At 43.3% G+C, this 53292-nt stretch overlaps 4 protein-coding genes across 6 annotated transcripts; 2 read left to right on the top strand and 2 right to left on the bottom strand.

Moving 5' to 3' along the window:
* Positions 1-2042: 2042 nt before the first annotated feature.
* LOC129838409 (T-complex protein 1 subunit delta-like) lies at positions 2043-8887 on the bottom strand. Its single transcript, XM_055905346.1, has 13 exons — positions 8573-8887; positions 8041-8093; positions 7847-7936; positions 7479-7587; positions 6967-7231; positions 6078-6210; positions 5744-5883; positions 5382-5478; positions 5153-5263; positions 4134-4264; positions 2929-3163; positions 2396-2509; positions 2043-2227 (listed from the first exon to the last, which is right to left on the bottom strand). The coding sequence occupies exons 1-13, from the start codon at positions 8694-8696 to the stop codon at positions 2213-2215; spliced, it is 1617 nt and encodes a 538-aa protein (XP_055761321.1). The 5' UTR covers positions 8697-8887; the 3' UTR covers positions 2043-2212.
* A 59-nt stretch (positions 8888-8946) lies between these two features.
* Positions 8947-22960, top strand: pus10 (pseudouridine synthase 10). 2 transcript variants are annotated; one of them, XM_055905326.1, is made up of 18 exons: positions 8947-9299; positions 11378-11510; positions 11820-12086; positions 12418-12504; positions 12961-12995; positions 16627-16741; positions 17020-17096; positions 17310-17355; positions 17544-17626; positions 17752-17837; positions 18143-18268; positions 18944-19000; positions 19092-19168; positions 21020-21075; positions 21236-21353; positions 21548-21690; positions 21867-21966; positions 22265-22960. In XM_055905326.1, exons 2-18 carry the CDS (start codon positions 11385-11387, stop codon positions 22301-22303), a joined length of 1638 nt encoding a protein of 545 aa, XP_055761301.1. In that variant the 5' UTR covers positions 8947-9299; positions 11378-11384; the 3' UTR covers positions 22304-22960. The 2 variants fall into 2 exon arrangements, with proteins under 2 accessions (XP_055761301.1, XP_055761306.1); XM_055905331.1 differs by having other exon boundaries at positions 8949-9299; positions 17562-17626.
* A 769-nt stretch (positions 22961-23729) lies between these two features.
* On the bottom strand, positions 23730-38850 carry LOC129838414 (RAC-gamma serine/threonine-protein kinase-like). 2 transcript variants are annotated; one of them, XM_055905359.1, is made up of 15 exons: positions 38518-38850; positions 36699-36792; positions 35764-36130; positions 33787-33912; positions 31811-31922; positions 31269-31416; positions 30994-31125; positions 30363-30428; positions 29983-30051; positions 29433-29555; positions 29086-29214; positions 28271-28485; positions 26440-26527; positions 25976-26078; positions 23730-25647 (listed from the first exon to the last, which is right to left on the bottom strand). In XM_055905359.1, the coding sequence occupies exons 3-15, from the start codon at positions 35807-35809 to the stop codon at positions 25562-25564; spliced, it is 1443 nt and encodes a 480-aa protein (XP_055761334.1). In that variant the 5' UTR covers positions 35810-36130; positions 36699-36792; positions 38518-38850; the 3' UTR covers positions 23730-25561. The 2 variants fall into 2 exon arrangements, with proteins under 2 accessions (XP_055761334.1, XP_055761332.1); XM_055905357.1 differs by lacking the exon at positions 36699-36792.
* Positions 38851-40425: 1575 nt separating this feature from the next.
* On the top strand, positions 40426-46426 carry LOC129838428 (uncharacterized protein C1orf100 homolog). Its single transcript, XM_055905373.1, has 5 exons — positions 40426-40527; positions 40949-41063; positions 41618-41701; positions 44300-44484; positions 46320-46426. The coding sequence occupies exons 2-5, from the start codon at positions 40963-40965 to the stop codon at positions 46424-46426; spliced, it is 477 nt and encodes a 158-aa protein (XP_055761348.1). The 5' UTR covers positions 40426-40527; positions 40949-40962.
* Positions 46427-53292: the final 6866 nt, after the last annotated feature.

The raw sequence follows: 53292 nt of genomic DNA, 5'->3' as shown, positions 1-53292 counted from the left end.
CAAACACTGAAACCGAAAATAACCACCCACAACACACAATGGAAACCAGGTTACCTAAATATGGCTCCCAATCAGAGACAACGATAAACAGCTGCCTCTGATTGGGAACCACACCAGGCCAAACACATAGAAAACAAACAACCTAGAAAAAAGAACATAGACTACCCACCCCAACCAACCTAACACAAAGACATAAAAAAGAAACTAAGGTCAGAACGTGACAATTGCATACAGACACTTTGGTTTGACGTTGGCGAAATATGGCAAGAATGCCTATTTCTCTGTCCATTCTTCCCTGGCATTTCTATTTTCATTATCCTCCTTTAGAGAATTTTTCAACATTTTATTTTAATTCTCCAATCAACACACACAAAAATAAAAATAAACACATTTAATAGACATTGATTTTATCAATGTAATCATATTGAACATATTAGGCTATGTTATTGACATTTAACTGATTATATAGGCTACTAACCAGATGTGCTAAAATGTTTAAATTGTAGTGTAGGCCAAACCTATTGCTGACCCCTGCTGTACATAGTTTAGCAGGGATAGGAGGGGAGGGGGGCGGCAGATTTGTCTCGCCTAGGGCAGCAGAACGTCCAGGGCCGGCCCTGTCCAGCACTGACAGTTCTTTGGCTCATTTTGGGTTCCATTCACCATATTTTAAGATTTTTCTACTTCAAAAACGTTATCAAAGTTGATTGCCTTTTCTTATTCATTTTCGATTTTGTGTTCCCATTAGTTTCAAATTCAGTAGGGAGACGACTATCCTTGGCTACGTGACGTGATTACGCAGGTACCTCTTCACTAGCTGACCACCACCGCCAAGACCTGTTTCAAGATCAGTTACCTCGCCGGCCGGCCCGCCCCCATAACCTATGTACAAATAAGAGAGCAGGTCTGAAATCAGTGTGGAAGGATTAGAAGGATTGCACAGAAGGATCACGGCGCTTATACATTATGGGTTTTCTCAGAGGCGGGATAAATAACCAGGAGGCAACTTGCTTTAACTCTGATCGCTTTAATTTTTACAGTGCAAACTGAACAAATTATATAAATAATGCCGGAGCCGGGCAAATAGGTGCCAGAACAAACAAGGTAAAATCTGAGAGATGCCAGGATCCGGCTCAAATTAAGCTCTGGACTATGGGCAGGCATAAACTACAAACATAATTGCATTTTATTGACGGCAATTTGAATGCTCAGATTCCGTGAGGAGATCCTGAGGCATATTGTCGTACCATTCATCCACCACGGAAAGTCTTTCAAGTCTTCCATGGCCTGCATACGCAGACATGTCACCCATAGAGCATGTTTGGGATGCTCTGGATCAACAGCGTTTTCCAGTTCCCGCCAATATCCAGCAACTTCACATTCCAGAGCCTGATCAACTCCATGCATTGCACTACATGAGGGAATTGGTAATACCAGATACTAACTGGTTTTCCTGACCTACTTTTTATTTGAGTTGTGCCCAACAGCTGCATATCTGTATGCCCAGTCGTGTAAAATCCACAGATTAGGGCCTAATACATTTTTAGTGACCAATTTCCTTAAATGAACTGTAACTCAGTGAAATCTTAAATACAATTTATATTTGTTCATTGTACATGCAAAGTACATGGGGAAAGTTGCAATGACAACATTTAGACCTTGAAATATGACACCTTTCAAATTCAAAGTTTTAGCAGCGGCTTTAAAATGCTCCGTCATTTCTAGCCCAGATTATTCATGCCAAAAACATAGCATTTAAATAAAATATATTCAACACTTTATTCCATTTCTAAATTGATAACTTTCAGTGTAAAGTTTTTATAGGCATAAAATACATCATGACCCACAGATTGATTTATGTATTAAAATGGTGATAACTACCAAAACCAGGGTTGACAGTTGACTGCCAATGCCACCTGTCGTTAACACCATGCCGTTGGTGACACTAGCCTGAGATTTAAAGATGAACTGCTCATCAGTGGGGTCAGTCACCGAGGGAGCACAAGGAAGAAGTACACATAAAAACACAAAGACAAGACATGGCGTGTCAAAAAAAAACTGTTTAATTAAATTACAGAATGCATCAACTACAGAGGACTTCTGGACATACAGGTCTTTGCAAACAGCCAGTCCTATGATTCCTTGTGACACAAGCATGTGCAGTAACACACTGGTAACACACTGCTACATTGACAAATCTTCTCGTAACTTCTTATCGGGTGTTCACCTGCAAGACAAGGGGAAAATATTATTACCTTATAAAAGGACAATTTAAGTGAAAGTGGGGGGGGGTCTGCTGTTCTGTTCCATACTAAAAAAAGGCATACAAGATTTAATGCAGGTTGAATGAGATCACCCTCTGGTGACACTAGTGGAGGGCTGTCTGGCCTCTTACCACGTCATCAATTTTAAGGATGCTGCGGACCGTCTCGGTGGCGAGGGTCAGAGCGCTGACAGACACCAGCAGAGGTTGCACCACCAGCTCCTCCAGAATGTTGGAGATACCGCCCTGAGAGAGGAATGAGGAGATCGTTACCCCAGGGGTGTTTAAACAGATGTGAAACATCTCGAACGATGCAGAGATGTAATTAGAGGAGACGAGTCAATTCCCTATTCTACATGATAAACAATCACATATCTGGTATGCAACTGCAGTAATGTAAATCTGAACGACACTCAAAAATGAAGGTTCTGTATCGAGCTGGTGAATGGCTGGGCCACAAGAGACCACAGTCAATGAATAGGCAAATCAGTTTACTGCGAGCACACCAGGACAATGAGGTGTTGTCAAGGCGTGACTAGCCTCAGGAGACAGTCACATTTGTTCTAAATCTTAAGGTTCTCAGGATGCAATGTTGAACAAACTATGGCAGGGTGAAAATAAGCATAAAACATAAGAGAATCCAGGAGAGCGTGGCAGGGCCATACCTTGCGGACATTGATCCCGGCAGTCTTCTCGCCTTGGGCGTGCCTATTGCGGAGCTCTGTGACAGTGGAGATGGGGTTGAGGCCAGCGTTCTCGGCCAGTGTGGACGGCACCACTTCCAGAGCGTCTGCGTAGGCCCTCACGCAGTACGCCTCCATGCCTGGCAGCGTGCGGGAGTACTCAGCCAGACGCAGGGCCAGCTCGATCTCAGGGGCACCGCCACCGGCGATCAGAGCCCTGGGAGGGAGAGATGGCGAGAAAGTCAAGGTATAGAGATTAAACAAAAGTGCCCCCCCCATTCTGATAAACTGGTGAAAGCAAATAGGCTGTAGTAGATTGGGGCGATATGGACAAAAATCCATACTGCAATAAATTAACTTTATTAATATATGTTAACTATAAATTTACAACATTGTGAACCACTGTTTGCATTACCCCTTTAAAACCAATAGTTTAAATGTTGCAGATGTCAATAGACCTATTAACAGCCAACCATATTAGCAAACTTACTTTATGCCAAAACTCACATCTTCAGTATCGGCTACCTACGGTAAGGAACTGCAAAATGCCCACGATAAGTGGTTGGTATAGTCGGAGTCGATCGTTTTTGGTTTATCGTCCAAGCTCGAGGCTATAGCGCTAACATATACTACATTTTCAGATCAGATTGAGTGAAGGATACGGGGATGGAGATGAACCCCACCAATATACATAAGTTAACCAAACAAGGAATTTAATGAATGCAAAGAAAATGGTTATTAGAAAATAACTAAGCTGGTAGATACTTTTGGGCCCACTTCTCCCCCCCCCCTCTTCTGTAATAAAAAGAGGATGTTTTAGATCCTACAAAACAGAAATATCTATGGTTGGTTTCAAGATCTATTGGGATCGAGCACAAGATCTGTTACGCTCTTTAAAAAGGGTGCACATCCTTCACAGCCATTTTAGGCGTAGTTGCACTCTTTCAGAGGAGTATGTTCCTCTCAACAGGTCCAGAGCCAGGGGTGAAGCCACTGACCCAGGTTGAAGAGAGGGTTCTCTCTGTCCCCCGGAAATGGCCACTTGTGACACGGACAGCCACGAGTGGGCAAAGCTTAGAGGGACTGGTGCTTCATTTTCTATGTAATAATTCCACATACGTCACTGCATGCATCTACAGAGGCAAGTGTTGTTTAGACAGCAGACCAGAGCGGCTACAGTAACGCACCTCTTCTTCACCAGGCAGCGGATGACACACAGAGCGTCGTGGATGGAGCGCTCCGCCTCCTCGATCACCAGCTTGTTGGAGCCGCGCACCACGATGCTCACTGTCTTACCGGGGTTGCTGCAGCCTGTGATCTATGGAGTGGAACAGGCCAGAGAGAAACAGCATGAATTCGCTTTCAATTGGAAATTGAAACCAGACGCAAGCCAAAGTTATTATGCAACATGCTGACCAGACCAGGACACGCAGGTTGAAACTCTGAACCAAGTATATTCATTTGGGGACAGGTCAAAAAGCATTAAACATTTATGCCAATTTAGCTAGCTAGATTGCTAATGCTAGCTAATTTGTCCTGGGATACACATTGGGTTATTATTTTATCTGAAATGCACAAGGTCCTCTATTCCGACAAGGGTCAGAGTTGGTTTCTAGTAATCGCTCCTCCTTTAGGCTTCATATTTGGACTTTGTGGCAGTTGGCAACCAACTTAAAGCTGCATTACCACTACTAACTGGACTGGAGTGTGGACCTCAGTTCATCTTTGTCACCCACGTGGGTATATTCTCCTAAAAACCAATGAGGATAGGACAGGTGGGACGTGCAGGGTCTCAAATAGAAAATAGTTATATTTTAGCGCGAGCATTGTGAGTGCAATGACTGAATAGCATGTGCGTGAGCGTTGAGAAATACATTTACATGTGACGCGAGGGGTGTGGTCAGCATGTTAGAATAAGCTTTTCTGAAACATTCAATCGTTTTTACATTGAACATTTAAAGAAAATAATTGACATTTCATTCAAGGTTGGAATACACATAGTGACCATTTTAGGGATTGCATGTAGCCTGTTTGATGACCATTTAACAAGTTCCAAGGGTATTATCATTAGGATAAAACGTGGGTATTTTGACACGAGTCCTTCTTCCACATGCATAGTTGTGATGGCAGCCTGAAAGCAGTCCCGTATCCAAGCCTTGGAGATTACTTGAGCCAAATTGCGATTAGTTTAAGTGAATTAGCATACCTTGACTAGCTTGCCAGAGCCATCCAGGCTGACCTCCTCTGCCAGCTCAGCGGTGCCCATCATCTCAGGAAGGAACTGATCAATGTGGGCGATGGGCTTGGTGCCGATAGTCTGTAGGTGTGCAAGGTGGGGGGGGGGCAAGGTTAGCTCAGCATCAGTCAGCCAGCATTTGGCTGTTACAGAACATGACCTACAAAGTAAAGGCCAATCGAACATTATTTTGTTTTACCTTGCAGATGAACTCAATGTCCTCCCTCTCGATCTCCTTGATCACCATGATCTTCATCTTGTTCAGGAAGTGGAGGGCCAGATCGCTCAGAGCATCTCTGAAAGAAGTAGGGTCTACTTTTTAACCATGTCTACATCCGCACGTCATCCAGTGATCGAGATCGCATCAGAGACGCAGACAGAAGTCCACCTATGGGAAGAGTCTAATATGGAGTGGAACACCTAGCAAGTATGCTAATGCTTGCCCTTCTATTGAATACATTTCTAGATACTGTGAGTGGTTGGACAAAGTGAATTAATTACATTACAGTGACATGAAATAATGCCTTCACAGTGATGTGAGAGTAATGCATCAGGTGTTACCTGAGGATGGACTTCTGGATGAGCAGGACGTTGCAGCCCGCCTTCTTGATCTGTTTGACGAGGTTGAGGATGTAGGCGCGCTCCTCGCGCAGCACGCGGTCCATCTGGGCGTAGTCTGACACTACTATCTGGTTGTCCATCTGGATACGACACGCGAGAGGGACCAACAAAAAGAACATTGAGATGGAACAAAACAATTGTAAGAAAATTAGAAGATTGAGGGGTAATAAAAAGGTAACCGATAAAAATAGGCATAGTCCATAACATCGAGGACATTGACTGACAAACATGTTAGCCAATTTCAACGAGACAGTCAGTGATTGTGATGACTTACGTCGGTTTTGGGCGGGGACAAGCAGAACTGGATGAGGGCGATCTTGGCCTTCTCCACACGGGACATGCCGGAGTTGACCACCTTCTGGGTCAACACTAAGCCATCCACCAGCTCACAGTCATCAATTGTCCCACTGCAGAGAAACACCCAGGACATTATTATGGGTAGAACATCTGTCTAAGGGCAGTAGTGTCTACTTCACTGATTCCAAACAAAGGCAAAGTAGTTAATAAAAAAGCACGAGGAAATAATTTGCTTTGTCGATTGAGATCAGTGGATTGTGTGTCTATTCATGCACAAGCCATTGATAAACACTCAAGTAGGACATCAGTGTGGTTGTGTTGCTGATTACACAACTATGTTTTTGATGTACATTTGTCAGAAGGTGACTGGCAGGGAAAGCAAAGTTGAGCCATTCTGCTAATTGACCGCCTGAGATTGATCTGGCACATCAGACATGTCCACGTCCTCACAGAGAGAGAACTGGGGAGTGAAAATGTGCCTAGTCCAACTGAAATGTAACTGTTGGAAGCTGTCAGAAGCTTCAGGGAAGGGATGGTAACGGTATGACACTGATAATACATTAGTAACCCATGGTATACTGCTGGATCATGTTTTCATTAGGTACTAAACGGCAGAAAAGGAACTGCAAAAGGGGAGGGACTACCTGGACTTTTCCAATAAGAAAAACAAATTTTCCATTGCTAAACATTTGAACATTTCCTGTTGCCCTAATGAACATGACCCAGAAGTCAATCCTGTAAACAACCCTGTTGGTAATCCTAACTAAACATTTACATTTTAGTCATTTAGCAGACGCTCTTATCCAGAACTATTTATAGTAGTGAGTGCATAATCTGGAGCCACCACCCTTCCCCTCCCTCCTCACCCCAACTTCTTGACAATGTGGATATCGTGCAGGTCCACGCCGGTGGCGGTGGCCGGGTCGATGACGCGCATCACGGCGTCCACACTCATGGGCGCAAGCAGGCTGGAGTACTGCGACACCACCTTGGAGCACAGGGAGGTGGTGGCGCTGTTCAGCAGTGTCTCGCGGTCGCTCAGGAGCACCGGCTGGCTCATGCCCGTCAGCACCTCCACGCCCTTATCCACCGCCTTCTGGAACGACTCAGAGATTGTGGTGGGGTGGATTCCTGGTGGAGAAGGAGAGGACAGGCAGTTTGTATTAACTTTCGGATGCAGGGACTCCGTTAGATTAGAACTGATTCTGGTCTAGGAGTTTATAGTGTAAACCAGTTGTCACCAAGCCTGGGAGAGCTTCAAGGCTGCTGTTCAGGCATTTGCCGCAGTCTGGCATAAGCACTTTTTTTTTTACTAAGTTTGCCAGGCAGGTGGGGTTTGCCCTTTTGATAACTATTCCATTGGTTCCTCATCATTTACCCTTCTGAAGCAACTTGGCACATGCGTCAAGCAGGGCACCAGCAATCACGACCACAGAAGTTGTGCCGTCGCCAGCCTCAATATCCTGGGCTTTGGACAGCTCCACCATCTGAAAGACAAACATAGCTTCAGACTCCTGATATTGTTGATCTTTCAAAAGGACATAGACGCTAGAGAGGAAAGTTCCCCAAAGATGCCTTTAAGAAATAGCCTTTAAGAAAATGTGAATTATCACCGAAAAAATGATAGTGCCTTGCCAGATGTCAGAGCAGAAATTTACCATTTCAACAAAAAAAGGCCACAACAATTGTAGATGACAGTGCAGAAACTTGGGAACATATCCCCAGCTCCCTTATCTTGAACCTTACCATCTTGGCTGCAGGGTGCAGCACCTGCATCTGTTTCAGGATGGTGGCCCCATCATTGGTGATGGTCACATCACCCTTCCCATCCTGAATCTGAAATAATCAATTCCTTTTTCAGTTACAGACAAAATGACCAAAACTTGAGAGATGGTAAAGAGAAGTCAAGAGTACTGATGTAAATAACCACATTTAATTACCATTTTGTCCATCCCCTTAGGGCCAAGGCTGGTTCTGATGCATTCAGCGACAGCTGTCAAACAAAACAAATCTGTTACTTCCACAAAGAGGACACACATTCTATGGACAATATTTACTGCTTGACTACTGAGGGGGACAAGAAGACTCCAAGATACTCCATTGGTTAAAGAGTAGAGTACATACATCGATGCTCATGACATCAGGACAGTTCATTTAGTCAATTGTTGGTCCTAACAAAGCTAGGGTACAATAAAGATGATTATCTGGTCACGGTTGCTAGATTGTACACTAATGCCAATGTTCTTTAGAACCTTCATGCATCCTTCATGATTTACTCTGTAACAGATTCTAGCTTGCTAACTGGGTACCAACTTGTGGCTAACGGTTGCCCTGCCCAGATTGAGCCAGCAGTAGCATCCATTCATTCATTCGAAAAGGGAGTGTCGCAGCAGCTGTCTGAAGCAAACAAGCGTCAGGGGTAGGTATTTATTCGTCCAACAATGAAATACGAATACTGTATTTGTAGTTTACCCTTTCCTGCGGAGATGTTACTGAACCGAATCTGTGCTGGCTTGTCACGGTCCACATATGCCCCTCGTCCTTTGTTTCTCATCCCACCACTTGGCATCTTCGGTCCAGCCATTGCTTCAAGCATCCTTACTTATTTTCGTCGGAATATGTTACTAAAATACTTTTGATGGGGACAGATGTAACCAAAAACACAGAAAGGGCTGCTTGACTTCAGATGGGTCCAGATTCGAATTTATCTCTCGCTCTTTCCAGAACCTTCCAGAGCCACCGATTACGACTCTAGTAGAAAAAGGACCCTCCTGTCAACTTCGAAGGCGCTTTGATATGACGTTTTTAGCTGTCTGACAATTTGCCATGCGGGTTTATATGTGGGATGAGACTAGGCTAGTAGAGCACTGTGCGCATCAAACTAGTTTGTTGTACAGTTTAACGAATTAATATGTATATACAGTTATGTAAAGGTACTGGTAGGGATATTGTATACAATTAAGGGACCTGTGGTGTTGATCAAAATTATGAAATCCAACCTCATCAACAGATGAATCTATCTAATTCGACCTGTTGTGTCTACATCTGATGCGGTCTTGTTCCTGTAACGTTAGCTGCATGCTGAGAAACCAAATGACTGAACCACAGAGTTTCTAAACTGTCTTTGACTGAACTCTGTTCTCGCTTTACATAAACATTTGATTGTCTTACAAAGTCTGTAGTTCATTTGCCATTCAAGGTAGGTTTATGACTTGTTGTTTTTGCTTCGCAAGCTTGTGCTTATTTGTATTCTCTGATAAAGCTATAGCTATTTTAGAAACTACAGTAGCGAGTTAGCTGTATTGGCTAGCTGCACATTATAACATGAAATGCATCAACATCCACACAGGGCTGCGAGTGTGACCTAGTGCTAGCAATGTGTCTCAGAGCAAGCAGCCTTGTCCAGTATTGTACAGTAGTACACATTACATTTTACTTCTGGGTTAACGGAGATTATAGCCCCCATAACTACACTGCTCAAAAAAATAAAGGGAACACTTAAACAACACAATGTAACTCCAAGTCAATCACACTTCTGTGAAATCAAACTGTCCACTTAGGAAGCAACAGTGATTGACAATAAATTTCACATGCTGTTGTGCAAATGGAATAGACAAAAGGTGGAAATTATAGGCAATTAGTAAGACACCCCCAAAAAAGGAATGGTTCTGCAGGTGGTGACCACAGACCACTTCTCAGTTCCTATGCTTCCTGGCTGATGTTTTGGTCACTTTTGAATGCTGGCGGTGCTTTCACTCTAGTGGTAGCATGAGACGGAGTCTACAACCCACACAAGTGGCTCAGGTAGTGCAGTTCATCCAGGATGGCACATCAATGCGAGCTGTGGCAAAAAGGTTTGTTGTGTCTGTCAGTGTAGTGTCCAGAGCATGGAGGCGCTACCAGGAGACAGGCCAGTACATCAGGAGACGTGGAGGAGGCCGTAGGAGGGCAACAACCCAGCAGCAGGACCGCTACCTCCGCCTTTGTGCAAGGAGGTGCACTGCCAGAGCCCTGCAAAATGACCTCCAGCAGGCCACAAATGTGCATGTGTCAGCATATGGTCTCACAAGGGGTCTGAGGATCTCATCTCGGTACCTAATGGCAGTCAGGCTACCTCTGGCGAGCACATGGAGGGCTGTGCGGCCCCACAATGAAATGCCACCCCACACCATGACTGACCCACCACCAAACCGGTCATGCTGGAGGATGTTGCAGGCAGCAGAACGTTCTCCATGGCGTCTCCAGACTCTGTCACGTCTGTCACGTGCTCATGTGCTCAGTGTGAACCTGCTTTCATCTGTGAAGAGCACAGGGCGCCAGTGGCGAATTTGCCAATCTTGGTGTTCTCTGGCAAATGCCAAACGTCCTGCACGGTGTTGGGCTGTAAGCACAACCCCCACCTGTGGACGTCAGGCCCTCATACCACCCTCATGGAGTCTGTTTCTGACCGTTTGAGCAGACACATGCACATTTGTGGCCTGCTGGAGGTCATTTTGCAGGGCTCTGGCAGTGCACCTCCTTGCACAAAGGCGGAGGTAGCGGTCCTGCTGCTGGGTTGTTGCCCCCCTACGGCCTCCTCCACGTCTCCTGATGTACTGGCCTGTCTCCTGGTAGCGCCTCCATGCTCTGGACACTACACTGACAGATACAACAAACCTTTTTGCCACAGCTCGCATTGATGTGCCATCCTGGATGAGCTGCACTACCTGAGCCACTTGTGTGGGTTGTAGACTCCGTCTCATGCTACCACTAGAGTGAAAGCACCGCCAGCATTCAAAAGTGACCAAAACATCAGCCAGGAAGCATAGGAACTGAGAAGTGGTGTGTGGTCACCACCTGCAGAACCATTCCCTTTTTGGGGGTGTCTTACTAATTGCCTATAATTTCCACCTTTTGTCTATTCCATTTGCACAACAGCATGTGAAATTTATTGTCAATTACTGTTGCTTCCTAAGTGGACAGTTTGATTTCACAGAAGTGTGATTGACTTGGAGTTACATTGTGTTGTTTAAGTGTTCCCTTTATTTTTTTGAGCAGTGTATATTTGTAGTGCAAAGTGTGCTTGCAAGCTTAGCTTCAGCTACCAATGATTGTAACCTCACCCTACAGTGTGTGATATGTTATGAGCATGGTGATGTGCATATGATATTACTCTTAGATAACTTACAGTAGCACTGATTCTACTGTCAGCTAACTTGTAGTGGGTTTGCCAGACATAACTGTACATTCAACTTTCTTACTGATCTCATCAATCTATGATCTCTGTCCATTTTACAGCAGTATTATGTTGCCCTTGAAGGAGAAAGATAGACCAATAGTGAAGAAGCTGCTGGAAGCAGGATGCTGCGCCCGCTGTGTCCTGAGGTTCTGCTGCTTGGGTGTGCAGTCGGCCTACCGCCAGTCTTATGAGGCCAGTGCTCTTGCTGCATTGTATTGTCTTTGCACTTAAAGCAGGGACAGACATACAGACATTTCAGAGATACAAGTGCAAAGACAATTAAGTAGCTCCAACGTTCTTCTTTGTAGGTAGCCTCGGCTTCACGCTTTGCGTGAAAGCCTGTGGCAGACGCTACTTTGTAGGTGACCTAGGTGTGCTCCTTTAGAAGAATTGTGCCCATGATCCAACTTGCTGTCATATTGTCGGTGAACTGAATTGCTGGCAGACATTTTAATATATTTTTTTGTTGCTGAATAATGTTTTTCTGTTTGTCATGCTCAGGATACAGCAAGGGAACTTTGTGCTTTCGTCAGTGATCCAGAGAATAACGGATCCCAAGATGCAGCCGTGCTGGAGCAGCACACAGAAGACCCCCCTAGTAAAAAAATCAAGATGGATGCCGCAGAGACGGACGTCCAATCAGAAGGCGACTCTGCTGTGGTTCCCACGATGATGGAGGAAGGCGACGCCGAGCCAGCGGGCTCGGACGTGTGTGTGGTGTGCCTGGGAGTTCTACAGCAGTTCTGTGATGAAGCCTATGCCATAAAGGTGTGTTTGGTCACTATTAATCCTATTGCATTAGGAGTCACTGTTGTTTTACATGATACCTATGACTATGTACGTCTTTAGGTGTGTCCCAAATGACACCCTGGTCAAAAGTAGTGCACCATATAGATAATAGGGTACCATTTTAGGACACAACCTTGAAGATTAAAATGAAATGAAAGACCTTAGTACCTGCCTAGTGATCAAATACCCCATCATCAATCAATGCTCCAGTCTACCAGAATATGCCTCAAATACCACAGCTTGAGGACAGAACCAACACTGGAATTTGGGGGGGGGGGATTCATGATACTGTTTTTGTGTGTGTGTGCAGATATCGGAGGTGGTGAAGGCCAAAAACTACCAGTTTGACACGATGGTACTGTCCGTCTCCCTACCGGCCCAGCTGTCTGTCAGAGAGGTCAGTGGTTACATTGTAGGCCTTGGCTGATAACTGATGTCACGCAATTGTCTACCTATCAGCTTACAGTATATCCAAATGGTTTGTCTCAAAACAACTTCCATTCAATAGAAACGTATGATTATTTTAACCTCAGTTGATTCTGTCATAGCCACTCAGTCAGTCTAGCCTGGACACCAGTCATTCTATACAGGTTGATGTGTGGCAGTGCGAGACTTTGATACAGTCAATAATGCAGTATCATGTCCCTGGGTTGGCCATTAGAGAGCATAGTTACCTCATAGTTAGTGGTACTGCGTCTATCTACTCCAGAGTAGACTGAAGTGCAATCGCAAGAGCCATTGTTTCTAGATGTGGCACTCCCATTAGGGTGTGCATGACGGATGCTTGTAAACAGACAAGGGGTTACTCATTTCTGAACATGTACCCTCCTCTCTCTCTGCCACACTCCTACAGCACTCTTGTTGGCTGCATGTAAAGAAGGAAGTGAGGTAAGTTCGCTACACCAGAGTGGCGTCCATCTATCTAGCCTAATTTCTCTCCGTTAAAGAAATCATTCTAATCTGAAAGTATAATCACATTGAAATATTACAGTGTTCTATATTATGACCACACATCTTTCACGTTACCTTTTATAACGTCATGTCATGTCTTAACCCATAACAGTCTAAGTCAGGGGAGGGCGGGGTTCTACTAAGTTATATGGAATTGTTTTAAGAAGGTCATACCAAGGATCATTTAGCTATTTGATTTTGAATTGTAAGACCCCTGGAAGTATCCCAAAAATATATTTAAAATTTAAATGAAAAATGCTATCTGGCCTTACTGCTATTAGCCCATACAAACGCATTGAATAACAGATTCACTACATGGAACAACAGATAGTCCCCCCCAAAAAAATCTAAAGGAAGTTTGTTCTGAAGTGTCTGTCCAATATCTGAGAGATATAAGAAAGATCAAGAAATATTTGTTGTTATTTTTTGGCACTAAACAGTCTCCATATATACTTCCATTCATTTTTTCAACTTGTACGGGGGGGACCATCAGACATGTCTTGTGAGGCCTCTGGACGTCCTAGAGCAAAACAACCGACATGTATGTGTTCCTGAGAGTCTCGCCCATATTATTTTGGCCTGGATCCTTTATTTCCGACACGGAGCCCCGCCGATCCATCACGACTGGTCTGCCGACGTAATCGTCCGATGTGGTTTCAACAGGCTTTTCCATTGCGATGTCACCAAAGACCCATCTGCTAGCCCCGGCCCGCTAGCTTTCTGAATCGCCGTGTCTCCAGCTCGCCTAGCGTAGTAGCGACTACCAAACGGCTCGCTGACTCACCTATTGCTGCTCATTGGACCCTATGATCACTCGGCTACACATGCCTCTCTCTAATGTCAATATGCCTTGTCTTCTGCTGTTTTGGTTAGTTATTGTTTAGGAAGCCGATATGGAAGCCGATATGGAACTTTTCAGGGAAGTCAGGAACCAATATTCAGTTAGGAAAGCTAAGGCTAGATTTTTCAAACAGAAATGTGTATCCTGTAGCACTAATTCCAAAAAGTTTTGGGACACTGTAAAGTCCACGGAGAATAAGAGCTCCTCCCAGCTGCCCACTGTACTGAGGCTAGGAAACACTGTCACCACCGATAAATCACCTACGATAATCGAGAATTTCAATAAGCATTTTTCTACGGCTGGCCATGCTTTCCACCTAGCTACCCCTACCCCGGCCAACAGCTCAGTACCCCCCGCAGCAACTTGCCTAAGCCACCCCCCCGCTTCTCCTTCACCCAAATCCAGATAGCTGATGTTCTGAAAGAGCTGCAAAATCTGGATCCCTACAAATCAGCTGGGTTAGACAATCTGGACCCTCTCTTTGTAAAATTATCCGCCGAAATTGTTGCAACCCCTATTACTAGCCTGTTCAACCTCTCTTTCGTATCATCTGAGATCCCTAAAGATTGGAAAGCTGCTGCGGTTATGTCCCTCTTCCCCCTCTCCAAACTGTTACAGACCTATATCCATCCTGCCCTGCCTTTCTAAAGTCTTCGAAAGCCAAGTTAACAAACAGATCACCGACCATTTCGAATCCCACCATTCCTTCTCCACTATGCAATCTGGTTTCCGAGCTGGTCATGGGTGCACCTCAGCCACGCTCAAGGTCCTAAACGATATCATAACCGCCATCGATAAAAGACAGTACTGTGCAGCCGTTTTCAACGACCTGGCCAAGGCTTTCGACTCTGTCAATCACCGCATTCCTATCGGCAGACTCAATAGCCTTGGTTTCTCAAATTACTGCCTCGCCTGGTTCACCAACTACTTCTCAGATAAAGTTCAGTGTGTCAATTCGGAGGGCCTGTTGTCTGGACCTCTGGCAGTCTCTATGGGGGTGCCACAGTTTTCAATTCTCGGGCCGACTCGTTTCTCTGTATACATCAATGATGTCGCTCTTGCTGCTGGTGATTCTCTGATTCACCTCTACGCAGGCGACACCATTTTGTATACATCTGGCCCTTCCTTGGACACTGTGTTAACAAACCTCCAAACGAGATTCAATGCCATACAACACTCCTTCCGTGGCCAACAACTGCTCTTAAATGCAAGTAAAACTAAATGCATGCTCTTCAACCGATTGCTGCCCGCACCTGCCCACCCGCCTAGCATCACTACTCTGGACTGGTCTGACTTAGAATATGTGGACAACTACAAATACCTAGGTGTCTGGTTAGACTGTAAACTCTCCTTCCAGACTCACATTAAGCGTCTCCTATCCAAAATTAAATCTAGAATCGGCTTCCTATTTCGCAACAAAGCCTCCTTCACTCATCCTGCCAAACATACCCTCGTAAAACTGACTATCCTACCGATCCTTGACTTCGGCGATATCATTTACAAAATAGCCTCCAACACTCTACTCAGCAAATTGGATGTAGTCTATCACAGTGCCATCCGATTTGTCACCAAAGCCCCATATACTACCCACCACTGTGACCTGTATGCTCTCGTTGGCTGGCCCGCGCTACATATTCGTCGCCAAACCCACTGGCTCCAGGTCATCTATAAGTCTTTGCTAGATAAAGCCCCGCCTTATCTCGGCTCACTGGTCACCATAGCAACACCCACCCGTAGCACGTGCTCCAGCAGGTATATTTCACTGGTCATCCCTAAAGCCAAAAACCTACTTTGGCCGCCTTTCTTTACAGTTCTCTGCTACCAATGACTGGAACGAATTGCAAAAATCACTGAAGCTGGAGACTTATATCTCCCTTACTAACTTTAAGCATCAGCTGTCAGAGCAGCTTACCGATCACTGTACCTGTACACAGCCCATCTGTAAATAGCACACCGAACTACCTCATCCCCATATTATTTATTTTTTGCTCTTTTGCACCCCAGTATCTTTACTTGCACATCATCATCTACACATCTATCACTCCAGTGATAATGCTAAATTGTCATTATTTCACCTCTATGGCCTATTTATTGCCTTGCCTCTCTACTCTTCTACATTTGCCCACACTGTACATACATTTTTCTATTGTGTTATTGACTGTACCTTTGTTTATCCCATGTGTAACTCTGTGTTGTTATTTTTGTCACACTGCTTTGCTTTATCTTGGCCCCAGGTTGCAGTGGTAAATGAGAACTTGTTCTCAACTGGCTTAACTGGTTAAATAAAGGTCAAATAAATAATAAATAAAATTAGTGTGTAGCCCAAACTGTTCGGACGCTACAGACATAAGTTGGAAGATCTGCTGTACCGACTTCAGACGAGTCCCAAGACGCTTGTGGGGGTTGTAGAGTAAAACGGAGAACACCATTGTGTTCGTGAGAGTCTCATCTTTCCATAGAGTAATAAACCGTTCAGACACTACAGACAATTTTGTGAGTAGACCGAAGTCTCATGGTCTGACACACTGCTCTAGTTCTTTCACCTCCGAAGCGGAAGTGATGGATCAAGGTGCATCCAATGCAAAAAAGCAGTATCTCTAGATTAAACTGACAGATTTTTATGGGGATGTTTGTATTATGTTAATTCCATTTCCGCAGGGGCGCGGACCATCGACCTTAGGGGTTTTTAATACTTTCATTAATTATGTTGAATTTGTTACCAAACAGGGAGAAGTCTATGTGCCTCGATATGGATGATGTCATCCAGGTGAAGGAGGCCTTCAAGTGGACCATGCAGGGACTGGTGTCCAAAGAGCTGGGGGGCATACCTGTGGTGACCAAGGTCAGTGACCCATGACCCGGAAGTAGCCATACAGTAGCTTCACATGCTGATGGGTCAGACACCACTGTTGAAAAAGATTTGTCATACAGTTACGGTATAACAAACCGACTTGCACTGTGATAAGTGTTCTCTCAGTAAACTTACCCTGGTAAAATAAAGGCAAATCAAATCAAATGTAAGTGACAAAATTATATGAATTCCTGAAAGGAATTTATTTTTATTCTGGATTTTTTTTAGTTCTATTTTTATTACATTTTATTTTCCTCTTCATCCTACAGATCAGTCGACAAACTGAACAGTTTGAGGTGGGCGTGGGTTTTACACACCCAGAGACAGACTCAGACTGCCACTTCCTGTAAGTCCTCCAATCACACTACTCCTCAGGGAATAGATAAGATGAATAGATTGACTAGACTGCTAGATGGATGGCGGGAGGGATGGATGGACGGACGTGTGGAAGGACTGATTGACTGACTGATTGATAGCAAAATACATGTAATATTGAATGTAATATGTAAGGATTTTTATGAAACTACATTCTACTTCTCTGGTTTATTCTTGCAATCAGGGCTGTCATCTGTTCAGACTGCTTCAGACCAACTAAGAACAAACAGGTGAGTGAAAAAGCCAATTGGAGCCATGTCACGTGACATTTGAGCAAAATGGGTCGTTGGTATAAATGGTTTTGATAAGTCCTGTGAATGTTTTCGTCCAATTGCTTTTTTGTTACCAATGGCGACATACTGTTCATTCTTTGTCATTCCATATCTCTCTGTGTTACTGTCTTTTCTCTGATCTCTAGTTTATTGTCCCACAACAGAATGTCTTCACTAGAATGGCCGTGGTCAAAGCCCTCGAGAAGGTTTCCGATGAGAAGTTTCTGAAGTAAGTAATCACGTTATTCTTGCTTATTATTATACATTTTTACTGTTTCTCTGTCTTCACTCTTTTGAGAAAACTCACAATCTAACTGCATGTATTGCTCAATGATATTTATTTTCTCTCGCTAGAAAGTTCCCCTGTCCCCCTACAAGGCCAGCAAGCAAATGCATCGCTCAAGACGTGCAGTGTCTTCACGTTTCTGTATTTGTGGCAGGTAAGGTTGTTTATGACATCCCTTTTGGATGATTTGAACCAAAGGAGGGCTTTGAGATTATCAAGAGTGGGGTCCGTTCACTTTACACGTCAGTAATGTATTCAGTTGGGGGCGAATCCTAACATCCACTTAGGTAAGTCAAATTTTCACTTAATCCCCCATTGACATCAATGCAGGGCTAAGTAAGGAAAAGTTAGGATTCACCCGTCATGCCTTGGGATTTTACGGTTATTTACAATCCAATACTGAAGAGTTGTTTTTAAGGGTTTGAATTGACACCTTTATGTTTGTCCCTGTGTTTTTAGGAAGGTACAACAAGTTCTCCCGCACCCTGCCCCAGACCCCCTGGGTGATTGACGGAGAGAGGAGGATGGAGTCCTCGGTGGAGGAGCTAATCGCTGCCCCCCTCCTCTCCTCTTTCCGGGCCGAGGGTGAGCGTATACTGGGTGGTGTTCATAAGGCCACACTGTAGCAAAATGTTTTGCAACAGGAAACAAAAATCTGTGTTCTTATTAGATGAGTTCAGGTAGAACCTCCTTGTTTCGCTCTGTTTTTAAACGTTTTCTCCTTACTGAATCTGGTAGGCTCTACAAATTATTTCCTCGGGATAGACAGACCATAGAGATAGATAGAGGGCCCAAAAGCCTGTTTTAGCATGGGCAGCGCAATTGAGAACTTTCACCATTTTGAAGTAGTCAACTGGTGGGACTTCCTATGGGTTAATGAAGAATCACATGATTCCACCAAGGTCATCAGGAGGGATTAGCCAATTAATTATACTCGTGAGCAAATGTGCCATAGCTACAGGTGGCAGTCAATCAGCAACCATGGCTTCATACCTGTTCAAACACACTACAGGTAGCAGTATGCACCCTTTCAGTTCTTTTGCCAATTCATAGAAGTAGTAGAAGAAGAAAATTGACTAGTTCAAAAGAGATGGCCTAAATGGCGCTGCCCATGCTCTCACTGATGCCATAATGGGACAGATGCAATGATCCAATGTCTATCTAAGTCAATGAGAAAGACAGATCCAAAAGAATACACTGGTGAATGAATCTGGTATTTCAAGTAATGTCTTTCTCCTCTTGTCCTTCTGGTCTTCGCAGGGTTTAATTTCTCCTCCTCAGGAAGGGAGGACGTGGATGTGCGGACACTTGGAAATGGTCAGACACACAACATACATGTATGTTTACACATCCTCAGTCCTTGTTTCCGTCAATGTGAGGTGTAACGGAGGTGTCTCCCCCTTCGCAGGTCGTCCGTTTGCACTGGAGCTGCTAAATCCTCACAGAGCCAGGTTCAATAAGGCAGAGGTCCGACAGCTGCAGGAGGTACACACACAGTGTCTGCAGAGTCACACACACACAGCGTCTCTGCAGGGTCACACACATACAGCGTCTCTGCAGGGTCACACACACACAGCGTCTCTGCAGAGTCACACACACACAGCGTCTCTGCAGGGTCACACACATACAGCGTCTCTGCAGAGTCACACACACACAGTGTCTCTGCAGGGTCACACACATACAGCGTCTCTGCAGGGTCACACACATACAGCGTCTCTGCAGGGTCACACACACACAGTGTCTCTGCAGGGTCACACACATACAGCGTCTCTGCAGGGTCACACACATACAGCGTCTCTGCAGGGTCACACACACACAGCGTCTCTGCAGGTTCACACACATACAGCGTCTCTGCAGGGTCACACACATACAGCGTCTCTGCAGGGTCACACACACACAGCGTCTCTGCAGGGTCACACACACACAGCGTCTCTGCAGGGTCACACACACACAGCGTCTCTGCAGGGTCACACACACACAGTGTCTCTGCAGGTTCACACACATACAGCGTCTCTGCAGGGTCACACACATACAGCGTCTCTGCAGGGTCACACATACAGCGTCTCTGCAGGGTCACACACACACAGTGTCTCTGCAGGGTCACACACATACAGTGTCTCTGCAGGGTCACACACACACAGCGTCTCTGCAGGGTCACACACACACAGTGTCTCTGCAGGGTCACACACATACAGCGTTTCTGCAGGGTCACACACACACAGCGTCTCTGCAGGGTCACACACATACAGTGTCTCTGCAGGGTCACACACACACAGCGTCTCTGCAGGGTCACACACACACAGCGTCTCTGCAGGGTCACACACACACACAGCGTCTCTGCAGGGTCACACACATACAGCGTTTCTGCAGGGTCACACACACACAGCGTCTCTGCAGGGTCACACACATACAGTGTCTCTGCAGGGTCACACACACACAGCGTCTCTGCAGGGTCACACACACACAGCGTCTCTGCAGGGTCACACACACACACAGTGTCTCTGCAGGGTCACACACACACAGTGTCTCTGCAGGGTCACACACACACAGTGTCTCTGCAGGGTCACACACACACAGTGTCTCTGCAGGGTCACACACACACAGTGTCTCTGCAGGGTCACACACACACAGTGTCTCTGCAGGGTCACACACACACAGTGTCTCTGCAGGGTCACACACACACAGTGTCTCTGCAGGGTCACACACACACAGTGTCTCTGCAGGGTCACACACACACAGTGTCTCTGCAGGGTCACACACACACAGTGTCTCTGCAGGGTCACACACACACAGTGTCTCTGCAGGGTCACACACACACAGTGTCTCTGCAGGGTCACACACACACAGTGTCTCTGCAGGGTCACACACACACAGTGTCTCTGCAGGGTCACACACACACAGTGTCTCTGCAGGGTCACACACACACAGTGTCTCTGCAGGGTCACACACACACAGTGTCTCTGCAGGGTCACACACACACAGTGTCTCTGCAGGGTCACACACATACAGTGTCTCTGCAGAGTCACACACACACAGTGTCTCTGCAGGGTCACACACACACAGTGTCTCTGCAGGGTCACACACACACAGTGTCTCTGCAGGGTCACACACATACAGTGTCTCTGCAGGGTCACACACATACAGTGTCTCTGCAGGGTCACACACATACAGTGTCTCTGCAGGGTCACACACATACAGTGTCTCTGCAGGGTCACACACACAGTGTCTCTGCAGGGTCACACACACAGTGTCTCTGCAGGGTCACACACACACAGCGTCTCTGCAGAGTCAAACACACACAGGACTTGACCACAGCCCTATATTTTCTTCTCACAGACCATCAACCAGTCCTCTGACAAAATCCGAGTACGAGATCTACAGATCGTAAGCAGGTGAGCGACGCAGTAGAAAAATGGGTCTCACTTCTGTCCAGAGACCTAAGAATGATGCTGACAGGTCATACTGTGTGTGTGTGTGTGTGTGTGTGTGTGTGTGTGTGTGTGTGTGTGTGTGTGTGTGTGTGTGTGTGTGTGTGTGTGTGTGTGTGTGTAGAGATGCTATGGGTCACATGAAGGAGGGTGAGGAGGACAAGACCAAGTCGTACACCGCCCTCATATGGACCCAGAAAGCCATCAACAAAGACGACATCACGTTCTTAGAGGAAACCAAAGTGAGTGTTGAATGCTATTTTTAAATGACATTATATTTGCATATAAAATCACAGTGGTAAACATCTTGGTTGTAGTTTATTTTATGGTATGTGTTCTATAAACTTTGGTTTGCTCATTCAGTGTAAACAGTACCTTAAAATAAAGTTCTGCCTACCTACGGTATGTGTTGATATTCTTTGGCTTGGTCATATAGGAGTTGAAGCTAGCTCAGAAGACGCCACTAAGAGTGTTGCATCGCAGGCCGCTGGCCGTCAGAGAGCGCGTCATTCACACCATGAGTACATGCTTCCTGGACGCGCATCACTTCCACCTGAAGCTGCGCACGCAGGCAGGGACGTATCCTTTACACAGAACGAAGCAAAACAGTGCAATACACAAACCCACACGTACACACAAAGGGAGGTGTTAAGGTTGAGAGACATTCACAGTTATATACTTACACACATAATAACACATTCAATTTTTTTTATCATGAACAACTCACCCAATGTCTTTACCTTAGCTGTTCCCAGTTACATCAAGGAGTTTGTCCACGGAGACTTTGGTCGCACCAAGCCCAATCTGTGTGATCTGCTGAAGACTGAGACTGATATCCTAGAGCTGGACGTTGAGGTGGGTATTTTAGAAAGTTGACAATAAAAGTATCTAGCTTTTTGTGGGATATTAAAATAAGACAGTGCACAGGGATTATTGTATTAAAAATATCGAGACACAGTTGAAAAGTTAATTAATCATTGAAAGGGATAAAGCGATTTTACTTATTTCGATATTGGTTTCCTTACCTTGAAAGCAGTCTGTGCTTTCAAGCTAAGAATACAAATATAGAAAATTGCCGAACTATGATTGAACATGCAGGTGACTCAAAAGGGTTCTTCTGAGTTTAGTCTTTCTCTCTCTGTGCGTTCCTCAGTCTGTAGATGTGGACTGGCCACCCTCCATCCCGGAGTGAACCTCGTCTCACTGATGCTGTTGGGGATGCCAAAAGGAGCCCTAGTTCTGATGGGCCATACCTTCACCTATTGGACCCCCACCAACTCTGTTTAGCTCAGTTCCACTGATCTCTAGATTATATGGATAGTGTCAATATATTTGTTTGTTTTTCTTGAGGTCAATACAGATGATTTTGAAATGACTGAATCTGTGCAGCACGTGCGCTGAGCTGAGGCCTTGAACTGATCTTAGATATACATGTCTTTGAGAGCCATAGCAGGGACTGGGTGTGAATGGCACTGCTGATGGAAAGAACTACAATCCAAGTGAATTGCACCCTGGTGTCCCAAGTCTGAATTAGTCCCTTATTAGCAGAGGATGAAAAGCAGAAGTGTTTCGGCCCTCCAGGACAGACATTGAACAGCCCTTTTATAGAGCATCGCGGTAGTATATGGTCAGTATTTTGTGTGTATTTTCCTCAGTTGATTTACAGAGGTTTTTGTTCAGCCTTAAAATCAATTGTTTACCCATGGATTGTCCCATAGGCAAAAGGAGAGCAATGCTATACTTTTTTTTTGTATGAAAAATATTTGATTGTGATGTCTCCCATCAGCATAATGTTCCCCATTGTACATCCCATCCAAATAAAGGCCTGGGTTATGTTTTGTGCACACAATGGAAAACTTTTTGCTTCATATTGAACAAGTCCACACCAGTGTGTCGCCGGTGTTTTATGTTAAAGAGAAACTTCAGCATCTACTGCCCCGGAATCACAGGAACTCGTGGATACCATTTTTATGTCTCTTTGTGCCATTTGAAGGGAGTTGCTAACTAGCGTTAGCGCAATGACTGGAAGTGTATGGGTAGCAGATACCCAGTTTTCCAGACATTGCGCTAACGCTAGTTAGTATTTGCTTGTGAAACTACTTCTTGCTTCCTTCATACTGGACAGAGAAAAAAATGGTATCAATGAGTTCATGTGATTCTGGGAAAGTAGATAAAGGGCCTCATTGCCAAAATCCCGAAGTATCCCTTTAATGTAAGCTCTCTGTCTCCATCAGGAGAGTGACACTAAAGACTTGTGGTAAGCAGACTCACAGACCTTAGCATCGTTCAAGACTGGTGCTTTTTGAGGTGATAAAGTTCAGTTTGCCATTGTTATGTAAATGCAGGCTAAAAAAGTACCCGGGGCCCAGTGAGACACTGGTACCGGCCCATGTAGATGGAAAAAGAAAAGGCTGAGCCTTTGGGGTAAAACATTACGGTAAATCTGTCAGTGGAAATGCCAGTAGTTTCTTCCTCCCGGTTTGTTTTATTTTGTTTGGTTCCTAATGAACATGACCCTGGATGAGACCCTTGAACATTGTTTAGGGAATTGCTTTCCAAAGGGAACACACTCACTGAAATATCAGAAGGGGGAAAAGAAAAAGATTTACACCATGAAAAACCCTGAAATGTATTCTTTAATTTAATTCAAAATAAATACTACCACGGCAAAGCAAGTCCACTATTGGTTTCTTGCACTAATGTTTTGGTAAGAAAACAAACAGGCAAACAATCAAAAAACAATTGGATAAAAAAGACTTTAGTAATGCATCCAACAATATCATCCTTCAGCGACTTAGTGCCTTTTTGACTCTGAACAAGACTGGGAAACACTGCCTAGAATGACAAACATAAATAAAACTAGTACTATGGTACAAAAAAAAGGGGGGGAATGGTAACAACCTGATGTAACCATATATCACTGCAGAATTGACCATGGTCCCATTTGAAAGGGAAAAATAAAACATTACAGTGGGTGTCAATCCATTCGACCAACAGCGAAAAAGGGTCTCATCTCCATGGAAACTTCTTCTGGACAGACAGGTCGAGGCGACGATGACAGCCACAAAATGGGAGCGTCCAGTCAGTCTTTAACGTTGTAGTTTACGTTGTTTTAACCCAAAAAGTAGTTCTGTCTTTCTTTTCCTCTGGTCTTGGTTCTCATCAGCAAGCTTGAAGTACAGTCACACACATAAGTTCATGTCTGGCCAAGACACCACTAAGAACAAAAAAAGGCATTGCATATTTACATCACAAAAGGTGGGGGGGGAACTGCTTTCCTTTTCTCTCTCCATTCTCACCCTATCATCATACACAAGTATATTCATGGCTCAGTTTCACGTGATCTGTGGCCCAACATGGTTAGTGATTATTGATGCCTTCCGCCCACCTTGTCGATTTGGGAAGAAAACCAAGGGTATGTGTGTGTGTGATTGATGGGGAGATTTTTTTTTTTTTTTTTTTTTACAGATACAGATTTCATAGTCTGTCACAAGCCATATCAGCAGAGCTCAGAGCTGGCTCTGATGTTAGTGTGTGTGTGTGAGCGTGTGTGTGCACAAGGTGGACCTGTATAAGCCACATTCCTTGTGTAAACATCCATACCAGTATTTTTTCTATAGCTATGAAAATAAGTTATTAATCAAATGACTGTGGAAAAAGATGCAAAAAAGGCTTGTATATTCATAGTAGCTTTTCCCTGATGGGTGTGTAAAGCTAAACTGGTAGCTGAGTTGAATGCGGTTGTGCTCTGTGTTGCCTGAGTGAACCGTGCAGTATCTGGCAGTTTAGTGTTTCTGTTAAACAATAACCAAGTAGAAATCTCTGGCTGAAAATGAAAAGGTCAAAAAGGATGAAAAGAAATAACACTGTGACAATGAAATTAGAATGAAAGAAACTCCGTCAGTTCTGTCTTTTTTGTTGTTTTTAGTAGACAGTGATTCTCGTTGCCATGGGATTGGAGAATATGCGCCACCATGGCATTGTATATGAGAAAAATAATAGTTTGAATGAACCACGAGCCCCCCGACCCAAACCCTGTCTGTATGATACGAAACATCTGCACACGTAAGGCAACATTTTTGGTTTTGTTCCCTAGAACGGCTCTTCCAAACCAAGTGCAAAAAAGTTGAAAATAAAATAAAAAACAAACAAAAAACTTAACAGGTCGACAACCTAATACTGACGGATAAAAATACATAACAAAAACATTGCCTTCTGCAGTATATAGCGTTGAAAATGTAAGATACTTTTTTTTGTGTGGAGAGACCAGCTTGAGTCTATCCCACTGTGCAAAACCCCTTTTATAGTCCCTAAAAAGACGACTTCTCCCAGTCTGCACTCGAATACAGAGAAGGAGAAAAGAGGGGAGACTTTTCCTAAAATGGCTACGTGTTTTCCTCGAAACGGCCGTGCGGCGGGGGGGGCGATACTGGCTGACTGGCAATGACCTTCACTCCCGTCCGCTGGCCGAATACGAGAATTGTGGGAAATGAGGCCTCCGTTCACTGTCACCCTCGCCCATCCCGTCTTCATCGTCTGCAGAAAGAGAAATGGGAGAAGGACAGGTAAGCCTGGGCTCAATAACAAACTTAATTAAGGGTGTTATAACCTGCAATTAAGTTTCATTACTTAGGGGCACTTGAGTAACAGTGTTATCTTAGAATAATCACTAAATAAAGACCAGTACCACAGCACAACACACACCAATTCAACAGACTAATCATCCTTTCAAATAGTAATTGTTGTGTATCATAGGGTAATGTGCTACGATTGGACCTGTCCGTTTGCGGTGGAGTCCATGGCAGAAAACCCCTATTCAAAATAAGTGGGCCGACCCGTGCCGATGGATCCGACGGACGCTTACATTTTTCCGGGGGAGTGATGGTGATCGTCTGTGCCGTGAATTCCTCATCGAAATACCGGGTGTCCGTCTCTGAGGAGACCTGGGGCATGAAGGGGGGGACCAACTAGGGGAGAGGGAGGGGACACCGTTGTCACATGTAATATATAATTCATATGCCATTTAGCAGCCGCTTTTACCCAAAGCCACTTACATTAGTGCGTGCATACATTTTCATATCGGTGGCATTAGCAGGAATCAAACCAAAGATCTTGACATCATGCTTAATCAACTGAGCCACAGTGACATGTGACACACTGATGTCCGTGCCTCGTGTGTGACATGTCAATATTTGCATATTTGACTGGAAAAACGCTAGTCATTTTGACCTGCATGGAATACTCCAAATTTGTTCAAAAGTCGATGGGAGGACACAGAACTGGTTTAGTGAAATCGTACACGTAAGAGGTCAAGTGAAGAACACTCACCTTTTTGTCGTAGACGTCTTGCCAGTCTACCGCCACAAAGAAACTGTGGCGCATGATCTCCTTAGCGTCGTCTGGACCGCCACCGAGTCTGTCGGAAATAAAGAAATGTACAAATGTGAACACTTTCTAGAAAGCCTGTCGTGAAACAAGACAAAAACATGAGCTAGGTGCAAATCCTGGAATAGCATCATGTGGTGAATGAGAGAATGTTCTCCCTTGGGTTTTCCACTAACCTAGCTGCCTCAAGCTTTTGAGTGACAAACGGCTTTGTAGAAGAGCGATAAACAAATGAAAACAAATTGCAGTGAGGTAGTATTTCATAAAGCAGGACCAGTGTGAGCCAGTAACTCCTGTACAAAAAAAGACTAAATTATGTGAAGTTACAGTTGAGGGCTGGTTAGCTGATTAGCATGAGTCATGAGTCAATAACCCATTTCAAGTTGATCTGTTATGAAGTAGGAAATGTGTTGTGTCAAAATTATTTGGCAGAGTTTGTTGGCTGATCACTGACCCAGCTTCGTATAATCCCCCACTGGAGCCTTGGTGTGTGTGTTCGTCTGTCTGTGTACCTGTGCCTCTGTGTGTACAGTCGTGGCCAAAAGTTTTGAGAATGACACAAATATGAATTTTCCACAAAGGCTGCTGCCTCAGTTTGTATGATGGCAATTTGCATATACTCCAGAATGTTATGAAGAGTGATCAGATGAATTGCAATTAATTGCAGTCCCACTTTGCCATGCAAATGAACTGAATCCCCAAAGAAACATTTCCACTGCATTTCAGCCCTGCCACAAAAGGACCAGCTGACATCATGTCAGTGATTCTCTCGTTAACACAGGTGTGAGTGTTGACGAGGACAAGGCTGGAGATCACTCTGTCATGCTGATTGAGTTTGAATAACAGACTGGAAGCTTCAAAAGGAGGGCGGTGCTTGGAATCATTGTTCTTCCTCTGTCAACCATGGTTACCTGCAAGGAAACACGCGCTGTCATCATTGCTTTGCACAAAAAAGGGCTTCAACAGGCAAGGATATTGCTGCCAGTAGGATTGCACCTAAATCAACCATTTATCGGATCATCAAGAACTTCAAGGAGTGGTTCAATTGTTGTGAAGAAGGCTACAGGGCACCCAAGAAAGTCCAGCAAGCGCCAGGGCCGTCTCCTAAAGTTGATTCAGCTGCGGGATCAGGGCACCACCAGTACAGAGCTTGCTCATGAATTGCAGCAGGCAGGTGTGAGTGCATCTGCACGCACAGCGAGGCGAAGACTTTTGTAGAATGGCCTGGTGTCAAGAAGGGCAGCAAGGAAGCCACTTATCTCCAGGAAAAACATCACGGACAGACTGATATTCTGCAAAGGCAGGTGGACAACAAAAACCCACAAATTCTGACAAACTCCAAGCATTGATTATGCAAGAATGGGCTGCCATCAGTCAGGATGTGGCCCAGAAGTTAATTGAAAGCATGCCAGGGCAGATTGCAGAGGTCTTGAAAAAGAAGGGTCAACACTGCAAATATTGACTCTTTGCATCAACTTCATGTAATTGTCAATAAAAGCCTTTGACAGTTATGAAATGCTTGTAATTATACTTCAGTATTCCATAGTAACATCTGACAAAAATATCTAAAGACACTGAAGCAGCAAACTTTGTGGAAATTAATATTTGTGTCATTCTCAAAACTTTTGGCCACGACTGTACATCTCTCTTGCTTCAGTGCATGCATGCAACTGTCTGTCTGTGTGTGTGTGTGTGTGTGTGTGTGTGTGTGTGTGTGTGTGTCCGTCCGAGCGTCTGTTTCTAACTCTCTCTCCCACTCTGTGTGTGTCTGTACCGTTTGTTGGGGTCCTTGATGAGCAGGCCGGAAAGCAGAGACTTAGAGTCGGAGGACAGCGTGCGCGGAAACTTGATCTCCTCCATGAGGATCAGCTCAAACAGCTTCTCGTGGTCCTGGTTGTAGAAGGGCAGCCGGCCGCACATCATCTCATACATGACCACGCCCAGACCCCACCAGTCCACCGCCCGGCCATAGTCATTGTCCTCCAGCACCTTGCATAGGGACATCATGATATAATAAAGTAAGTTTTACCCACTTCATATGTATATACTGTACTCTAGTCAAGGCTCATCCTATATAACTACTGCATATATATTGTCAATAGTGTCTATACACACCACCATATACATATATATTTCAGACTGACATTGATCGTTCTGATATTTTCTCTTTTTATTTGGGGGATTTCTGTGTATTGTTAGGTATTATTACACGGATGGAGCTAGGAACACAAGCATTTCGCTGCACCTGCGATAACGTGAATAATAGGTGTACGTGACCAAGAACATTCGATTTTATTAGTATGTGACCTCGGGACCATAGGGTGTCAACCATCGGGGCCCCCCTTGGGAGCATAGGGCATCCACCAGTGGGGCCCCCTTGGGAGCATACAGCATTCATACCGTTCTTTTCTCCACCTCACTCTTTTCCGTGCAAGGGCTTTTGACTCTTGCCAGTCGATTCCTGCTTTACTCGGTATTAGTATGTAGTTAGTATATATTAGACACCTAGAATATTTCCTCCCATAAGAAAACCTGGATATATCTCACAACATGGCATTTTGGGTAGTGTACATCAATGTGAGCTCTGACCTCTGGAGCCAGGTACTCCGGCGTGCCGCAGAAGGTCTTCATGGTGGCCGCGTCTGTGATGCCCTCTTTGCAGAGGCCAAAGTCTGTGATCTTGACGTGCCCGTCTTTATCCAGCATCAAGTTCTCCAGCTGCCAATGAGCATAAATACCATATCATATGTTGAATATACGCCCCAATAATATATCCATCCTCAACAGCATGCTCTTTTTATATGTTTTAAGTCAAATCTTCACTTAGTCTCCCATTGGACTTAATTAGGATTGGAAGTAAGGATTTGCTTCTTAAAGAAGTCTACACATGGTGTTATGATAGATATAGAGATGACTGTCCATATGAATGCATGTACCTTCAGATCGCGGTACACTATCTTGGCAGAGTGAAGGTAGTCTAAAGCGGAGACGATCTCAGCTCCGTAGAATCGCGTGCGGTCCTCAGAGAACACTCGCTCTCTTGACAAATGGAAAAACAGCTGAGGGGAAAATCGGGAAAGGAATAAATGGTAAAAACACATAACAAAATGTAAAATGATTTAAAGTTATGTTAAATTCAAATATATATTTACACATCTGCATATAAAAGGTATAGTTCCATTCACTAATGGCTCTCTAAAAAAGATGTCCTGAGCCAGTATTCACATATCGTCTCAGGAGTGATGATATAAGATCAGTTTTGCCTTTTAAATCAGAATGAATAGTAGGGGGACTTGATCCTAGATCAGCATTCCTAATCTGAGACGGTCCATGGAAATAATTATTTCGGCTCCTGGAAATAATTCTACATTGTGGAAGAGGAAGGTGTAACTGTCTCAGGGAATCCTCATCAACACACCTACAGTGTCTGGGGAAAAAAGTGCTCATCTTTCCCCAGGTATCTCAGGTAGCACAGGCATCTCTTACCTCTCCTCCGTTTACATACTCCATGACGAAGCACAACCGGTCCTTGGTCTGAAAGGAGTACTTCAGAGACTGGAGAAAAATAAGAGTTGCACCATCGCTGTTGTTTTGTTTCTTTACATCCACACAAACAGATGTTCATTTATCCCATGAATTCATATCTAATGACACGTGCAACAGTAGAACAGCTTAAACGTTTATTCTATCAGACTTGGCTTTTGACTGAGTCTGTGGATCGCATCCCAAGTGGCACCCTATTCCCTATATAGTGCACTACTTTTGACCAGAGCCCTATGGGTGCCATTTGAGACGTGGCCTCCAAGTGAATAATACAGGCTTACAGTATAAAGTTTGCCTTTAAGTCTTTGCTAAACAATACTCACGGTTAGGAATGGATGCCGGGTGTTTTTTAACACTCTGCTTTCTGTGAGGGTGTGAGCAACTTCGTCCTGCGTTACAAGGAAAGAGAGGAAAATCCAGAAACGGGGGTAGAGAGAGAGGGAAAGAGAGCGATAGAGAAAGACAGGATGTTAGGATGTAGAAGGTGAAAAGGCGATATCTGTATCCATTCCAACAGGGCCCAGTTCTTTCAACCAGTGTTTATTGACCTCCAGTCTGTGGGATGGTCAAAGACACTCATTTAGTCAGTTCTATAGCGTGAGTTTAAATGTACTTCCAAGCAGGGAAAAAACACAAAGCATGCAGATGTACATGTACACATTACCTCAATTACCTCGACTGAATAATCTACGCCCCCGCATATTGACTCTGTACCGATACCTCCTGTATATAGCCTCGATACTGTTATTTTACTGCTGCTCTAATTATTTGTTACTTTTATTTTTTTACTTAACATGCATTTCTCTTAAAACTGCATTGTTGGTTAAGGGCTTGTAAGTAAGCATTTCACTGTAAGGTCTACACATGTAGTATTCGGCGCATGTGACAAATAAAATTTGATTTGATCCCTAGTATAAAAAAGGTTGAGAGAAACTGCTTTACACCAGCCAGTACCTTGGCGATGATGACTTCCTTCTTCAGGATCTTCATGGCGTAATACGTTCCGCTCGCCTTCTCCTTCACCAGAATGACTTTCCCAAAAGTGCCTTTGCCCAGTAGTTTCAGATAGTCAAAGTCATTCATTGTCTGTCAGAGAGGAGAGAAGATGAAAGTAGAGGAGAAAAGAGAAGAGGAGAAGCCTTCATTGAGATGAGAGAGATAATCTTGGTTGGTGTTTACGTGCCTATCTACCAATGTATGACCTGTGCTCAGTCCCCAGGGCGGCTCACCTTCCGTTTGTGTTGGCTGGTGGAGGTGTCCATCTCCTCCTCGTTGACCTCGTTCTCGATCTGCGACGTGGGGCTGCACAGGCTCCCCTCCTCCTCCTGCTTGGCCAGGGAGTCAGCCACCATCTGGATGGCCTCGGCCCACTCATCCCTGGAACCAACCAACAGCAGCTCACTTTAATACACTGCTATACCGTGTGTGTGAGAAAGAGAGAGAAAGAGAGATGTATATATATATATATGCTGAGGAAAGCACACATTTAGAAAAGTGCAGGGTACAAAACAAATGCCATGGAGAAATCTAGAGACATACCCCCATTCTGTCTGGATGCTCCCGTGGTTTGCTAAAACTAGTTACGTCAAAACATGCAACTGCTGCTGTGGAAGTTTTATGTTTAGATTAACACGTTTTAGCAGCATCTAAACAGTGTTTAGGTATTTCACTTCATTTTTCAATGGCGGTTTCCCTAAAAGCGAAATATGAGGAGGCAAGGCTGTAGTAGAGGAAGAGGAGAGAGAGGTGGGAGGGAGAGAGAGTGACCCACCTCTCATCAGGCGTGTCCACGTGGAATGTCCTCTCAATAACTGTGGTCCACTGCAAACAGCGGATGATGAACGTGTTGGGCTTGGGCCGCTCCGTCTTCATCAGCTGACATTCTGAGGAGGGAGAAAGAGGAAGGGGGAGAGAGAGAGGGGGAAGAAAGAGGGTGTCGAGAAGGAGAAAAGAGGGAGAGAGAGGTGGGAGAGAGATAAAAAGGTAAAAATAAAATGACAAAGCATCACAAGGATCACAGAATAAACATTTGTAACTCACTACTGTTTCAGGAGGTAACAGTGTTGTACTATATTCAAGTAGAACTACTTTAGCTCTGAACGTTTGACAGGGACACATTGGCTCCAGGGAGTGCACACGGCCTAACATGGGAACCTTAATTGATATTTAAAATTATGAAAAATGTCAAATGTAGTACAGTGCCTTTGGAAAGTATTCAGACCCCTTGACTTTTTCCACATTTTGTTACATTACAGCCTTTTATAAAAATGTATTAAAACGTTTTTTCCCCTCATCAATCGACACACAATACCCCATAATGACAAAGAAAAAACAGGTTTATATACATTTTTGCTAATTTATAAAAAATACAAACTGAAATATCACATTTACATAAGTATTCAGACCATTTTTGACAGCAATTACAGCCTCGAGTCTTCTTGGGTATACAAGCTCGGCACACCTGTATTTGGGAATTTTATCCTATTCTTCTCTGCAGATGCTCTCAAGCTCTGTCAGGTTGGATGGGGAGCGTTGCTGCACAGCTATTTTCAGGTCTCTCCAGAGATGTTTGATCGGGTTCAAGTCTGGCTGGGCCACGCAAGGACATTCAGAGACTTGTTCCGAAGTCACTCCTGCGTTGTCTTGGCTGTGTGCTTACGGTTGTTGTCCTGTTGCAAGTTGAACCTTTACCCCAGTCTGAGGTCCTGAGCAGGTTCATCAAGGATCTATCTGTACTTTGCTCCGTTCATCTTTCCTTCGATCCTGATTCCTGACTAATCTCCCAGTCCCTGCCGCTGAAAAACAACCCAACAGCATGATGCTGCCACCATCATGCTTCACCGTAGGGATGGTGCCAGGTTTCCTCCAGATGTGATGCTTGGCATTCAGGCCAAAGAGTTCAATCTTGGTTTCATCAGACCAGAGAATCTTGTTTCTCATGGACAGAGTCTTTATGTGCCTTTTGGAAAACTCCAAGCGGGCTGTCGTGTGCCTTTTACTGAGGAGTGGCTTCGGTCCGGCCACTCTACCATAAAGGCCTGATTGGTGGAGTGCTGCAGAGATGGGAGAACCTTCCAGAAGAACAACCATCTCCAGAGAGGAACTTGCGCTCTGTCAGAGTGACCATGAAGTTATTGGTCACATCCCTGACCAAGGCCCTTCTCCCCCGATCGATCAGTTTGGCTGGGCGGTCAGCTCTAGGAAGAGTCTTGGTGGTTCCAAACTTCTTCCATTTAAGAATGATGGGAGTGCACTGTGTTCTTGGGAACCTTCAATGCTGCAGAAATGTGTTGGTACCCTTCCCAGATCTGTGCCTCGACAATCCTGTCTCGGAGCACTACAGACAATTCCTTCGACCTCATGGCCTGGTTTTTGCTCTGACATGCACTGTCAACTGTGGGACCTATTTTTAATACATTTGCAAAAAATTATAACAACCTATCTCGCTTTGTCATTATGGGGTATTGTGTGTAGGATTTATTTATTTAATCAATTTTAGAATAAAATGTGGAAAAAGTCAAGGGGTCTGAATACTTTCCAAAGGCACTGTATATTGTAATACAATACACCCAACACACCAAGGGGCGGTTTCCCGGGACAGATTAAACCTAGTCCTGGACTCAATCATTTTCTATGGAGATTCTCCATTGACCTTGCTTTTTAGTCCAGGACTAGGTTTAATCTGTGTCTGAGAAACTGCCCTCAAATGGTCTAAAATGGAGACTGACGAAGACGAGGAGGACCTACTTGCTACAGAGAAGTTATTGAGGGGATAGGCCAGGTCTGCGTCCTGGGGTTTGTCTTTGTAGCCGATGAAGGATCCATCGGTCTTCAGCAGGAAGTAGCGCGGCCTCCAGTTCTTTATGTACTCACCTGCAACAAGTCCAGCAGGGATTGGTTCATACTGGAAACTTAGCTTATCAGTTTTTCTAGTTACTTACTGACTAGCTGGCTGCAGCAGTGGTCAGACCCTCGCTGCATCCTAAATGGCAATATTTCCTTTACAGTGCCAGGGCTATGGGCCCTGGACAAAAGTAGTGTATTATAAAGGGAATGTGATGCCATCTGGGATGTACCTCAATGTACGGCTTTAAGTAAGTGCATTTTCATTTAACAGTATGGCACGATTCATTATGGTTCAAGCAGGTTAATACATAATTAATTAATACACGAGGGTCCATGCTGGTGTTTTCTTGCAAGATGTCCATGTGGACACTGTTGTAGAAGAGCTCCATCTTGCTAATAGGCTATATGGTATCATTGATTTTTATTTTATTTTTAACCACAAGTGACAGTGTGCAAAAATACAAGTATAAAACTGATTGTTTGCTACTAGTTTAACTCTAAACCACTAGCTACCCTTCAGTGTTTAGAAGACTGTAACTGGATTTTGTACAAGCACAAAAGTGCCTGAAACAATTCAGTGGCTCCTGGGCTCTGAAAGGAAGGAACTGGGGAGTTAAGCCATCCTCCAAGAGTTCAAATTTGTCTGTGGCAGTATCACAGCCTGAGGCTAAACAATATATAGACACACACACACTGCACGCACACCCAATCCATGTGTTCAACCAGTCAACACAGCTTAAAATCCTCCATACCACACGCTGAGCATACTAGCTATAAGTCAGGGGTTGGAACCGGTTCAGGGAACAGAACCGAAAAATAACAAAATTAAACTAAAGTGATCTAAACTGTTCCGGAACAGAACCGTTATATTAAAATCATGGGAATCAGTTAATAATGTTATTTTACGTTCCGGGCATTTTTTTCTGGTCCCATAAAAATGGCAACAAACCGCCTATGCAAAGCCCTTACTCCGTCACTCAGAAACGTATTCCCGTGTCTACCTGCCAGCTGGAAATCTTTGCCAGTGTGTGTAGGCTACCTGCCCCTCCGAAGCATAGGCTACTGATGGCGTTACAAGTGATTCAGAAATTAGGGAGAAATGTTTAATTAGAGAAGAATGGATTAACTTTTTCAATGCTAGTTAAGGATACTATAGTTATCGCGTTTCACATTGGATTAATTAACTACAACAAAGTTAAGACGTGTTTTTAATTCTAGTGCAGCTCTGCACACACAAGTTTGTTAGCTAGCTAGCTAACGTTAGCTCTAGTCCAACATTAAGCCAACTCTCGGAAGTTCAAAAACATTCAAAGTTCCTTGACAGAAGCCGCTTCTCCGAAGGTATAATTCTGTGGGCCTAATTCAGATAATGCATGTCATAACAAGATGCCCTGCGCTTCAAGACAAGCCGCCTCCTCCATTTTCTCTCACCTGCAAAATTTCAGTCGCATCTCGCGCCCTGCTCTATCCACACTGATTGGTGAAGTAATTTCATGTTGAATTAAATGTTTGCTTAAAAAAAAAATGTTTTCAGAGGTTTAAAGAGGAACGATATAAACAGTACTTTTTTGTTTCAAACTGGTTCAGAACTTTATTTTACTGTTCGGAACAGTGGAACTGAACGAAAAAAATAAATAATGGTTCTGTTCAGAACGAAACGATTGTAAAATGATTTTGGTTCCAACCCCTGGTTATAATAATACAATATTCAATTTATTCCCTTCCCTGTTTGTTTCCATATTTATGTATATACAGGTATGTGGGGACCGGGGGTGTTTGAAAAGGGGTGTTTGTTTTCTTGATGTGAACTGTGAAAAAATATATATATTTTCAAAGACCGTAAACATCCCCGATTATCAAATCAATCAATAGACTCACCTCTCTTCTGAACCCAGCCTTCCTTGACAACGTTTTGGTCGCTCATAGTGGCTTCGCCTTGACCGTCAGCACAGTGCTCAGACCCAGGGGGGTGGGGGGGGGGGGTCAGCAGTCCTGACCTTGCTGTCTCTTCCTCAGACACACACCCACTCTCCTCACTCTGTGTGTGTTGCCTCTCTCCGTCTTTTCCCCAACTCCCTTGGCTCTCTTTTTCTTCTCCCTTCTTCTCACTACCTCCTCTCTACTCCTGTTTTCCTCTCACTCTTTGTATTTACTCCCCTAATCGTCTCTCTCACACTGCCTCTCTTTCACTCTTGTTCTCCACGTCTTCCTTCACTCTCTCAAGGCACTCCAGCGATGACTCAGCCTGGAAGGAAGCAGGGGAGAGAGAAAGGGGGGGGGAAGGTCCATGGATCGCTCTCCACACACACACACACTACATCCCCGCCCCCGTCCCGTTCCTTTACAAACACTTAAGTGAGAACTGGAGTCATTGTTAAGACCCAGAATGTGCTTCCCGTCCCGTCCCCTCCCTGCCCACCGGCATATTTGTCCCCTTTCCTCTTTCCCTGCTCTTTGGCGGGCCTAAAACTGCTTATGCAGCGCCATTGATCAGATTTTCTTAAAAGGTACACATCCTTTACGCCACCTTGTGTCTACTCTGGTTCCGATGGATTATTCTAAATTGTCTGTTAGGATATACACAAACAACATCAGAGGCAAGGTCAGAGCCACGTATAAGGTCCACGCAAGGCTTTGCCGCTTTTGAAATTAGATGTTTTGAGTATCTACTACACTGTTAGATAATGTGTGCCTTGAGGACTCTACATATATTTTGTTTGATTGAGCGACATATGCACTTTGACAGCAATGAAAGAACCAAATAGCCTCGATCTAGCAGCAGCATATCACCCTGTATCCCACTGCTGGCGTACCTCTGATGCTAGGCACGTTTGGTCCCTGGATGGGAGACCAGATGCTGCTGGAAGTGGTGTTGGTGGGCCAAGTAGGAGGAACCTTTCCTCTGGTCTAAAAAAAACCAAATCACAATCACCCGACCTCAACCCAATTGAGATGGTTTGGGATGAGTTGGACAGCAGAGTGAAGGAAAAGCATCAAACAAGTGCTCAGCATATGTGGGAACTCCTTCAAGATTGTTGGAAAAGCATTCCTCATGAAGCTGGTTGAGAGAATGCCAAGAGTGTGCAAAGCTGTCATCAGGGCAAAGGGTGGCTCTTTGAAGAATCTCAAATATAACATATTTTGATTTGTTAAACACTTTTTGGGTTACTACATGATTCCTTATGTGTTATTTCATAGTTTTGATGTCTACAATGTATAAAATAGTAAAAATAAAGAAAAACCCTGAAATGAGTATGTGTGTCCAAACTTTTGACTGGTACTGTATATAAATTGAATCCCAACCTAGCCAGTCTGATGTCTCTAAAAGCATTTATCTTCAGTTACTTTTCACTGCGTATATTTAGATATGACTAAGTATGATGGCTATTGGCTACAAAGATGACAACATTAGCACGGACCTCAGTCAATCACTCTAAATCCCAATAGGTGATCAATGGGAAAAGCAGCCAGCATGTCAAAAGCATTATGTAGGCTTAGTCTACAAAAGGATTTCATTCTGGGTACACAATCATATTCAAGTTCAGAAACCGCTTCTGTGGTCCAATTCATGTCCTTTGTGGAGAGTAATCAGTGATACAAGGTGCCAAAATAGAGGCCAAATTGCCTCTGACAACCCATGAGTTTATTTTTGTTCAAAGTGAAGCACTACTACTGTACTAGGAGATAACTGCACAGTGTTTTGTTGTCAGGGATTGGATACCTGTCAAAAGCAGCCGACTGATGTGAAAGACCTGGCTCTGGGATGGAAAATAAATGATATCAATCCAATGACAACAAAAACAATGGCTGACATGACCAGACTTTCCATTTTAGAAGCCATTACAAGTCACATGTGCAAACATTTTCCGCAATAATCGTCTCTGCCATCAATGTACAAGACATGGATAGGCCCTACACCACATAGAAATAAGCAAATATTGAAACAACAGCTTTTGTTTCAAGGGCGTGTGGTGTCATTTGCTCTTACATAATAACATCCGCCTGCCATAACGTTACACACTTAATTATACAACAATAATAAGAGGCACAAAATCATTACTGGGTAACGGGTGATTTTTAAACAATGTTCACGTGCCCATCAAACGGATAAAATGTCAAGTGTTTGGGAAAGGAATTGAAAACCGAGCTAGCTAGCCACTGAACGAGGCTAACGAACGTAGCAAACGTTAGCTAGCAGCTAACTGACAGTCTCCTCTTGACGTTTTGCCTTTTTTACGACTTCCTACATTTATTCCTAGGTCGTTAGCGTTTTAAAAAAATATATATATTGGCCATAGAAAGATGTGGCTTTATGTTTTAATAAAGACAATTTGTTTTGGGCGCAAAAACTGGGCCAAAGCCAGACAGTAACACCACCCCATCATTGTAGCTCGCGCTTGAGAATGCCCAAGCCCTCCCGTTGCAGCATCCCAGCAGCATCACATCCCAAACTTGCAAATGACGTGCATTCATGCTAGCTAGCCCGCTACAGGCTAACGGTTGTTCCCACCCATTTTACGTTGAAAATATGCTTCAACAGGCCCCAAAATAATGAACCCCAAACCCAGGGCTTCTTAAACCCGTTCTGCTCTAATTTTTATAATGAGTATTTATTACATTGACATATTTTACCTGGCAGTCGAATAATGATAGCTTGGGACACCCCCCTTCGAGCACTTGCGTGCTTCCAACGCAGCAAAATATTTGGAAATAACAGTCAGTCAGTGATAAAAATAGAAGGAGGACCGTGATCTATCCATTGCTGCTGATGCTGCGGCCAATTATAATGCCCGAAAATAATACTTTGTAGACAGAAATTGCGGCGATAGTCCTCCCCGGCTCTGCGACTAGCTTCAGCAGCTGCCGCTTGTTCTAAGGAAATCTCGTGACGTCACATGTAGCCAGATTTCGGACGACTTCCCTCTCCTCACGGCATCCATTCGCTTTTGTTGGTCCCCGGCTTTTGTTGGTCCCTCTCCCCCTTGGCTTGTATGTTTGCATGATTAGAGATGCAATCCAGTATAGGTTTACACTTGGTCATGACAATGGTAAGGCATTTAGACATTCGACAGTGTTCAAACCAGCGAGATGAATTTGTGATTATTGTTGATAAAATATTAGGGATTTGTTATTTCAAATGAATTAATTTGGAATCCTATTATTCAAGTCATATCTTTCACTATCTGAATGGGGGCTTTGTTTAAAGATTCTCATACCAGTCTAGCCTACTTCATGGGAGCATGACAAGGAACACACATGCAGCTCCTGGTACAGCAAGATCACAAGAACCTGCAACACATCCATTCAAATAGGTTGTTGTATTTGGGGACAATTTGAACTATAAAAATATATATATATCCATCTCATGTTTGGAAAATAATATGCCATTGTCTGATCATATCTGATGTAGGGTAGCAGTGATGTTGGACTATGGGTGTGTTTTCATTCTACCAACATTTTAAGATAAGATCAGCTTTTTTATTTGGCATGAGTGATAGCACTTAGGGTGTGGTGCCTCCACCCAAATAAAAAGGATACAGTATTGACTTTAGCGAGTCGGCTACTTGTACAGAGCAGACAGAGGTGATGTTTCGAGAGAAACACCACCCTCTAGTGTTATTAAAGGAAAACTGAAGGAATCCAACACGAGAGAACCCTCTCACCCCCAACTGAGCACCCCATAGCTTACTAACTACACTACCCTAACCATAACGCGTTTAATTCTGAAGGCATGGTTAATCCTGCTTAAATTAGTGCAGGTTGTCATGGTCACCCTGAACAACTTGATTAATTTGCTCAATGTGGCCATTCAGATTGTCAACCATACAACTTTTTGATGCAACACAGCTGCCAAGTGTCTGTCTGTAAATGCATCCAATTCCCATACGGTACACACATTTTGACCAGAACCCATAATCCCTATACAGTCATATAATAATATATATATATATATTTTTTCATATAGCGCTTTTCATTACAAGTAGAATTTTAAAGTTGCTTTCATTTGATGCAAAACGCATCATCATGATGATGTGGCAAGTGACACTGCTTCTTGAAAGTCCAATATCTTGACAATTTGACAGCCGACATGCAAAACATTTGGGGTCTGTATTAACAGTGGACTATAATGAATAAAATACAGAAAGATAGTTTTATATAGCACTACAGTATATAGGGAATTGGGTGCCAGTTTGGACGCAGACCAGCCTAGATTAGTTTTCATCCAAATACTTGTAGGTTACGAGTTGTACTGGTTTCCCTGAAACCTCTTGATTAAAGTGGGGAATGAGTTGACCCTTTCTCCCAGTGTCAGTTCGCTGAGTTCCATTGGTTTGCTGTAGAGATGGAAGGGTTGGGTTTCTCTCTCCTGGTAACTAAAGCAGGATGTGTGTCCCCTGCCGAGTCATTAGCTAGTATGTATGGGTTGCATCCCAATGGCACCCTATTCCCTATAAAGCACACTACTAAGCACACTACTTTTGACCAGAGCCCTATGGACCTTGGTCAAAAGCACTTTATAGGGAATAGGATGCCATTTGGGACATAGTCATTGCCATATGGAGAGAGAGGACCGAGGGCTCTGATGTGAACACAACAGAGTGAGCAGCACATCTCCTCTCTCTCTGAACCCTAACGCCACAGGTAAGACTGATACTGTTTAATAGGAGGGAATTCAAATGAATATAGGCCTAACCGGTATTAAACATAACCAGTTGATAGAGACCTAACCTGTATTGAACATATACATTTAGATTAATTCGGATTATGTTAAAACATTTGTGGGAAAAAAAAATGAATATTTGTTTTCCGGTCAATATAGAAGACCTTGTTTTTTTCTCCATTTTGATCATCTACTTCTTACTGTTGTTTTTAAAATTCCATTGACTGTGTTTAGAATTGTATTGATTCAAGAGTTGTAGCCAACGTTCTAAAATGCCTAGTAGCTGATTTTAGTGAACACAATCAATCGCTATAGCTACTGTCCTTATGCTGAAACAACATCTCTTAGATAGCAGGGTTGAGGGTGGTAGACAGGCAACACAATGTAGCATATTTTCTGCAGCCGACGCCTCCAGGATGGCCGGATCCGGGGCGGCTCTGAGACTGCATGAGTTCAAGGAGTACCAGGAAAGACGGGACTCTGGCTCATTTAAAAGACAACCCGAAGCAACACTGAGGTGAGAGAAAGACAGAAAGGTTTTACTGTTTTTCAACAAGACATTGTACAACTGGCAGCAATAAGCTGAATTGCTTTGAGATGTAGAAACAATACAGGCCCAAATTGTATAGAAAAATATTTATATTAATTTGAATTTACATTCAATATTTGATACAACTTCTAACAAGTAGGCTTTTTTTAAAAGCTGTTCATAAGGATACCTGCATGGAAGTGTGTGAAGGAAGTAGTAACTAACTCTGACTATGAGACTAGTTATGAGGAAGTTATGTCCACTTGAAAACCCCTACTACTGTGTGCTGATGCTGCTAGCTACCGCACTGTATTTAGTCCAGAGGTTTCTTCCCTGTTGAGTTATGAGCTGAATATCTGGCGTTGTGTGCACATGCACATGTTGACATTGACCTTAACCTGCTACCTTACATGTAATATGTAGGCCTATGCATCCGATTTGCATGTATGAATATGGTCTTTGACCTTAACTCTGCTCTTAGTAATTCTTACTTTTACTCTTACTCTTAACTCTGAAATAAACTCTAGTCATTGTAATTGCAGAGTACCACGTCAGGGGAAGGATGTGCGAGGTCTGTACCCTGGTCAGCTGGGTAGAATCCACGTTGTTCACTCTCAGGATCACAGGTAGAATCATGCAGTCACCTCATGCAGTCAATCAAAAATCACACTGCGCTATTTACGTAGTAGCTCTTTCAGTAGCTCTTTTACCCATGGTCACATAGGTTGTGGTCCCTACATAGTGCACTACTTTTGACCAGGGCCCAATAAGGGAAAGGGTGCCATTTGGGACAGGACTATTAACGCAGACTGTTAGTGGGTAGTGGTACTCTATGGACATCTACAACTAGCCTACTACCAGGTAGACTCTCCTCACAGATAAGCGTTCATCACTTTTCAGAATAACAAGTGTGTGGGCTCGGGGGTTAGGTTGATAAACAACGACACTGTAAAGATTTCCGTTAAATATTTGATTGAAATCCAGACACGGTATCATTTGGGACTGAAGGGCTCTATCGTGTTCATTTGTGTGTTCATATGTTTTGATTTGTTCTCGACTGTGTAGCTACATAATAAACTGTACAAGTAATGTATCCTACTACATACAGTATATAGAAGCAACTTGAATGTATAGGATCTACAGTGCCTTCACAAAGTATTTATACCCTTCGACTTATTCCACATTTTATTGTGTTGCAGCCTGAATTCAAAATGGATTACAGATATATATTTTTCTCACCCATCTACACACAATGACAAAGTGAAAACATGTTTGTTTATTTAGCAAAATGATTGAAAATTAAATACTGAAACATCTCATTTACATAAGTAGAATCACCTTTGACAGCGGTTACAGCTGTGAGTCTTTCTGGGTATGTCTCTAAGAGTTTTACACACCTCGATTGTACCATACTTTTTACATTATTATTTTTTAAATCCTTCAAGCTCTGTCAAGTTGGTTGTTGATCATTGCTAGACAGCCATTTTCAAGTCTTGCCATAGATTTTAAAGCCGATTTATGTCAAAACTGTAACTAGGCCAGTCAGGAATATTCAATGTCGTCTTGGTAAGCAACTCCAGTGTATATCTGGCCTTGTGTTTTAGGTTATTGTCTTGCTGGAAGGTGAATGTGTCTCCCAGTGTCTGTTGGAAAGCAGACTGAACCAGGTTTTCCTCGAGGATTTTGCCTGTGCTTAGCTCTATTCCATTTATTTTTATCCTAAAATACTCCCAAGTCCTTGCTGATGACAAGCATACACATAACATGATGTAGCCACCACCATGGTTGAAAATATGAATAGTGGTTCTCAGTGATGTGCTGTGTTGGATTTGTCCCAAACATAACACTTTGTATTCAGTACAAAAAGTGAATTTCTTTGCCAATGTTTTTTCAATTTTATAGTGCCGTATTGCAAACAGGATGCATGTTTTGGAATATTTGTATTCTGTACAGGCTTCCTTCTTTTCACTCTGTCATTTAGGTTAGTATTGTGGAGTAACTGCAATGCTGTTGATCCATCCTCAGTTCTTCTTTCTTCTATCACAGCCATTAAACTCTAACTGCTTTAGTCACCATTGGCCTCATGGTGAAATCCCTGAGCGGTTTCCTTCCGCTCCGGCAACTGAGATAGGAAGGATGCCTGTATTGTTGTAGTGACTGGGTGTATTGATACACCATCCAAAGCGTAATTAATAACCTCACCATGCTCAAAGGGATATTTAATGTCTGCTTTTTAAAATTTTACCCATCTACCAACAGGTGCCCTTCTTTGCGAGGCATTGGAAAACATCATTGTTCTTTGTCGTTTAATCTGTGTTTGAAATTCATTGCTCGACTGAGCGGACTTCACAGATAATTGTATGTTTGGGGTACAGAGATGAGGTAGTCATTAAAAAAATATATGTTAAACACTATTATTGCACACAGAGTGAGTCCATGCAGCATATTATGTAACTTGTTAATCATATTTTTACTCCTGAACTTATTTAGGCTTGCCATATCAAATGGGTTGAATACCTGACTCAAGACTTTTCAGTTTTTTATTAATTTGTAAAACTGGAAAAACAATTTCACCTTGATATTATGGGGTATTGTGTGTAGGCCAGTGACACAAGCGGTGCGTTCGTAAATTCACTCTGGCTATCTATTCCGATTTCAGAGGACTCTTGTCTAAGTGTACCAGAGTGCAGAATAACTGATCAATTTACGAACGCTCAACACCCGCTGAATATGGCCTGTGTTAGTAAACGTCGGCAAAAAAAAAGTCTAATTAAGTTGTTGCCAGCAGCACAGTTACAGTCACCAATGCTCTGGATAAAATGAAAACAGCCTAACCAGCTCTGCTAGGGCGAGTAAAATGGTCAGAGTGAGGTGTTCTCTCACTTGTGTCTGGAAGTAGCTACCAAGGTAGCCAACGTTAGAAAGTTAGCTTGGGTGCTTGACTGCCGTGTAGTCGGAACGCTCGGACCAACCCTACTCCTCCGTTAGACCGTTTCACTGTGCGCTCTGAACGCTCCGAGAGCGAAACGCTCTGAATTTACAAACACACCCAAAATATAAATTTAATCCATTTTAAATTCAGGCTGTAACATTTGTTTGTATGAATACTTTCTGAAGGCACTGTATATGGATGTGTGTAAAGCAACTAAAGAGATGTCTTATTCAAGACACTGTTGAACTATGTTACTCTATTCCATTCTGTAACATCTGTTTTTACCTCGCAGAGTGAGGTTCGCATCCTTGGATTACTCGCCGGGGCCTTACCGTGAACACTATGAAGACTACCCCAGGAGTTTTGACCACCAGACATTCCACGCCCTGGACGTTCTACGCCAGAGCACCAGCGCCTCTCAATGTGCCCCCGAGACGGCATACCAAGAGGAGTTTGGCCTGCAGTCTCACCTCTACCGTCAGTGCTGCTTCATTCCTAGCTCTGGTCCAGAGTGTTACTTGCGGTTTGCTGATAGAATCAGCAAGCCACATGTAACGCCATGGACTAGAGCTACCTCACTACCATCTCTCTTTTCATCTATTGATCTGCTCCTTTAATACATCTGAAGACTGTAACTCAGGGGTAGGCAACACTGTTCCTGGATTTTGTTCCAGCTAGGCACCACACCGGACCAACTGAGCTAATTGATCAGTTCAGTGATTGCCTAAATTCAACACACATGGTCTTCCAGGTCGGTTAAATCAAATATCCCTGGTACCCCTGGTATAGAGTGATTCCTCATGATACCAGGGCAACAAAAAAAATACGATTTGGGGAATTTTCACGAAATGTTTGGAGGAAGGATTGTTGACATATATTTGACATTTGTATCTAAGAGCATAATTGAGAAATAATGAATAGACTACCTTCCTTATGACTCCATAATGTTTCATCTGTGAGCTACAAAGCAAATATTGGTGTCATATGACGCTTTACCGCTTGCTCTGTATTATGAGTAGTATTTGGATTTCAATAAAACATGTTTTACGTTCATTTATGACTATTGACAAATGTAAACATGAATTTTGAAAACATTTTTTTTTAATATATATATAATTTTTTCTATATATTGTTGAACGTAATATACTCTACCGCCATAGCAAAGTTACAGAGTGGGATCTATGCTACTTTTGGAGTTATGATTAAATTTGTAAGCATTACCAACAGACTGAATGTGAAAATGCTTTTCAAAATGGTCGCCCCCTGCTGGTGATTTGCAGGATGTGCAATGATACAAGTTAAAGTAGGGCTGTGATTGGTTACATTGCCTGCTACGCCAATTTCTCTGTATAAAATGGGCCATTATTTAAAACTAGCAGAGATGCCACTCAGGAACTTTGATATGCCCGTAGAGTATATTATGTTCAAATTTGCAGAACAAGCGACAAAGCCTCATATGTCACCAATGTTTGCTTTGTAGCACATACAAACATAATGGAGTCTTAAAGGAGGCCTGGGTAAGGTCAAAATGTCATAAAGATGCCAACTTTTATTCATTATTTCTCAATTGGGCTTTTAGATACAAATGTCAAATATACACTGAGTGTACAAAATATTATTGTCACTTGTTAAATCGACTTCAACCAGTGTAGATGATTCGCAGGACACAATTTAAATAAGGATTTCTAAGCCTCGAGACAATTGAGACATGGATTGGATATGTGTGCCATTCAGAGGGTGAATGGGCAAGACAAATTATTTAAGTGCCTTTGAACAGGATATGGTAGTTGGTGCCAGGCGCACCGGTTTGGGTCAAGAACTGCAACGCTGCTGGGGTTTTCACACTCAACAGTTTCACATGTGTATCAAGAATGGTCCACCACCCAAAGGACATCCAGCCAACTTGACACAACTGTGGGAAGTCTTGGAGTCAACATGGGCCAGCATCCCTGTGGAACGCTTTCGACACCTTGTAGAGTCCATGCCACCACGAATTGAGGCTGTTCTGAGGGCAAAAGGGGGGAGGGTGCCACTCAATATTAGGAAGGTGTTCCTAAAGTTTGGTAAACTCAGTGTATGTCAACAATCCTTCCTATAAAATACCATTCTATGGATACAATTTTGTGGAAATCCCCCAAATCATGGTCTTTTCTTATCCTGGTTTAGTGAGGAGTCACTTTGCTAACGTGTATGTCTAAAAAATTGAGTAAATCTACTAACTTTAAACTCTAATCATTTATAAAGGCCTAACACAGCATAATAAGTATATGTTGTTACATGTGAAATTCTGTGTTTAATATGTGTTATTTCAGCTCCGGATAACACTAAGTTTACCCTGTACTCTCACCCTGGGCCTATGCAGCGGTTGGAGACAGGGAGTGAAGAGGAACATTTCACAACACCATGGCAATCAAACTGAACTCCATCCATTAAAAGTAACCAATGAAAATGGTGCATTGCATGCATTTTTGTTTGAATGACTGGTTGTAAAATCTTGCATTGCAATCATATATACGACTGTAGAAGCATTTCATCTCAAGTAATGCTAATATATAATGTGTTTATTATATGTACAGTACCAGTCAAAAGTTTGAACACACCTACTCATTCAAGGGATTTTCTTTATTTGGACTATTTTCAACATTGTTGAATAATGGTGAAAACATCACAACACATATGGAATCATGTAGTAACTAAAAAAGTACCAAGAGTGTGCAAAGCTGTGTCGTGTCTTTGACTATGCCAGATTAATTGCTATGACATGCTATTCTATAAAATAATTTCTCCGTAATTAATATTACCTGATTGAACTAATCATGTAAATGTTAATTAACTAGAGAGGGAAACCACGAAATAATATTTATAGAGCTGTTATCTTCCGAATAAACTCTTAAAGATTTAGTAAGATTTTACATCCATAACAGTCACATTAATCGTCATTTTATTCAGTCTTATCTGAAAGTTGTAAATCCTTGATTATCTGCACGAATCCTGGCTAACAAGTTGAATCAGCAATACAAAATTGGGTTTAATTATTTATTTACTAAATACCTAACTAATCACACAGAATCACACATATACAATTAATTCATAACTTGATCACAAATTACGTCATACAGAAAAACGTCCCTAGCGGGCGGAATAGATATGACAGCTTGTTACACAAAGGGAAGGGGCTGAGTCCTAGTGAAAGAGCGGGAGACTGGAACATAGGCAAGCTGTGCTATCGTAAATACAGTATCTTATGCATTCTAAATTACCGCCCATTCGAAAAGGAAAATGCAATAAATATTTACTCTGAGCTGCGCTTCAGTAGGTTGGTGGTAGATGGACCGTGTCGCCAACCCGAGTCCTCTGTCCTTTGAAGAATGTCTCTGGTGCCTTACTGGATACGTTGGAGGAACGTTGGTTACTCGGACTGTCCTTCCTAACTTGCGTTTAGCTGTTGCTAACTCAACGGCTAGGAGATATCACTTCTGTACTGAATACGAGTTCAAAGTTCATACCATTCACAATCAAAGTCCATGCTGATGTTGGCTTAGTTCTGTAGTTATTATCTGAACTATTCTGACACCAGACCGTCATCCTGGTGTACCCGGAACAGGAAGTTATATTCTTGTCAATGGCTTTTATAGTGGAGGGAGAGGGGTGTGTCTGAAAAGTTTATAACCCATGCCTCTTCACAGGGGCGGGCCACTGTGAGCAGAGGAACACTTATGAAAGTCCAGATCTCTCATTTGGAAGCTAAAATTACATTTCACCTCTTCACAAATAATGTCATATTCAAACATTTGAATTAAACAACAATTCCATGTGAATCCGATAACTCTGACGTGTAGACTTTCCACAGTAGAGTTTATGTCATTCTATCATTGATGAGAATGTGTCAGAGGGCAACCGAACTGACATAATATACCTTAAGTACCACCGCATATGTTCAGTTGGTCGGATTACCAGAATATAGTTCATTTCCCCCAACTTCTGATGTTACCCAGAATCTCTATGTTAACCCATGGGTTTCCTTATGTCACATCAGTTATAGTAGGGAGAGAGAAAAAGGGGGAAAGAGGTATTTATGACTGTCATAAACCTACCCACAGGCCAACGTCATGACAGCTGTCATCAAGGTAAAGGGTGGCTACTTTGAAGAATATAAAACATATTTTGATTTTTTTAACACTTTTTTGGCTACTACATGATTCCATATGTGTTATTTCAAACTTAACTGGTACTGTATATTTCTATGAAAGTCCATTGGCACAAAAAGTGTAATTAAATCCAAAAATCTTAGCAAATATTAATCAAATCAAATCAATCCTTATTTATTTATATAGCACATTTCAGACATGTAAGCAGCGTAATGTGCTTCACAGGAAAAAAAACACAACTTAAATAAATATAAACACAAACAGAAATATTTACTAAACAACAAACATCAGAGGATAAAAAACGAAAAGACTAAAAAGCACCCTAAGGAAAAGCAGAGCCAAAAAGATGTGTTTTAAGATCCATTTTATATAGGTCCACAGTTTCGTTCCCTTCAGGTCCTCTGGCACGCTATTCCAGAGGCTGGGGGCAAAGTAACTAAAGTCTGCCTCTCCATGCCTCTTGGTCCTGGGCTTTGTGATAGTTAAAAGGCCAGTACCAGAGGACCCGAAGGACCTACTGAGTACATAGCTGGCATGTCTGGCATGTATTGGGGTGCACAATCGTGGATTGATTTCAAAACCAAAAGAATAATCTTAAAATTAATTATAAAAACTCACAGGCAGCCAGTGCAGAGACTTTAAACCAGGTGTAATGTGTGCTCTCTGTCTGGTCTTGGTCAGTACCCGCGCTGCAGCATCCTGTATGTTTTGCAGTTGACCAATGGCTTTCTTGGGTAGACCAGGCAGGAGAGCATTACAGTAGTCAAGCTTACTTGTGATAAAAGCATGGATGAGTCTCTCTGTATCAGCCTGAGAGAGAAACGGCCGTACCTTGGCAATGTTCATCAGGTGGTAAAAAGCTATTTTGGTCACATTCCTAATGTGTGATTCGAAATTGAGTTCAGAATCTAAAATGACACCTAGGGTTTTTACCTGGTGTTTTATCTTTATTGCCCGTGAATTCAAATGTGCAGCCAGAGTCTCTCTCTGTGCTTTGACTCCAACAGTAAGCACCCCGGTCTTGTCTTGATTTAGCTGGAGGAAGTTCTAGCCATCCAAGTATTTAAATCGCAAATACAGTCTAATAATTTATCCGTGGAGCTAACATTCTCTAGTGACATAAAAATGTAAAATGTGTAGCAGTGAAAATCAATGCTGTGCTTTCTGATAACGCTGCCAAGGGGTAACATATATAAACTGAACAGTAATGGACCCAAAATCGAACCTTGAGGAACAACATCTACAATAGAGGATATGTCAGTAGAAAGCCCCTTGGTAATGACCAGGTCCTGAGTATGGCTCCGGTTATGGGTGGGCCCAGTAACATGTTGAATAAAGTCCAAAGAGCTTAAAAGATGAATAAAACCAATGGCTTTGGAATCAGTCTCTTTGTCAACATGAAAATGAAAATCGCCCAACACAATGATTTTATCATAGTTCTCAAGGACATTAGACAATAGTTTAGAGAAATCCGTAAAGAAAGTGGGGCAGTGCTTTGGTTGCCTACACAGGGTTATAGCCATTAAAACCTCTTAGATGTAAAGTCCCCTGTTTAGGGGACCTGCATGGTTCCGGTACCGGTTACGACCAACATTTTGGCTTATAGATCGATCTTTAGACTCCGTAGATTGAAATGGCTTGCCTCTCCATGCTTCTTCTGAGCCTGTGTGACGTAGGAGGGGAAATCAAATCAAACTTTATTTGTCACATGCGCCGAATACAACAAGTGTAGATCTTACCGTGAAATGCTTACTTGCAAGCCCTTAATCAACAGTGCAGTTCAAGATAGAGTTAAGAAAATATTTACCAAGTAGACTAAAATAAAACATAATAAAAAGTAACACAATAAAATAACAATAACGAGGCTATATACAGGGGGTACCGGTACCGAGTCAATGTGCGGGGGTACAGGTTAGTCGAGCGAATTTGTACATGTAGGTAGGGGTGAAGTGGGGGAGTGTCAATGTAAATAGTCCGGTGGCCATTTTGATTAATTGTTCAGCAGTCTCATGGCTTGGGGGTAGCTGTTAAGGAGCCTTTTGGTCCTAGACATGGTGATCCAGTTCCACTTGCTGTGCGGTAGCAGAGAAAACAGTCTATGACTTGGGTGACTGGGGTCTTTGACAAATTTTGGGGCTTTCTTCTGACACTGCCTAGTATATAGGTCCTGGATAGCAGGAAGCTTGGCCCCAGTGATGTACTGGGCCGTAATCACTACCCACCGTATTGCCTTACGGTCAGATGCCGAGCAGTTTCCATACCAGGCGGTGATGCAACCGGTCAGGATGCTCTCGATGGTGCAACTGTAGAACGTTTTGTAGAACGTCTTCACGACTGTCTTGGTGTGTTTGGACCATGATAATTCGTTGGTGATGTGAACACCTGTAGTCCAAGATCAGCTCCTATGTCTTGCTCACATTGAGGGAGAGGTTGTTGTCCTGGCATCACACTGCCAGGTCTCTGACCTCCTCCCTATAGGCTGTCTCATCGTTGTCGGTGTTCAGGCCTACCTACCACTGTTGTGTCGTCAGCAAACTTAATGATGGTGTTGGAGCCGTGTTTGGCCACGCAGTCGTGGGTGAACAGGGAGTACAGTAGGAGACTAAGTACACACCTCTCAGGGGCCCCAGTGTTGAGGATTAGCGTTTGCAGACAGGTTGTTACCTACCCTTACCACCTGGGGGCGGCCCGTCCGGATGTCCAGGATCCAGTTGCAGAGAGAGGTGTTTAGTCTCAGGGTCCTAAGCTTAGTGATGAGCTTTGTGGGCACTATGGTGTTGAACGCTGAGCTGTAGTCAATGAACAGCATTCTCACATAGGTGTTCCTTTTGTCCAGGTGGGAAAGAGCAGTGTGGAGTGCGATTGAGATTGAGTCATCTGTGGATCTGTTGTGGCGGTATGCAAATTGGAGTGGGTCTAGTGTATCCAGGAGGATGTTGTTGATGTGAGCCATGACCAGCCTTTCAAAGCACTTCATGGCTACTGACGTGAGTGCCACGGGGTGGTAATCATTTAGGCAGGTTACTTTCGCTTCCTTGGGCACAGGGACTATGGTGGTCTGCTTGAAACATGTAGGTATTACAGACTCAGACAGGGAGAGGTTGAAAATATCAGTGAAGACACTTGCCAGTTGGTCCGCTCATGCTTTGAGTACACGTCCTGGTAATCCGTCTGGCCCCGTGGCTTTGTGAATGTTGACTTGTTTAAAGGTCTTGCTCTAATCGGCTAACGAGAGCATTATCACAGAGTCATTCAGAACAGTTGTTGCTCTCATGCATGCTTCAGTGTTGCTTGCCTCGAAACGAGCATAAAAGGCATTTAGCTCATCTGGTAGGCTCGCGTCACTGGCCAGCTCGTGTCTGGGTTTTACAGTTTTTAATGTCCCGTTGGTAGGATAATCTTGATCGTAGATCATCCATTTTATTTTCCAATGATTGCACGTTGGCCAATAGAATGGATGGCAGTGGGGGTTACTCCCTCACCTACGAATTCCCAGAAGGCAGCTCGACCTCCTCCCCCTTTTTCTCTGTCTTTTCTTCACGCAAATGACAGGGATTTGGGCCCTTTCCAAGAAAGCAGAATATCCTTCATATCGTACTCGTTAAAGAAAGTGTTTTCTTCCAGTTCGAGGTGAATAATCGCTGTTCTGATGTCCAGAAGTTCCTTTCGGTCACAAGAGAAGGTAGCAGCAACATTTTGTACAAAATGAGTTCAAAAATATGTTACAAACAACGCAAAAAAACTAAATAGCACAGTTGGTTTGGAGCACGTAAATGTCAGCCATCCCCTCCGGTGCCATTCTATTCGGAAACCACTTCTAATCTGAAACCACTTCTAATCTGAAACCACTTCTAATCTGAAACCACTTGAAGCTGGGATGTCCCTCCTACCATTTAATTCGCTCTTCTGACTGTCCACTGGCTGAACCCTACTGTATATCACAGCCACTGACAAAGCACATGCCTGCCATGCCTGTGGTCCCGTGTGGCTCAGTTGGTAGAGCATGGCGCTTGCAACGCCAGGGTTGTGGGTTCATTTCCCATGGGGGGACCAGGGTTCAATTCCCACGGGGGGACCAGGATGAATATGTATGAACTTTCCAATTTGTAAGTCGCTCTGGATAAGAGCGTCTGCTAAATGACTTAAATGTAATGTAAATGCCATACTTACATCATAGCACAGCAGGAGAGCGTGGTTTAATCACTGTAGGACATTCAGAGATTCATTTATAGCCATAAATCTAAAACCCTTTCTGTTTGTCATAGATGGACAAGATTAATATGAGATGAAAGGTTCGTGAAGCCAAGCTAGAGCTCTGTGAGACGTTCACAGTGATGGGGGCAGATGTTTTGATCAAGAGAGCTTTAGAAAATATGCACATTTTCTCTAATACTAAACATACAAATACGTATTTTACACTTTTAAGGAAGGTGGAATTTTATAGTTAATTATTTAAGAATTTGATTATACTGTATTTAGAAAGCATTTAAGTCATTTCATCCCTTATTCAGTTTTGTTGAATAGGAAATACATCATATCAAATTTTTCATATTTTTATCATATTTGTACTGTGTATTTGAGCTTGTGTCCTCAAAGTGACTACACCTCAGCAATTCAATTATTTTTACCAGAAGAGTGAGATTTTAACCGTTGCTGGAGTATGCAGCATTACTAGTTATTGTTTATGGCCCTCTCATGATAAATAATTAATTTACGGGATTATGTAGATTGCATTTTTTAAACAGTATAGCATGATACTCAAAAAACTCAAAGTCGCCAAAGAAATGTCCTTACAGCTGAGAACATTAGTAAAAATAGAGGCTGTCTCCCCACCCTTTTCCCTTTTTCTGATAGAGTATGAAAAGCTGTAGTCCGGGGGGAGGCTTCAATAATAGTGGCACTACAATCTGAAGACAGACATGTTTCAGTGGGAAACATGCAATGAACTTTGCACTCAGTAATGAGGCCATTCACGAGAATGCTTTTCCAGTGATTGCTCTAACATTTAAAAGTGCCATATTCAATGTGTGGGCCACTCTGGGGCATCAGTCTCGAGGTAACCAATGGAATAACAAATACATGAATAATGTTACAACCACGTTTTCTGAAAGTCTCCAATCTATCAGAATGGTAGGAG

The sequence above is a fragment of the Salvelinus fontinalis genome, chromosome 3 (assembly GCF_029448725.1).
Source record: "Salvelinus fontinalis isolate EN_2023a chromosome 3, ASM2944872v1, whole genome shotgun sequence".
NCBI lineage: Eukaryota > Metazoa > Chordata > Actinopteri > Salmoniformes > Salmonidae > Salvelinus > Salvelinus fontinalis.
This window is presented reverse-complemented; position numbering and strand designations above follow the sequence as displayed.

Coding starts and splice junctions, on each gene's coding strand:
- LOC129838409 (XM_055905346.1), bottom strand. CDS start 8,696: ATGCTTGAAGCAATGGCTGGACCGAAGATGCCAAGTGGTGGGATGAGA. Junction 6,211..6,966: donor CACATTGTCAAGAAGTTGGG/GTGAGGAGGGAG, acceptor GTTTCTCTGCAG/TGGGACAATTGATGACTGTG. Junction 2,510..2,928: donor CCGGGATCAATGTCCGCAAG/GTATGGCCCTGC, acceptor TTCCTCTCTCAG/GGCGGTATCTCCAACATTCT.
- pus10 (XM_055905326.1), top strand. CDS start 11,385: ATGTTGCCCTTGAAGGAGAAAGATAGACCAATAGTGAAGAAGCTGCTG. Junction 17,627..17,751: donor TCCGATGAGAAGTTTCTGAA/GTAAGTAATCAC, acceptor TTCTCTCGCTAG/AAAGTTCCCCTGTCCCCCTA. Junction 19,169..21,019: donor AGGTCCGACAGCTGCAGGAG/GTACACACACAG, acceptor TTCTTCTCACAG/ACCATCAACCAGTCCTCTGA.
- LOC129838414 (XM_055905359.1), bottom strand. CDS start 35,809: ATGAGCGACCAAAACGTTGTCAAGGAAGGCTGGGTTCAGAAGAGAG. Junction 33,913..35,763: donor AGGCTGGGTTCAGAAGAGAG/GTGAGTCTATTG, acceptor GACTTGTTGCAG/GTGAGTACATAAAGAACTGG. Junction 29,215..29,432: donor TAGTGTACCGCGATCTGAAG/GTACATGCATTC, acceptor GCTCATTGGCAG/CTGGAGAACTTGATGCTGGA.
- LOC129838428 (XM_055905373.1), top strand. CDS start 40,963: ATGGCCGGATCCGGGGCGGCTCTGAGACTGCATGAGTTCAAGGAGTAC. Junction 41,064..41,617: donor CAACCCGAAGCAACACTGAG/GTGAGAGAAAGA, acceptor TTGTAATTGCAG/AGTACCACGTCAGGGGAAGG. Junction 44,485..46,319: donor CCTGCAGTCTCACCTCTACC/GTCAGTGCTGCT, acceptor GTGTTATTTCAG/CTCCGGATAACACTAAGTTT.